We start from the raw sequence: 60704 nt of genomic DNA on the forward strand, positions 1-60704 counted from the left end.
TGGAATTTCGACTAGAATGGGGTACGTTAATCGATTTGCTTGGGACCAATAGCCGTTAGTTTCGTATTGATTGTTGTTATAACTCTGTAGTCTGAACCGAGGGGGACGACTCTATCTACGATGCAGGAAAGATTGTGTTTTGCTGTGGCTAGCTGCGTGCACGCTGAGTAGATAGAAAGAAGATTGGCGATGATTCTGAAGATTTCCTGCAAAAAGATGATGCGCGATGCAAGTAGATGCGAGAAATGAAAGAAGATTTTTCGAAGATTGATTCGCTAGTTGAAGATTTGTTAAGCATCTAAACTTGAGATTTAGATGTGTCGCCCCCCTCGGTCTGAACGTACTATAAAACCATCGTCATCAATATTACCTTTTTAATAATATTGTCAGTATGTCAATTTATTGTCAATATATTGACCTGTGTAACAAACACTGAATTTTCATTAATGTTATATTTATATATTGATTATATTGTAAGGATAATTGACAATACGATGTTTGTCAATATATTGACATATGTAATGAGCCCTTAAAAGTGTATTGATACTGATATCAATACTACAGACTACAGACGGTATGGTAAAGTCTTTTTTTCCTATATCGTCTGTAATAAATTATGGGGATTGTTAGGCTAGCCCATTTTCGAGTCCCTATCTGCAGCACAGATCTCGGACCATGTTTGGGTGTACCATCATATAGATCAGTGCACGAAACCTATCCTAAATCTCCTCACCCGCGAATTTTGACAGTTCAAGCTGGGTTTGCTTTGGCTCCCATTTGTTGCTATCTCTTTTGTTCTCATGGAGAACGGAGCATAAAAACAAAGCGAAAAGTGAGGTTAGCTTTTGCGTACAGTGCTCTGCTTCATTCCCGATGTAGGCATTTGGCATGACCCCAAACCAAACCAACAGACCTTGGTTCCGTTTTATTTACAAACTTGCCATCTATGCTTTTCGCTCAACATTCTCTACAACAGTGCCCTGCGCTGGTGGTAGTTGTGGGTAATCCCACCATCATCACCACCATCAGCCAAGTGGAGCTTTTTCTCTGCTCTGTCACAGATACATTCATTAGATAGACGGACGACCGACGACCGACGAGTGTAGTACAGATGCAGAATATCTTTTTATACGAATCCATTCGTTCATCGTCATTATTAATTCTTCCCTGGTACTGTTCGCTGCTGGCCAACTAACTGTGACTGAAGAACTGTGTGTGTATAATCGGTAGATTGTATTTTCCAAAGTGCTGAGGAAATTTTCGCAACCCTTTGCGGAACTGTTGTAATAATCGTTTTCTTGTTTGAAAATAAATTAGAAAAGCCTCCGCTCAAAGTGGCGACGAGGCAGGAATTAAATGTTATTCGATTTTTTCGCCTGTAGGAAATTCAGACACAGAGGCAGTGCGAAAAGCGATCATGACACGGAATGCGTAATATTTTTCGCTTCTTCGCACTTCCTTTGTGTGAAATCGGGGAGCTACAGAGCGTGAAAATTGCATTTTGACAAATCAACGATGTCATTCCGATAATTGGGGACTTTATCGATCCGAGCCCTGCAGGCTGGAAATTAGTTGCAATTAAATTATTTTTCTGTTTTTTTTTCTTTCTGTGTGCTGGTGGGAGTGCAGGAGCAATAGAGCAAGTGACAAAGGAGTGGAGTGTACCGTTTGGTTGGTCGCATTGTGCAAGAAGAATGGTGCGGGGAGGGATCCAAGAGGAGGAAAACTTTCTATGAAGTGTGCGCAGGGAAGGGAAGAAGAAGCAGTGCAGTTCATAAGTGACTAGCGAGCAGGGAGAAAGAAAAAGTAGAACGTAAACAAAAACATAAAAATCATAAAAAAACACAAAGAAAAATAAGGGCGAAAATCCTGTGTGTGTTGTATGTGTGTTTCCGTGTGAAGAGGCAAACCAAAATACAGCTCACAGATAGAGATGAGTGAGAAGTGCGAGAGAGAGCATAAGCAGATGGGAAGCTAGTGTGCGTGAGGTTTGCGCGCATTGTGTGAACACAAAAGATCAGCAGTGACATCTAGTAGGCAGTGGGTGGTACTGTGCCATTTGTCAGTGGTTTTCATTGTAGTTCGTACGATTTTCACCAGGCGCTTTTGACGTTCCGACACACCAATACAGCGAATGCAAGGTCGTTTTGTGGACTGAACCTGGAGGAAGCTATCAAGAAGTGGACATTATCAGGGTGCAGTGCAGTGTGTGAATGTGCATCTCGTGAGTCCAACCCGAAGGAAGAAGCAGAAGCAGCGCGCAGTAAAAACTAATAGTACTGTTACAATCATATTCGTGCTTGACCTGGTGCAGGGAAGTACCCCACCAATACTACCGCAAACCGCTGATCAGCTGTGAAGTAGTAGAGTGTGTATATTTTTCTAGCAGCCAGCAAGCCAGTAGATCGCAGTCGACGACGTCGTCGTCGTCGCTACTTCTGTCATCAAAAGCGTAGTATTTTTTAATACATTTAGAAGCAGCCCCAGTAGCGACGAGGAGTAGGAAGAGTAAACCAGTGAGTTTAGAGCAGTAGCAACTCTCGGAAAGGTATAGTATTAGTAGCAGAGCAAAAATATTGCATATGGCTGCAATTGATACCTTTTTTTCTTTTTTTGTTGTTTTGGTTGCTGCTTTTCGCGACGTTTTAGAAAGTGACGAACCAATCTCGCAGCTCCTGCTGACAATAAACGAAAACCTGTACCCTGCTACGCATCCAAGGGAGGGATTACGGACTGGGATTTCAACCTATTTGCTGCTGAGGTAAGTGCACTGCTATCTGTAATCTTTTGTGCCACTACTTCTGACTACTATTTACCACCGAGCAAACTAGTGAAGAAATTCTCGGAAAAAAAAAATTGCACAATAAATCACCAATCCCGGAAATTCGAAATCGAATGAGGGGGCCATTTTTGCATTATTATGCTGCTGCAAATTTTTTTTTTCGTCGTGCACTACTTGCATGCATCGTCTTGTCTATATCCACTTTACTGGCGTCGCACATAATCGTGTGGAAATCGATTTTGAGTACAGTGCGATCTGTTCGGGCAGGGGAATGAGTTGGAGTTTTTCAAATGGTGTTGCTGCCAAAGTGCAGCATTTGCTCGCTCGTATTACAACCTTGGCTAGCTGTGGCTGAAACAGAGTGCATAATATTTGCTTCTGTCTGCGGTGCTGCTTCTAGGCTTATCATCTGTTCTCTTGTTCCCATCGTCCATCATCTTCATCATCCTTGGAGCGATGCGTTTCTTGGTCTGGTATCTCTCGTCTCGTCGACTGGACGACCCTATTTTTTTTTCCACTATGCTCTTTGTCTTTCGGACGACGGCTGGGCTGGGCGAGACTCGTCTTTGAAGTATTAATTCACGGTTGTTCAGAGCTTGAGTATTATCTGTTCTGTCCACAGTGTCTGTCTAGAAAGTGTCTGTGGTTATTAGTTGAAGGGATTCTACAAACATATCGATGCCAACTTTCATTAGGGCGAAACTGCGTTTGTAAACATTGATTTCAATTACCGATTTCTCGCAAATAAAATCTTACCAAGTACATGAAGCACATTTTATCATACCAATAGGGTAAGTGTGGCAGTTTTTCGCCCTAGTGGTCCTCTAATTGACCCTATCTGATGTAAGGTAAGGACATAGATTTTACGATATATCTCCGCAAATAAAACCAGGACCATTTATTTTAAATTTGAGTTAGGTCATAGGGTCACAAACTGAAGCACTACTGTCATAAGTGGCACACTTACCCTAAATCATTCTGATACAAAAAAAAATCATGTTGGGTGTAATCTATGTGGTCATATTGATCCCAAGGTTAACCAAACTGCCTATAATTGCATATCTGTCCCACATGGATTTTCGTCAATTTTGAGATAACAACGCTATCTACTTGATATCTATATGATATCTACTTTCATATTATGTGATAAAACTATAGCCATTTATAATGAAAAATGTGAAAACAACATCAAGTCAGTTTGTCCCATAAAGCAAAGTAATCACATACCTATCAGTCTCATCCTGAAATTCAATCGTCCAGAGGTCAAGTTACAGTTCTGCTTTTTGAGTTGCCATATTTTACGCTGATAGGGGTAGGTGGGGCATAGTGAGCATGTTGAGCATTTTGTCATACATCTAATTAAGTGAGCAATGTAATAGTGCATTTTGATCGTCCGATTTATCCTGAACTGACCGGTAAATTGGCGGTAAATAATGAGTTGGAGAAAAACCATATGTTTTTCAAAACGTGTTAAATTGTGAACCTAAGATTATAAGTGGAACATAATGAGCACCCTTTCTTCTTCTTCCTCGAATTCCAAGCTTATTGCTTATCGCACATTAGCTTATTGCGAGCTCTCAACTTAGTGTTCTAGATGCACTTCCACAGTTATTAGTTGAGAGCTTTCGATGCCTGGTACTATTTTTTTGTATGGCAAGTATAATCACACCCTATTGCCCAGGGAAGTCGATAAATTTTCCAACCCGAAAAATGTCTAGACCGGACCGGGAATCGAACCCAGCCACCTCCAGCATGGTCTTGCTTTGTAGCTGCGCCTTTACCGACTGAGCTAAGGGAGGCCCCCGGTGGGGCATAATTGGCAAGCGCGTTTTGTACAACTTGAATGTCTTATTTTCAAATCATTTTCAAATGTCAAATCTTTGTTCAACAATCCATGAGATATTAGGGGATTTTGGAGTACAATATATAGGGAATTATGGGCTAAAATCAGTTCTACGATTATGAAAGGTGGGATTTTTTAATTACATAAAAAGAGTGATGTAGTGATAACAAGCAAGCAAAAGAAAAACTCCCCTATTCTGCAAGTCACGTGACTCTCTGTGACAATAGTCACGTCGTGTGAGGTGACGCTCTGTGCACATCAAATGGAGAGTCACCTCACATGACGTGACTATTGTCACCCTCACTAGTAACTCGCAGAATAGGGGGAAGGTTTTTTGTAATTTAAGGGGCGTGCATGTATCACGTTGTCCAAGTTTTTGGAAGGTATGTTTTGAAAATGTGTATGGAATGTGAACATTTGCTAACCTCCTTCCAACACCTCCTTAAGTAGGGTGGCGACTACCTGAAAAAAAAACCTGGAAAACCTGGTATTATCAGCGAATTCTTAATTCCCTGGAAAATTCATGGAGTTATCAGGGAATTCTCGAAACAATCAGGGATTTTTTTCTTGCCTAAATATCGTTCCTTCGAAGCTGAGTAAAAGTAACTTTGTTCTGAATTTTGTTCACCGAGTGCGTACTGAAAAAGTGCAATCCAAGCAACTATGCGTTCATCTGTCAAATGACAGTTGTAACGCAAGGTAAATGTTGGTGACTTCACACGACGCGAAACGTCAATTCACGTTGACGGCTTCGACTCTTCACGGATTTTATAAATAGTGAAGTGAAATAGGAAGGAGTAGTCCACGTATTTTCGCTCAGAACAGAATGATACCTACTTGATGGAATTTGTCGTAAGAAGAGCTACAGTAACCGGGATAGTAACGTCAACATCAATATTGATGGGTTTCAAATTTAACGCAGATGCAGCAAGCATCCGTCGCTCCAGCGGGACCCACAATACTGCGTCACCGACATTGGTGGGTCCGAAGGGGTTCGTCCGTCAAATGATAGGTGTAACGCATACTTACCTTATCAATCAGACTAAGGCCTTGTTGTCCTCTGCTGTCCGAAGAAGTCGTCTCTACTCTACTCGATCCATGGCCACACTTCGCCAGTCTCGTAGTCTGCGAATGGTCCGCAGGTCGCCTTCTACTTGGTCGAGCCACCTTGCCCGCTGCGCGCCTCTTCTTCTTGTTCCTGTTGGGTCGCTTTCTAGAACAATTTTCACTGGGTCGTCGTGCGGCATTCTTACGACGTGCCCAGCCCACCGTAGTCGCCTAATTTTTGCAATGTGGACGATGGATGGTTCTCCCAGCACCTGGTGCAATTCGTGGTTCATTCGTCTCCTCCACGTTCCGTCATCCATCTGCACTCCACCGTAGATGGTACGCAACACCTTCCGTTCGAAAACACCAAGGGCGCGTTGGTCCTTCACGACCATAGTCCAGGTCTCGTGGCCGTAGAGGACCACCGGTCCAATCAGCGTCTTGTAGACAGTCAACTTCGTGCGGCGGCGAATTTTATTCGATCGGAGCGTCCTCCGGAGTCCAAAGTAGGCACGATTCCCTGCTCTAATGCGTCTTTGAATTTCTCTGCTGGTATCATTTTCGGCGGTCACCAGTGAGTCCAAATACACGAACTCATCGACCACCTCGATTTCGACACCGTCAATCTGAACTCGGGGTGGGAGGCAAACATTGTCTTCCCTAGAACCTCTTCCTTTCATGTATTTTGTCTTTGATGCGTTGATGGCAAGTCCAATCCGCCTAGCTTCAGCCTTCAGTCTGATGTACGTTTCCGCCATCGTCTCAAAGTTCCGTGCCATGATGTCAATGTCATCGGCGAAGCCAAGAAGCTGGATGGACTTCCTGAAGATCGTGCCACTCGTGTCTATCCCAGCTCTTCTGATCACACCTTCTAACGCGATGTTGAATAGCAGACACGAAAGTCCATTACCTTGCCGTAACCCCCTTCGCAATTCAAAAGGACTCGAGAGTGTCCCCGATACTCGAACAACGCACATCACTCGATCCATCGTTGCCTTGTCCAATCGCGTCAGTTTATCCGGAAATCCGTACTCGTGCATAATCTGCCATAGCTGATTTCGATCGATTGTGTCGTATGCGGATTTGAAATCGATGAACAAATGATGTGTGGGCACGTTGTATTCGCGGCCGAATCGCGAAAATTTGGTCCGTGGTAGCGCGGGCACCCATGAATCCCGCCTGGTATTGCCCCACGAACTCTCTTGCAAATGGTGACAGGCGGCGGCATAGAATTTGGGAGAGTACCTTGTGGGCGGCGCTCAGCAGTGTGATCGCTCGGTAGTTGCAGCAATCCAACTTGTCGCCCTTTTTGTAGATTGGACATACGACACCTTCCATCCACTCCTCCGGTAATATCTCCTCCCAAAATTTGGCAATTACCCAGTGCAGCGCTCTAGCCAGTGCTTCACCACCGTATTTTAATAGCTCACTTGGTAGTTGATCTACACCAGTTGCTTTGTTGTTCTTCAGCCAACCGATCTCCTCCTCAACTTCTTGAGGATCAAGGACCGGTAGCCTGTCATCTTCTGCGCGTGCTCCAAGGTCTGTTGCCGTGCCACCTTCGTTTTCTGCTGCTTCACCGTTGAGGTGCTCGTCATAGTACCAACAATCAATTCGAAACTAACGATTTAAAATTGGCTCACTACTTGACTAGCCCATTGGTCCCAAGCAAATCGATTAACGTACCCCATTCTTGTCGAAATTCTAGTACTACACTATGTTTGTTTTGATTTGCTATGAAAGTTTGACAGATGTTTCGAGGGATGCATCGATTAGCTTGGGACCGAAGAGAGCTGAGCCAAAAAGTTGAGCACGTTTCTTCGGAACCTTCTGGTCTTAGAGTTACCTCTATGATAGTACTGCTTCCACCTCTCAATCACCTCACACTCGTTCGTGAGTTACCGTCCAAGTCCTTGCACATATCGGCTTGCGGCACGTAGCTTTTTCGCGAACTATTTAGCGTCTCATAGAACTTCCGTGTGTCGTTTACGCGGTACAGATTTTCCATCACCTCGCGATCTCGGTCTTCCTGCTGACGCTTCTTCCTTCGGAAAACCGAGTTTTATCTGTTCCGCGCTTGTCTGTATCGCTCCAAATTCAATCGCGTGCGGTGTTGCAGCATTCTCACCCGTGCTGCATTCTTCTCCTCTAGTATCAGTTTGCATTCGCCGTCAAACCAGTCATTTCTTCGGTCCGGGATTGCAGTACCTAGTTCCGCTGCAGCAGTACTACCTATGGCGGAACGGATGTCCCTCCAGCCATCTTCAAGAGAAGCTGCGCCAAGCTGCTCTTCCGTGGGTAGTGCAACTTCCAGCTGCTGCGCGTAGTCCTGAGCAACTCCGGCGTTCCGTAGTTGCTCAATGTTGGGTCGCGGCGTTCGACTTCGACGGGTGTTATGGGTGTTATGGTACGTGCGGACGTTGATAATGTCGGAGAAGAATTTCCCGTCGATTAGAACGTGATCGATTTGGTTTTCTGTGTGTTGGTTAGGTGATCTCCAGGTGGCTTTGTGAATATCATTGCGGGAGAAAAAGGTACTTCGAACTACCATTCCTCGAGAGGCTGCAAAGTTCACGCATCGTTGGCCGTTGTCGTTCGATACGGCATGCAGGCTGTTTGGCCCGATTGCCGGTCTATACATTGCCTCCCGTCCTACCTGAGCGTTCATGTCGCCGATGACGATTTTGACGTCCCGTTGCGAACAGCCGTTGTACACCTGCTCCAGCTGCGCATAGAACGCTTCTTTCTCGTCGTCGGGTCTCCCTTCGTGTGTGCAATGCACGTTGATGATGCTGTAGTTGAAGAAACGGCCCTTAATCCTCAACTTGCACATCCTCGCGTTGATCGGCTGCCAACCAATCACGCGTTGGCGCATCTTACCCAGCACGGTTCCCAGCTCGTTGGTGGTGCCACAGCTCTGGTAGAAAGTAGCCGCTCGATGCCCGCTTTTCCATAACTTTTGTCCCGTCCAACAAAGTTCCTGCAGTGCAACGACTTCGAAGTTGCATGGTTGAAGTTCGTCATAGTTTAACCTATCGCAGCCCGGGAAGCCGAGCGATTTGCAGTTCCATGTTCCGAGTTTCCAATCGTAGTCCTTATTTTGTCGCGTAGGTCTGTGCCGATTGTTCCGATCCGTATTTCTTTCTTCGGTATTTGCAACTTTGTTTTTTTTTTTCCAGGGCGGCTTGTTGGGCCTGCCCCAACCCCCTGTCTCGCCGGGGGACCATCGTGCACAGCCCTGTTTAGAGTCCCACGCTGGCACTAGGACGGTGATCAGCCGCTCCTAACATGGAGAACAGACGCCGTTTTGAGCCGCACCTCCATGGTGAACAGACGCTCGGGTTTGGTGAAGCATTTCATCTATCACCGTACTATGGTTACCGCTCCAGTGTTCGCGTCGTACCTCTTCACTTTGCTATTTCTGGACTGGCAACATTGCCCAGGCTACGCCACCCAGCTGTCCATGTTTTAGCTGGTAGTCTTTTGTTATCATATGACTCGGGGAGGCGTGAAGTAGGAACTTGTGAGGACCAGGGCTAGTTATTCCGCTCCTTCCAGGTTGTCAAGTCACCATTTTGTAGCCCAGGTGTAACGCATGTCAAGTTGCTTTTCCACTGAAAGCTCTACTTGGCGACATCACATCGACGCTGCGTCAGTCCGTCAATTTTGATCAGATCCTAATTTGACGCTGACGCTGACGGTGACGAAACTTTGTGGGTCTCGCTTCCCACTTCGATTACATTTTATTGCTGACTGGCATTTCTGTAATGTTTTACCTATCCGTGTACAATTTCAGATAATTAAATCTGAAATCATAAAAAGTTTTTCATTTTCATCGATCTAGAATCCGGGATGCTGATTGTCCAGCTATCCTGAAACGTTAGTTTCAATAGCATTTAAACATTATCCTCGACTGCCTACAGCGAGCCCGCATTCCATTTTTGCGTATGTCTTTCGCAAAGCTATTGTCCTCTGGTTTATTATATTATTGGTAATTGTTTTCCTTATCTTTTCTTTTAGCATCCGCACTAAATCATTAGCCCACTGTAGTCTACTGTATGTTATCAGCTTAAGAATATCTGCATCATTATAAAAATGATGCAGTTCGTATTCATTCATGGCTAAAACAATTGTTATTGAAAAATACTTAAATGTGTAGTATGGCCAAATGAGTGAGGACGGTTCAAGAATTTCCTTTATTTTTGTGTGAATCTGAGCCCAACCTATGCGTCAACGTACAAGTGCACTTGAATTCAGAATTAGCTAAATTGTCTGATATGGAATTGTAGGCAGTATATATAGGGTGACTGGTAACACCCGAAAGGAGGTGAAAGTAGGTCGTAAAATCATTTCTTTCCCGAGTTGTTGTTCTATTCATTTTACGTTGTCGACCAATACTACAACTTTTTGCTCGGGCACTCGCGAATATTACCAAAGCCCACCAGGGAGTAAGCATTGCTTGGCTACTATGATCAATCTTTGTTTACTAACCACTCTATTCAATTGGCGCCACAGGCTTACTTTCGGATGGATTTGATCAGGTTCTAACCGTTAAATGTTTGATGAACTCTAAATTACACTAAACACCTCAAAACTGTTCTGCAAACATCATAGAAGTTTTCAGATAACTTCAGAGAAGTTCTACGAACTTCAGCTAAGCTCTGCTTCCCTAAGAAAAGTCCTATGCGTTCTGATGAATTCTGCCGTACTACAGAATGGTTTTGCATAATTTCAAGTACTCTTACCAATTTTCTGTAAAATTCGAGGGGGGCGACACATCTAAATCTCAAATTTAGATGGTCAACAAATCTCACACTAGCGAATCAATCTTCGAACAATCTTCTTTCATTTGTCGCATCTACTTGCATCGCTCATCAATTTTTTGCAGGAAATCTTCAGAATCGTCATCAATCTTCTTTCTATCAACTCAGCGTGCACGCAGCTAGCCACAGCAAAACACAATCTTTTTTGCATCGTAGATAGAGTCGTCCCCCTCGGTAAAATTTCAGATGCATAGTACAAAGATTTTAATGTCTGGCGAAGGGGTAGGTCACTCCGCCCAATGAGCCAAAAACACAGTTGGGCACACTCATTGGCACTGTTTGGCACCCATGTTTAGAAATGTTCATGATTTTTGAAGTTACTGGCAATACTGTTCTACCTCTGCGCCTTTTTGGAATCGAATAACCACAACCGCGAATTTTCAGCCAAGTTCCGCCATGGATTTCCCTAAATCTAGTTGGATTCCTCGAAAGCTAATACCTGTCCGAAGCAGTCATTCATGCTACTAGGATAACCCTAGCTGCACGCCGCAAAACAGCATAAAACGGCAACAACGGTCATCCCTGTGTACCCCCGGTACCGGTATTCAGTGTGGCAACATCGACGAATCAGGTGACAACACTGAAGCAGCAAGAACACTTTAGTTGCGTTATCCAGTGTCAAATCTGACCCGCCAGGTAACCATTGTTGAACTCCATAGCCAATTTCTATCCCCGGAAAAACTTCTCCCGTGTCCAATCGATGACCGATGGTAAGCTTCACGCTTTCGTCAATTTCATTGACTAATATTGTTTTCCAAACTGTTGCAACATCAGCAGCAGCTTGCCCCGGCGGCTGTAGATTTTAAACTCAAACAAATGCGTTTCGATGTTGTCTTTGCAGCGGTCAGAGGAACTCGATTGCCTTCTTGGAGGGATCCTCCAGTCGGGCCACTTTGTCCGATAACAACTTCCGGAGAAACATGTCAGAAGCGTCTAACTCAAAACGTAAACAATGAATGGATCGTCGGTTTCTTACGAATGACAACACACCCACTCAAACTAAATCATCTGACAGAGCAATGTTTGTTCTATGAGCTGGCGAGTTAGATTCCGTGGGTGTGTGGTCATTCAAGAGAAATCGACGTTGAAAGTCATTGTTTACGTTTCGAGTTATACCCTTCAGACATGTTTCCCCTGACTTGTACAGTTGATCAATTTAGATGGTTAAGTTTTAAACCCACCACAGAATGCTTTGCTACTACTGTATATGAACGATCAAATGGAAAATACTGTGGTAGCCACAGCATAGTTCTGTCAAAACCTCAGCATTTTCATTGATCCATTCAATTGACTAAGAGCGTTTTCTTTCCATATACAAAATTTACTCATATTTGGTAAAACCTGCAGTTACTCATTAGCTATGAGTAACTACAGGCTTTTCCAAATATGAGTAAATTTCGTATGTGAAGAAAACGCTCTGAACCAATTGAATTCAGTCGATGAGTTATTCTGGTTGGTCGTGTGGATCATCATCTTGGTTCGGATCAGAGTTGAAAAAATCAACAGCATAGACCTTTTTGACGTTTAATCATCTTTCTCTATCTAGCACACATGGATGAATGGATGGTTTGTTTTCCCACTAATCTGTTTCTCTCTTGCTCGCACTCGTTCGTTTTCAATGGTACAGTAGTGTGCGCCGATCAAACATCAAAAAGCTCTATTCACTATAGAGATTGCTGACGTTTATCGTACACACACTACGTCACGTATACGTATACACAAAATGTTTTCATCGGGAAAAAAAAACTTGGTAGCGGAAAATTTTCCCGATGAAAACAAATCACTGACACAATCATACTTTAGCAATCTCTATTAAATGAATGTTTCATCCGTAGTGAACTTTGATGAATTTTAGTGATTTTTTCAGCTTTGTCGGATTCCACTTGTCGTTCTGCCCCTTTAAAATAAAACATTCGAACTGTCTAAATACCGGGTTGCCAACTATGGCATCATTCCTGAACCTTAGACATGATATCTGAAGATCACTAGATTAAACTTGAAGTTCTCAAAATTCGGAGAACTACTCCGAAATTTTTGACGTTCTAAGAAGCAGGGTTACTTCCACTCACTTGCTATAAAAAATGTTTTTCGAAATTATGAAATCACGAAAGAGTATAATGCTAATTAGTGCTTGTAAGTTACAAGAAGAGGTCATGAAGAATATGTTTGACACATAAAATCTGTCAATATTGCTTCCAGTGCGTCACAATCAGCGATTTTATGCAAAAACAAGTTCAGAGAACTTCCGTGGAGATGTTCATAAAACTTCCGAGGAGATGTTCACAGAACTTCCGATAAGAAGTCTAAAGGACATCTAAGGAGAAGTTTAGAAAACTGTCAAGGAGAGGTTCAGAAAAATTCCGAGGAGAAGATCGGAGAACTTCCGGCGAGAAGTGCAAAGGGATTCTGACGAAAAATTCAGAGAACTTCCCATGAGAACTTCACACAATCTCCGACGAGAAGTTCAGAGAACTTCCGAGGAGAAACTTCCTACTAGAAATTCACAGTACTTCCAACGAGAAGCTCTCCCAGAAAAGCAGCATACTCAGGCTGTGTCCCGATTGCCGGGTTAAATTTAACTCGTGGTTAAGAGCACAGACAAACAGACATAACATATTGAATATTTCTCACTGTAAAACATCGTCGCTAAAACATTACCGCCATCTGTTGAGTACACTGTGGTGGGCACTACACTGAACAGATGGCGGTAGTGTGTAAACGTCAAACGCAAGGGAATTGACTATGCGCGCCACAGGTGGTGGTACTACCAGCTACAATACTTTTAAATTGTCCGTTAAATGCTTGTCCGAGGAACAACTTGCGAGTGTTATGTCTGTTTGTCTGTGATAAGAGTGACATTTTGAAAGTTATTTTCAATGTTCGAAAATCTCGGTGTTATCGAACGATCGGTTGTCAAACAGGACAAACTCAACCACGGTTGTCAAAATTTAACCTCTAACATAGAGGTAACTCTAAGACAAGAAGGTCCCGAAGAAACGTGCTCAACTTTTTGGCTCAGCTCTCTTCGGTCCCAAGCTAATCGATTCACCCCTCGAAACATAAGAAAATCCACGAGCCCCTCATTTTATCTGTCAAACTTTCATAGCGAATCAAAACAAACATAGTGTAGTACTAGAATTTCGAATAAAATGGGAAATGTTAATCGTTTTGCTTGGGACCAATAGGCTAGTCAAGCAGTGAGCCAATTTAAAATCGTTAGTTTGCACCGGTTGCTTCTAGTCTAGTGGGTACGAAAGAAATCCCGTTGGCTTCGTAACACTCCAGGACAACATTTGAATAGTGGCACGAAGCTAGATCCGGCCAGAAGATCGTAAGGCCCTCGTGTTGCTTCAACAGAGGAAGCAGACGCTTCTGTAGACACTCCTCGAGATAGAACTCCCCGTTTACAGTACCGGTAGATCGCTTGCCAAATCATGTGTTTCTTGGCAAACTTTGAAAGTTTCTGCTTCCTTACTTCCTCCGGAACATCAAACTTGTGCTGGGCAGTGAAGAACAGTAGCCCCGGAAGCTGCCGGAATTCCGCCTTGACGTAAGTCTCATCATCCATGATGAGACAATGAGGCTTCGTCAGCATCTGGGTGTACAGTTTCCGGGCCCGTGACTTTCCCACCGTATATTGCCGTTCGTCACGATTTGGAGCCTTCTGCACATTGTACTTATGCAGTCCCTCCCGGTTCTTGGCTCTCTGAACGAAAGACTTGGACAGATTCAACTTTTTGGCCACATCCCTGACCGAAGCATTGAGATTCCGCTTAAACGCTTTCACGACACGCTTGTGATCCTGATCACTAAAAGAACATCCATTCTGACCGCATTTCTCCTTCCGTTCGATGCTCAGAGTTTCTTAGTAACGTTTAATCCGAGGGGGGCGACACATCTAAATTTCAATTCTAGATACTTAACAAATCTCACACTAGCGAATCAATCTTCGAAAAATCTTCTTTAATTTCTCGCATCTACTTGTATCGCGCATCATATTTTTGCAGGAAATCTTTAGAATCGTCATCAATATTCTTTCTATCTAATCATCGTGCACGCAGCTAACCACAGCAAAACACAATTTTTCCTACATCGTAGATAGAGTCGCCCCCCTCGGTTTAATCACACGACTCACCGTTGACTGCAGGATTCCGAGTTGTTTTCCGATGTCCCGATGAGATAGTTGAGGATTTTACAGGTGCTTGCGGAAAATCAATTCGCAACGTTGCTTTTCGGGTGACGCCATTTTTTCCAATTTTCGAAAAACTGACAGCGATAAAAATACAGTGTAAACAATACACTCTAAACTACGCCTACCTAAATTTAAAAGTGAAAATACCCAATGGGTAATTTTCTACAGGGTTTTTTTCCGTGATGCAATTTGATGTAGGACACCCTTTAGTACAGGGTGATTTGGAATAACTGTCACTTTCAAATCTGGTCATAACGATTGAACGCTTGCATGTTTTTTTGATATCAGTATATTCCCGATATACTACATACATAACATTCAACTTGGCCTACTTTAATTCAAATCTCTCTCTCTCTCGCTCTCTCTTTACCTTTAATTACCAGCCACATTTGTCACAAAAATGAACCACAGCTGTAGCTGGCACGTACGTTTTAGCACCGACAAACCGACATGATATGACATTTTTGACACATAATTCTGACTTATTACCGAAAATCGTAAACAGCCGATTTAAATGTGCAGTGATCCATATTTTTGATCTAGATAAAAAATAATTTGTCCAGAATAGATCAGACACGAACCAATTCATAACTTTTGCATGCGGGTTCATGGCTTAGTTAAATTTTTCCCGCGAACACGGAGCCAGATGTCAGTAGCGTGCTTTGGTCAGAAATTTAATGAAACATAAACTTAACTCTTGATCGAGAATCCATAACGGCGGATTCAAATGTGCAGCGATCCCATCTGTCAAAACCATAGAAATTTGTTATCTAGATAAAAATAATTTGCCCGGAATAGATTAGACACGAACCAACTCATACAGTTTGTATGCGTGTTCGTGGCTAGGATACACAATTTTCGCGAACACGGCAGTAGATGTCAGTTTTGTGCTTTTATCAAAATTTTTGATGATACTTTGTATGATCATTCATGTCGGTTTGTCGGTGGTTTTAATTCCAGCACTTTTGGAGTCCTGGCGATAAGCTAATAAGCTATAAGCTCTGATATTGAACGGATTCTCCACGCATGGTTCCTTTTTACCTCTATAATGATGCGAAAAATAAGTGTTTCATTCTTTCGAAGAGATTTCAGTTTCTAAAAAATAACACACGAATTTATACAGATTTATGACATGCTCCATTTTCAAGTCCATGGTGGCTTGAAATCGAAAACGAATTAAATTTCAAATCCTATTTACTGTCGAGACAAGCTGATATTTGTACAAACTGTAAAACAAAAATACTTGAACATATACCCATTTTACCCATTGAGAATGACATATTTCTAGATATAGCTGGAATTAGGGTGTAACAGCTTTTGTAAACAATGACTTCTCTCGATGATTTCTAGAAACTTAAGGCTCGCCCAAGCAAATCAATATCACCATTAGGTAGGGGAAGTCTTGCCCTACCCGATGTTTATGTTGGTTTGCGTGGGCGCGCCTTGAATTCCTATAAATCATCGAGAGAAGTCATTGTTTAAAAAAGTTGTTAGGCTCTAATTCCAGCTCTATCTATATTTGTAAAATCGGCGACCTTGTTCTTCTTAAGCCATACTCAAATCCGACGCATAATACTGATTCGATTTCCTTCCTGTTTCTCCCTCCCCACCCGCAGCTTGAATGTTAAAACAAACTCAAAATTGCTTACGTTCGGGAGAAGCACGGCTCATCTGCAAGGTCCTCCTCGTCCTCAGAAGAAGACCTCAATGAACGACGAGCAACGGTACCGAGCACGAGCAGCAGCACGAGCCAGCATCAATCGACCAGCCTTCCTCATCCGCAGCGTCCGCACCACTCCCACCAATCGAAGCGTCTGCGTCCCTCAACTTCATACAATTCCTCATCGTCCACATCCTCGCCATCATCCGCTGCTGTAGACCAGCAGCTCCGGCATCGTAGCACAGGTGCTGGACCCGATTCGGAAGTGGATCAAAAAGAGGAAAAACTGAGCCGGCGGCAGCGACACCGAGAGCACCGAGAGGACCAGGAAAAGGACAAATCCCAACAGCAGCAGCGTAGAAAGTCCCAGCGACGTAGGAAGCAGTCTCCGGCAGCGGACGAGCCTAGCAAGTCCCGTTCAGGGGACGACAAGGGGGAAGGGCTCGAGGACAAAGAGGAGGGATCCTTTGCCAGTCCGCAGAGCAAACGGCGAAGAATGTTGAACGAGAACAACAATCTCAACGGGACGCTGCCCACAGCCGCCCCAATGGATTCGACCTCGTGCGATATGAACGGCCACAATACCAACAACAACGGCCAACAGGATGGTGAGACCAGCACTGACGTTGTTGCCACAAATGGCGAATCCTCTGCCCACCGAAAGGTAGTGAAACTCGACAAGACTAATCAGGAGATTGTCCGACTGATTGGACAACACTTGAAGAACATTGGACTGGAAAGAAGCGCCGAGGCTTTGATGCAGGAATCGGGATGCTGCCTGGAGCACCCGTCTGCAACGAAATTCCGCCGTCATGTCCTGTCCGGAGACTGGACCAAAGCTGACCACGACCTGCACGAGCTGCAGACCATGGTTGACCCGAAGACCGATCGTGCCGGTATGAACGAGATGAAGTTCTTGCTGTTGGAACAAAAGTATTTGGAGTTCCTCGAGGAGGGTCGTCCCATCGATGCTTTGCATGTGCTCCGCAACGAGCTAACCCCGTTGCAACACAATACACCCCGTGTTCATCAGCTGTCGTCGTACATGATGTGTACCAACAATCAGGTGAGTGGTTCAGAATGAGCAAAATCCGACTAACTTTTAAACAAAATTCTATTCTTTCCAGGAACTCTACCAACGCGCTAGCTGGGAGGGCAAGGGCGTAAAGTCACGCACCCGACTGATGGATCGTCTTCAGTCGTACCTACCGGCCACGGTCATGTTGCCACCTCGGCGCCTACGCACCCTGCTGGCTCAGTCGGTGGAGATGCAAACCGAACGCTGCCAATGTCACGATATGGCCTGGAGTACCAACATCGACAATGTCTCGCTGCTGGTCGACCACAATTGCTCCTCCGAGGGCTTCCCGATGCAGGCACTGCATGTGCTGAATGACCACTCGGATGAGGTATGGTTCTGTAAGTTCTCACCCAACGGCCTACGGTTGGCGACGGGATCCAAGGACAATACCGTTATCGTTTGGGAAGTGGATCCGGTCAAGTTGGTCCTGAAGAACAAACGAACCTTTGACGGGCACACCTACGGTGTGTCGTTCATTGCCTGGAGTCCAGATTCCAAGTACTTTATCGTATGCGGTCCGGAGGATTGTCCGGATCTTTGGATCTGGGACGTTGAACAGGAGAAGCTTATCACAAAAGTGTCCCATTCTACCGACGATAGTTTGACCTGTGCCGCTTTCAACAAGGACGGCACCCGTTTCGTGACCGGTGGAACTCGCGGTCAGTTCTACCTGGTAGACTTGGATGGCACGGTTCACGACAATTGGGAAGGAGTTCGCGTGAATGGGTTGGCGTTCCGTGCAGATAACAAGACAATTCTGGCTGCAGACACCCACTACCGAATACGGGGCTACAGTTTCGACAATCCCCGAACCGACTACAACCTTGTCCAGGAGCAGTGCCCCATTATGACGTTCTCGGTCAACTCGGCCGATCGGCTAGCCCTGCTGAACATCTCCTCCCAAGGACTGCATTTATGGGATCTCCAGGACAAGTGTCTCGTGCGTCGTTTCCAGGGTGTAACCCAGGGCAACTATACGATCTATTCCTGCTTTGGCGGTGTGAACGAAAGTTTCGTGGCCAGCGGTAGCGAAGACAACAAGGTTTACATCTGGCACATCCGCCGGGAGGAACCGCTGGCAACGCTGGTAGGCCACACCCGAACCGTCAACTGCGTCAGTTGGAACCCGGTCTATCCGTCCCTGTTGGCGTCCGCTTCGGATGACGGAACGGTGCGGATCTGGGGACCGAAGCAGCCTCAGCTGGCCTGGGCCGCCAGCAGTAACAACGGCGATAGTGCGTCGATCGCATCCACTAGCTCCACGGCATCGTCCTCGTCGACGTCATCAACGGCGTCGTCCGGGACGAATAACGATCTTATATCGAACTCTTCATGGAATATCACATAATATTAGGTGAGTGGATGGTTTTTCTTTGCTTTCTTTCTATTTTCTTTTCTTATGTTTCGCTGACTTCTCTGCGGATGAGAACGATCCAAATTTGAGTTTAGCTTACTCATAAATCACATAAAGGGGGGCTTTTTACGGATGTCACATCACGGTGAAAATTTGTCACTTGTCGTCACGGTGAAGTGTGATTCCCATTTGATTTTTACGGCGCTTATTCTGAGTATCACTTCCTTATCACCGTGTAGTGACACCCGTAATAAAGCCCAAAGTGCAGGAACTCAGCGATGAGGAAATTTGCCTCATGTTTTTCCAGGAAAAAATTCCCGAATATGAGAAAAGTAAAGATTGGATTCACTCAGTCTATTGGTACTACTCCTAGGCTGAGTGGAATTTTCGTCAATTTTCCTCATTTTCCGGCAGATGGTGATCATTTGATACCGTCGAAGGGGGCTACTTTGGACACATTTAAATTAGTTGAACCTACTTCTTCTTTTTGAACCTACTTTATGCTTATCGCATATTAGCTTATTGCATGCTCTCAATCTCAAATTAGTGTTCTACACTTCCACAGTTATAAGTTGAGAGCTTTCTATGCCAAAACCAATGCCTGAATTTATATATTGTGTTGTATGCATAATGATACTCCATGCCCAGGGAAGTCGAGAAAATTTCCAACCCGGAAGATTCCCTCGACCGGACCGGGGAATCGAACCCTGTTTACATTTCCGACTGCGGTTTGATGGCTATATGGCGAACATTTTCTACAATCATTCTTGGTCGTTCGTATGCTTCTCATTTTGCATCACATAATTATCCCTTTTGGATGTACGTGGTGTTATTTACTTTATTTATTTTAAAGTTCGCTTACCCGAAAAAAAAAACATGCCAAAAGAAGCCCCGTCCGACGGTAGTGTTATTGTTTAGAGAGTTTATTTTCTCCTAACACGAGTAGGTTCTCTTATCAATGGTTTTGCATTATAGACATAGCAACCGATTTACTGATAACTCAATCGATGTTGGTCCTAATCTGAGAGGATTTGATTTTTTATAATACACAGCTGGTAGCAGGTCACTAGTTTTGAAATCAGTCACTTTATAGTAACGCTTAGCTTAGCTTAGACTGACTGCACTTATCAAATGATTGCTACTCCGTGATTAATCAGAACCAGTGAACAGAACTGAATGGGGTTGGGAGTGACTTTCCAATATCATTGTACAAGTTTCAGTAGCTCAAAATTTTAAAGATCAATAACGGCGTCGGCCACGTCCTCGCAATTAGGTGGGAATATGGAAGGAATATTAGAGCGACCTTTGTTTTGGGGACCTCTGCTAACCTCTGCGTCCCCACAAGGTCACAGGAGGGGTATTTTGTTTGTATGTTGGGTTATGAGTCGACCCTATTAATTCAGTAATGTAAAGTGGCTTGGGTGCTAACGCACGATCTGTCGCCGACGTGTCTGTGTTTGATTGGCGATGATCGGTTTCTGTACGTGACCATTATCCGGTGGGACTTGGCCAAGTGGGAACGGTTGGCGGTGACAAAGGCAGAAATCAATTCTCACAAACACCTTCTCGAAAATCTTACGATCCAATAACAGAGGGATTTTCAAACATTATAATTTATTTTCAAATTTAGGTGAAAATTCACCAATGGAACACAGCCTTAGGTTGCGTTCCATTTGGTGAATTTTCACTTAAAATTGACACTTGGAAAATAAATTACACTGTTCGAAAATGCCTCTGTTGTAGTTTGAGGCTGTGAACCATTTGTCGTGTTAAATTTAACACGTAGTTAAAAGTGACATTTCGAAAGTTATTTTCTATGTTCGAAAATCCCCGTGTTATCTATCGACCGATGTTCGAGAAGAACTAAACCACGGTTATCCAAACCTAGGGGGTCGACACATCTCAATTTAAGATGCTCAACAAATTCACAGTGTATTTCTTGTATTCTCTCCGCAGAATCATTTCATATAAGTCAACGTGTTTCTTGTTATCGAGTCACGATGAACATTCCTCTTTTCAAACATGACTGAACTTCGTTGTTTCGATCGTCGAGTGCTTCAGTTCATTTCATTTGAAGCAAAGACTTGTTTCAATTGACGCAATGAATGACTAGAAAACTGCTTCCTTCGTTTTTTTCACTTTCACTTCAATTAGGGGCTCATTCGACTTGTCACGACCTAACGACGCAGGCATCAAAATATAGTATCCGGATGGTATCCGTTTGGATAGCATCCGGATTATATGTAGTAATAATATATTATTTTATATTAAACGAAAATCAAATTAACGAGGCCATTCTGGACTCCAAGATGTGGTACCCACAATGTGGGTATTTTCGGGACGAGGACGATACGAAGGTGCGGAAAATCGATAATCGACGTTATGTTGGAACGGGGATGCCACGAAGATACCAAAAATCGATATCCGACGCTATGTTGGAATCTAATATGGCGGCCATAAGGATTCAGACAGTGTCAAATATCCTTCAATATGTAGATGCCGAAAATCGATATTCGACGCCATTTTGGAATCCAAGATAGTGGCCATCAAATTTCATAAAAAGTGTCAAATACCCTGAGAAATTAGCGGCGCCGGTGGTGTATTGGTAAGCGTGATTAACTGTCACCCCAGCAGGCCTGCGTTCAATCCCAGTTGGCGCTGCCGGGATAGGGGTTCAGAAAAAGTGTCAAATACCCTACAATATGGTTATTTGCAGAACAGAGACAACGCGTAGATACCGAAAATCGATATCAGATACCACTTTGGAATGCAATATTGCGGCCATAATTGTTCAGAACGTGTTTAATACCCTACAATATGGGTATTTTCGGAATGGGGACAACGTGTAGAAGCCAAAAATCGATATTTGATGGCATTTTGGAATTCAATATGGCGGCCATCCAGTTTCACAAAAAGTGTCAAATACCCTAAGATCTGGGTATTTTCGGAAAGGGGACCAAGCTGAAAATCGATATTGGATGCCATTTGTAGGCTATTTTACAAATCTTCTGAAATTGGAAGCTACCATCTTGAATTTCATGATGGCGTCGCACATCGATTTCTGGCTTCTAGATGTCTGCCCGATTCCAAAAAACTCACATTGATCGGTATTTGACAGTATTTCACATCAATTTTCGGTATATACGTCTCATCCCCATACTGAAAATACCCATATTTTAAGGTATTTGACACTTTTCCGCAAATCGGAAGCCGCCGTCTTGGATTACAAAATAGCGTCGGATATCGATTTCCAGCTTCTAGACGTTGCCCTGATTCTAAAAAAAAAAAACGTTTGTACGGGTATTTGATAGAATTTACAACTTTTTCTCAAACCGCGATTCCAAAAATACCTATATTGATGAGTATTTGACAATATTTCCCACTTGTTCTGAAATCGGAAGCCGCCATCTTGAATTTAAAACTGGCGTCGGATATCGATTTTTATCCTCTATAGATCATCCCAATTCCAAAAATACCTTTATTGATAAGTATTTGACAGCATTTCCCACTTTTTCTTAAACTGGAAGCCGCCATCTTGGATTTAAAAATAGCGTAGCATATCAATTTTCGATCTCTAAACGTCACCCCGATTAAAAAAAAGTAGAAGGGTCTGTTCCTAGGGGCACGAACGGAAGCTTGACGTAGGACCGCTAGTGGACGGAATAAATGTGAAGAGCATTTAGTTCTTTTAATTGATCAATCATCAATTATCTTAACTCCTTCCGTTTTTTATTTGTAAGCGTATCAAATTTGTAGTATTTATTTCAAAGAGAAAGTTGATGAAGAGAGTCCAAGGGACTGTCAACTTGAGTATTTTCGATTCATCTACCCGGCTTTAAAAGGTGTATTTTGATTTTTTTTTTTGTTTGTTTTGTCTTGTGTATTTTGGTATTAAAGTGTATTCAATTCACCCCTCACAGGATTTCCTTCAGATCGTATCGTTTGTGCAGAATATGTAAAAAAGGAGGGACTTCGAGAGATTGAATTCGTGAGAGCTAATTTTCTCACAAATTTGATTTTATTGGCTTTCTGGGGACTGAATATACACCCAAAGCGAATTATTCCCACTTCTCTCAAATTCTATATGGATTTTTAACACTTCCTACCAGCGTGTTCTGAAAAATGGTCGGACGATGATTAATCTCACCAATACATTCGGGCCTACAACTCCACACCTTCTATAGAGACCAGGTTGAGCCTTGATAGCTAGCTGCTAGCGGGAACTGATGACCTTGACAAATGTCCAAATAATACTCTTAACAAATTTATGGTGGTCCTGAAAAGGACCATTTTGTAGTGATGGTTGAGTAATGCTGAGCTGAGCACGACGAGCTACTGATTCCGGTCCTAGCCTAGCTGTGGGATTTCTTCCTACTTCTCTATGGTTACTCATATGAGCTCTGCAGCTCGCTGCTTGAAGGCAGCCTTTCGTTGTTGTTGTTGTTGTTGAAAGCACTCCTGCTGCTGCTGCTGGACTGGACACCACTACTTACGGTGATTGAATGAGCACCGTTCAGTGGGACCTCATCGAATTCGATTTTTAAGTCTGTGTTAGGGAATGCGCTGTTTTCAGACATTCGGTGATAATTTTGATCACCATTGCAACAGTTGGACATTTGGTATTTTTCAATAATGACCTATTGAAAATTAACTAAGTGTTCATTTTAGCAGATTGGTAGATACATTTCCAATCGTTTGGCTTGTTTAGAATTAAAATCTATCTGCTATTGGTCGAAACCTGACCTCTTTTCGTAATGCTGTACATTTTGGTTTTTTTTAAATTGCGTGGATTCTATAGATCCTGTGGAGATCTATCTTGGCCTGATGTATGTGTTGGTAGAGGGAAAAATGTAAGCTTTGCGGCAGACGATGTCTTAACACTCGAAAGTAATTTTGTGGAATATTAAGTAAAACAAGTCCTTGCTAGCTCTGCTTGATGATTTTGTTTGATTTTATATATTTGTAAAGGCGCCGGGAAATACCAGCTGGCGATTTATTTTTTGTGATAACTCCCTACTTGAAAACAGGCAAAAACTCACAAACAGGCTGCTTTTTCATGGTATACAGTGTGATAATTCAATAATCAATCAATTATCTCAACATTTAGTGGCAAACCATTCATAAATTTTGGTAACATACAAAAAATTCTATAATACACATTAAATTTCATATGTAAGCGCCGATTGAAACAATCTTTTCGATGTCACTACAAGGGTGACTGAATCGTGCGGAATGAAAGCCGAGGAAAAACTAATTGCACCAATATATTCAGGCCTACAATTCCACACCTTCTATAGACAGGTTGCGCCTTGATAGCTAGCTGCTTGCGGGAACTGATGACCTTGACCAATGTCCAAATAATACTTTTTAACAATTTTTTGGTGGCCCTGAAAAGGACCGTTTTGTAGTGATGGTTGAGTAATTCTGAGCTGGGTGTTCAACACGGATGAGGCTGTCGAGCTGGATGTCGTTTGGAGCGAGGGTGACACGCTTGGCATAGATGACCGACCCGTAGCGACTCACGAAGAGCTACTGATTCCGATCCATAGCATAGCGGTGCAGCTTCTTCCTCCTTTGATGGTTGCTTATGTGGGCTCTGCAGCTCGTTGCTTGCAGTCAGCCTTTCGTTGTTACTGGAGAACAATTTTCAACGCCACACGCCGAAAGCACTGCTACTGCTGCTACTAATTTCGACGACCGAACACCACCACACAGTGGTGTGGTCGTTGGGAGCGTGTGGTTCTGAGTATGGCGATGAGTGTGCAAAATATTACGCAATTTCATCCTCCCTATTTGCACGCGCCCGAGGATCGGAGGTGAATGCCACTTCGACTTGTTTCGTCTACTTACTACTCTCTGACGACTGGGCTGGGGAAGCAGCATATGCAAACATGGCATGTAATATTAAGTGCTCCAAGACTGAAAAGTTCGTTGCTCGACGAAAAGTACGTTTGATTGAGCTATATTTCGCGTCTGTTATGACTCAAATTTATGTCAAAATTGACGCTCGTATATGTCACTCTCAGAGCACCTAAATTTACATGAATTTTTCTAAGTGTGTAGGTAATTGGTGGATTTGTTAGTTAATTCGACGCTTTTGAACAATGCTGGACATTTAACAGTTTTTCAATAGTTTCTTGTTGAAAATCAATATTCGGAGAGATTTTTTTTCGATGCGTAGTCATATTTCTGATCGATTGGTGATAAAATTATTGAAATTGGACCAGGGGCAGCTGAGTTATTAACGTTCAAAATCTTTCTTAATTTGTTACATGTTCCATTTTCGGTTTTCACAAAGTGTACCCCCATATAGAAATCATAGACGTAGTCCTACGTCAAAAAAGTTGTTGAATATTACATCCAAACTGCTGCACATTGGTCATTCCGCGGGGTCACTTGCAACACTTTTCAGGTTTCTCTCTTCATAACTTTTCAAAAACAATTTTTGTTTGTTTTAGTACTATGCGATAGTTTTAATGAGTGTTCATACTCGAAAATAAAAACATGCATTTTGTAATTTAGGAACTGTTCATAAACTACGTAGACCGTTTAGGGGGGGGGATGTTGGCAGTTATCACGACCCATACAAATTTAAAAATTTTTGTATGGACGATTGTCTACGCAGGGAGAGGGGGGGGGGGCGTCAAGCATCCCAAAAACTTGTCTACGTAGTTAATGGACAGTCCCTTACTAGAAAATATCAAAACGATGGGTGTTGCTAGTCACCTCTCCTGCGGGGTGACTTGTAACACTTTTGTTAGTTTAATGAAAACAGAACTTTAAAACAAATCCTGCATCATCTGTTAGGTTAGTTTCATCGTAGTTAATGATGAATTCAGCCTTCACATCCTTGATAGACTCCTTCAAGTTTCCAAAATAGTTGGAAATGGTTTCTTTTGAAACTGTTCCTTTTCCTTTATTTAACGTCGGTCTCTGTTCCGCAATCTAGTGCCAATCACCGACGGACATCGATTACCATCCATTGACGGCAATCGAATGTGCAGGAAGGCAGCTTCCACACCTGCGTAGGATATCGCACCCATTCAACACACATATCCCCTTATTCTGCGAGTCACGTGACTCTCTGTCACCGGTGAGGTGACAATTGTCACCTCGTGTGAGGTGATTCTCCATGTAAATCAAATGGAGACTCACCTCACACGAGGTGACTATTGTCACCTTACCGGTGAGAGAGAGTCACGTGACTCGCAGAATAGGGGGGATACACTTTACTTCCCTTCCGAAGGAAGACGTGACCCGAGATTTTTATGCCTCAGAAAAATCCCACCGACCTCGGCTGGGATTGAACCCAGACCCATTGGGGTGAGAAAGCAGTCACGCTTACCACTACACCACCGGCGCCGGCTACTTTTGAAACAGTTGCACAGGACCTTTTAATATTTTCCGACAATCGGTTTGACAGCACTGTGTGCCGTTTCAAAAAAGATATACACCAGTCATTTCCAGGGCAGTTGTTTTTAAAACGGTTCTCCTTATTTCAATTGAAGATCATTCATTTGGAAAGGCATTCCCCACTCCACTGCAAGCAACAAACCATCTTCCAGCATCTGCTCTTCTGTCCATCGTAAGCGTTCTTTTCAATGCCTTCCTTTTTCAAGCAACGCGAAATCGTTGAACGACCCCTAATAAGCAATAAGGCTGTCCACGAGACCGTTGCGATCAGCTGACTTTTTTGTTTACCAAGAACTTTTGACAGATCACAGTAGAACCAACAGTCAATACAAAACTATCGATTTTAAATTGGCTCACTACTTGACTAGCCTATTGGTCCCAAGCAAATCGATTAACGTACCCCATTCTAGTCAACATTCTAGTACTACACTATGTTTGTTTTGATTCGCTATAAAAGTTTGACAGATAAAATGAGGGGTTATTGGATTTTCCTATGTTTCGAGGGGTGCATCGATTAGCTTGGGCCCGAAGAGAGTACCAGAGCTGAGCCAAAAAGTTGAGCACGTTTTTTCGGGACCTACTACCACAGAGAACAGACGTTCAAGTTCGGTCAGAAACTTGTGTAAAATAAGTGGGAACGTCGTCGTTACGTGGTGTTGGCATCTTCTGATTTTCTCTATAAATTTTCCACTTTCGACCAATTTGGCGCTAGTATCGATAAATTTTCTGTTGAAAATTGCCACTTGGCGCTACTAGCACTTAGTGTCTAGTGTAATTTGTGCAACTCCAGTGCCATCATGTTGTCAAAGAGGGTTTTTAAGTGGGGAAGTCGCCGTTAGTGGCGCTTAAGTCGAATAGGAATCTTTACACAAGTTTTTAGAGAAATTTTATTCGAGCCTCCATGTCTGTTCTCTGTGCTACTATATAGTATTAGAGTTACCTCTATGGTCCTAGTGTGCATGCAAAATACGCTTGACGATATTTTTGAAGATTTTCCTTCTGAGAGTTATGTATGTTTGTCTGTCATATTAGGTTTGTTCCCGTACTTGCTTGTGCTGAAAATTGCTGTCAGAAAATAATACAGGAATCACAAACCGAACATTAGATTTTGACAGTTTATATCGTTAGATTACATTAAAACTAAACCATTCTCTTTCCCTTCGAATTTCATTGCAGATTCTGCAGCACGCGGCTCCCCATCCCCCCAAGTAGTGAACGTGTTAAGCATTATTATATTCGGTTTAACATAATAAGTAAACTCTAAATTTAGTCATGTAATTTAGAAATAATATAACGAAAATGAAGTTGAAGAAGAATAAGAAGAAGAAAGGCAAATCAGAAAAATGAATTCTATTGTACTGTAACAATAAAATCAGAGCGGAGATGAAAACACACACAATAACAAACAGAAAAACATACCGATAATGAAAAAAATAAGATCAATAATTCAACAATGCTACTAATTATAATCGAACGCGAGCAAATCATCACATTTAGTAAACAACCAACCAACCAACCATCATGCGATGAATCATATTCAATCAGAACATGGCGTACTAGAAACTAATCAAAAGAATCGATCAACAGAAGAGAAAACAAAACACAGTAATCGCAATATTGATATTTGAAAAAAAAAATGTGTGTGTGTTTGCAGTTGTCCACGCAAACAAAAAAAGAAATTGTGATTGGGAGGAATGATGATGAGCAGTCTCCGCACGAAATCGGTTCAGAACGACGACGAAAATAAGGGTGAATGATTGCGAAAAGTTAGACGGCAGAGAACGGTTTTATAGCTCCCCGCTTAAGCGCTCGACTAAGTTGGAGAGGCGCAACCTTTTATTCGACTTTATAGAGCTCTGAATCTATATTTTCGAGAGGATGAAAGCGCACTGCGCCGCTTGATTGATGAATTAATTTTAAAAGAGTCAGGAAATTTGAACATTTTTGTTTTTTAATTAATTATTTTGATTGTTTGGTTCTTCCCAGAAGCAAGGTGAGGAAAATTCAATTTCGAGTTCAAGAGTGAAGTTAAAACGTTTTTAGATTGTAGAATCAAGCCTGAAAATCGAAGTGATTCGAAACATTACAAGTAGAAAGAAAATGTGTTTAAACTGCAAGAATAACAAAAATGCTCGTGATTGTTGGTTTCACTGAATCTTTTCTATAAAATTTTAATTTCGAGAAAAATAACAAAAAAACAAAAATAAATCTTCTTAGTGGTTAGAAGCGAGTGAGAGGTGAAATGATTGCAATATCTCATTGATAGGAGGAAGAGAAATAGCGTTCAGTTTAATTAGGAAAAACGAAAAACAAAACATTGGTCCCATGAGAATCTATTTATGCACATTTAAGTCGCTTCACGTATGTTAGTAGAAGTTAATGAAGAAGAAGAAAAGTTGATAACGATGGAACGAATGAAGCAAAACAAACCAGCAAAGTTCAACGGAACCATTGTTTATCAATATACATATATATTTTTAGTTCAAGAGTTTTATTTTTAATATACACCCAAAAAAAATCAACAACAAAACAAATAGATGGCGTCCTTAGGTTTTAATTTGTGGATTTTCTAAAACATTTTTTTAATGATGATGAAAATTGTGCAAAGGACAGCCCAGTGGGGCGAATCTTATTATTTATGATGTTTTCTATTTGCGATTGTTTCTTCCCTTGTCATTGTGTGGTTCGTGATGATTTTTGTACTTTTTTTTTGGGAAAGCGCGTGGAGCAAAGATCGACAGGATTTGGTGAATCTTGGTAAGAAAATTTAAAGATGCGTTGCAAGAAAGTGGAAGACGAACGTGTTAATGTGAAAGAAAGAAAAAAAAACACGACATAGAAGACGGAAGGTAACGGAAAGTGAAGAATTAACCCTTGTGGATTGAATAATGTGGATTATGTATTTTACTGAATAAAATTTTAAGCAAACCGATTTGGGATTTAACGATAGCAAGAAAAAAAAAATTACCCAACGCTAGATTTTGTATCAATTTGAAAGAAATCCTAAAGATGGCAATTTTTGTTCGTCCCGTAGTGAAATGGGTTCCTTAATTTTGGAAAATATATCGATTATTATACATCACATGATCTGTATTCTGAGCCCGAAGATAATTCCTTTCGATTCCATAGACCGGAATGTCCATTTAAGAATCAAGATTTAAAGCAAAATAATAACTTCACTGTTGGACACTAGACTAACAAACTGACAGCTCACTCCCATACAAAGTCTTACCGAGGATTGCTAAGGTGGCTATTTTTGCTAATGTAATCACCCTTATTTAAAATAGTTCCAGGCTCTTATTACGAGTGTCACTTCACGGTGACCACTTAGTGATAGCCGCAAGGGGTAATCAACTATGCACATTGTGCCGAAACACATCGTGGCACACTGATCGGCGGGTCATGGCACACGATGACAAGTATGACACTAAAGATAATATAAAATGGCATCACTGTTTTGTGTTGACATTTTGCCAATCGTTGCTAAGGTTTACTTCTTCGTTTACTTCAAATTAAGGGGAAAGGGACTTTTTTTTGTCAGTGCCATTTTCCAACGAAATTGTCCCCAATCATAATAAGAGATTGTATAATTGACGAGACGCTCTTTGTATCTCTGCCTTCGGGGGGTGAAACTCTACAGAAAGTCCACACGGCTTTTGAGAGATGTCCATAGTTTCAGGGAAGTCCAAACGAACTAGTGAGAGTCACCACGCCCCGTAGCTAAGGATCCGGACCGAGAGTCAATTGTATGGGCAAGGAGCATTGCAGCGATAATGTATGGTGTCAAACAACCCCTCGTTTCTACCATTCTTCAGATTTATCTGCAATCGCAACTATTTCTCCCGCAGAACACCCCGGTACGATTGAAGTAAGCAGTACAGCTCATGCTATGGATTGAACTCGGATTCGATTGACTGTGGAGGTTTCTACGCTCTTTCGCAACTGTTCGTATCACCGACGGCAACAGCAAAATTAAGAAAGATGCTGCTAAGTGCTAACAGAATTGTGAATGTAACCACACCGGAGCACAGTGGTTTGAATGCTCAATATCACGAACTTTTTTATTTGAGCCTTCAATGTCGGTTTTTTTACTATGATGTCTTTAAAAGAGTTTTTGTATAAAATAAGGCGCAAAGACTAGTGATAAGTTTTAGTAGGGAACTCCACCACAGGCAGCGCTGAAAAATCTAACTTTTTACGTTTACAAGATAGGTATGTGGTGTCTTGAGCAAAGTTGTAGATAATTTACTTCAAAAATCTTCTTTAGTTTTTTAGATAAGTAGCGTTTTATATGACTGTTCAACAAAATTTAGTTTTTTTTTTCAGTTTTTATAACATATTTCAAAAACTATAGGTTTTAGAAGACTATAATGTTCCACAAATATTTGTATTTCATCGACGTCCAAAAGGTATCGATTACACAGGCTGAGTTATTCACGAATTTAGTAAAAAAAATACATATTTTGTGCCCTCACAGACAAAAATCCGGCAAAATCCGGCAGATGAATCTTAAATAGGATGAAAGCTTGTTCAAAAGTGATCTCAATTTCCATTGAAACATTTGTTTCTTTTAGTATCCTCGTTGATTATTTTGCATTTCAAAAAGGTCTTGACCACGACATCAGAGTAATTGCCATAATACTCATCACAGTAGTCTACTTGAAAGTAATATATAATTTTGAGTTAGCTATTATTATAGTATAATTAAATGATTCATATAACGTTATATTACGTTATACATTATTGTATGTACACAGCAAAAAAAAATGTAATATCGATCAACGTAATTCAAGCTGATGTATGAAATAATGATGTAATAGCAAAAAGCAGATACAATATTACATCAATGGATGTAATTTTGTTCGCAAAATCGATGTACATCGTACAATGTGATATTACACAACCGATGGATTGACCTGGTTGCAGCAGTTTCGATGTAATATTCAACAACTTTTTTTGCTGTGTATGTATATATAAATATTTTAAAAATATAAACAAATGTTACACAATATTGTTATCAAACACATTTTCATCTTTCTCTTCCACATCAAGCATGTATTTCGCATCGCTACAGAGGTTTAATCGGCTTGTCTCGAGATGCTCTAAGGCTGCTGATGAGTGGATCATACGGTTCCAAGAGACGGTGCAGTAGATCTGTGTTTACTGCTGTTTTTGAAATTTTTCTAGTGTGGTCCGATCTATATCTATGAAAATAATAATTATTAACACTGATATTCTTTATCAAATTCATCGTACCTTTTGAGGTCCTTCTTACGGCCTTCTTGTGCTTCCTCAGATAGCTGTCCAATAGGTACAAAAAAATGTTGTATAACCCTCGATCCATGAATAAGCACCTTGTGGACCGTTACTGGCATGTCGCACCACGGATATTTTGATGTGAGCAGTCTAGCCGTCTCTAAACAGTACTTCTCAAACTTATGTACATGCACCTGCATCCCCGATGACATTACTGACAGTATTGCCCCACATCGTTTTATTAAAACTTCGTCGAGTCCAGTAATTTTAGCAGCTTTTTCAGAGTTTTGGAAAAATCTTCTAGCCGTGTTGCCATCGTTCGAGTTACCTGTCAAAAATGAGTGCCGTATAAGACGTTGAAAAGAAATAATTTAAATAATTTCATGATTTACCTGCTCCTCCAGAACGTGGTTTATCAACCAGTAGTCCCATTTCGACTTTAAATTTCTGCTGAATGAGTTTCTTTCTTTGTTTTACCGATTCTACTGCATCTCCACGAACTTGCCATTTTTTAACTTCAAGTTTGTACGATAGCTGTAAGAAGTATTCGAAAAATCGTATCCAAGCATGAAGTGTGCATAAACCATATTGGCACCGGTCATTGTCCACAGCTCTTGTTCTTACACGGTCAATCTCGTTCATTTGCTTGGGAGTTGCACCGCACAGATAGCAAGTTTGTGAAGGAATTTATAGCTTTGCCGTCGAGCATAGTTAATAGCATGTTGCAGGAAATTTTCAGCGTCCGCCCTTTTTTTAATGACGATGGGTTGCATCTTGTCGATTTGGTTATCGATGTACTCCTTTTCGAACAACGTAACTTCAGTCGTTTCAGAAACATACTGTATTCGCAGTGGTCGACAATACCGAGTTGAGGAGGGACGTGTGTTCTGGAAAAAAATGTTCCCAATTGATTCCAGTTTGATCGGCACAATGGATGTTACAAACATATTTGCATCGGATTTAGTTCCGTCATCATCGCCAAATGCTTGCTTGTGTTCGCTTAATCCAGTTGTGCCATCAAATCCCCACTTAATCGTTAAAGACATTTTGTCCAATTCGTCGTCACTAAACTTTTCCAGCATACACGCATTCGCATCAACAATCCTCATTGCCGTGTGCTCCAAGAGATCCTTTAGTTTCACTTCTGCAGACGTTTCCGAAACTACTAACCCTGTATTGGGATAACAGCACTTTTTAGGTTGCAGCACTTTGTAGTAGGACGGATACAAAGGCACATTCCGATCCAGAGCTCCATTACGAAGCTTTTCGTATTGGTCTTTTGATAAATTAAGATTCAATTTTAACGCAAGAGCTTCCGACTCCCAGCCATTTTTGGATGATTGCATAGCCGAAACCATTTTCACGGCTCTTGTCGGAGTTGTTTGCGTTGCCTGTTTAACAATGAACGCTGCATCTTCTTTACCATCCTCACGTAATTTCATTTGGGTTGCAAATGCAAGTTCATCTGTTGGGTAGTTAGACCGCATTGCAGACGTCTTGCGTCTCTTAACAACCTCGCTACTTTCTTCGAACGCCAAAAATTTTCTTCCACGGCGGGAAGATCCAGAAGTACAAGGAAAACGATCAACAACTTTCTGTGGTAGTTTGAAGGGGTTATCGAAATAAGCACGACTGCTTTCAAGCATGTATGACATGGTCCGGTTGTGGTTTTCCCACAGTTTTTTTTTTAAATATTTGCATGTCGCCTTCACAAAATTATTGACTATTGACACCAAATGTACTAGAATGTTTTGGTTCTATCTCTTTCACTCTACTCAAAACTGAAATGCATAAAAAAATGACAAAATGATACGCACTCTTTGCACACTGTCAAAGAATCATTGTACACAAAATCAACTTTGTTCAAATCAAAACAAAAAAACTAACCCATCTGGTGGATGATGGCACAAGCTTCCAAGAAAATTCTATTACAGTGAACCACATTATTTAAATGGATTTCTTCGCCAGTTAGTCGTCTGTCACTTCGTTTGTGGTAGTAGTGTTGCCATGTGGTACAATCAACAATCAATACGAAACTAACGATTTTAAATTGGCTCACCACTTTAGTAGCCTATTGGTCCCAAGCAAACGATTAACGTATCCTATTCTAGTTGAAATTCTATTACTACACTATGTTTGTTTTGATTCGCTATGAAAGTTTGACAGATAACATCAGGGGTGTGTGGATTCATGCAAAACATGCAGGGGTGAGTGAAATAGCTTGGGACTGCTTGGGACCGTTGTTCTGGTACTGAGTGAGCCAAAAACCTCCATGCTAGTACTGACTAACACGGTAATTTTTGACAGTTCAGAGATTCTGCGATTTACGGAGTTTTCAGCAAAACCAAAAACTACTGGGTTGATTACTGAAAACTCAGCTGTTTAAAAACCCAGTAAAATTTTACCGACTTCGGTAATCTAAACTCTGTGTGTTCCAGTTGGCGTAGAGACGTTTTATTCGTCGGTAGAAGGAATCATTACCATAGAGGTAACTCTAAGACTAGAAGGTCCCGAAATAACGTGCTCAACTTTTTGACTCAGCTCTGGTACTCTCTTCGGTCCCAAGCTAATCGATTCACCCCTCGAAACATAGTACTGCGGAGTAAATCGAATTCATTTTGCAAGCCAATGGAAAACTGCTTGAAAATTTGTTCAAGTTTAAAATTGCTCTGAGACAGGAGTGCTCGAGCCGCCATGACTTTATCGAAGTTTGTTTACAAACATGTTTCGCCAAAGTATGTTTTACTGCAATTGAAAACTCAGCTGAGTCATAAAAACTATGCTGGTTTTTATACTTTCATCATTGAGCCTGTTGGTTTTTGTCTTTGAGCTTACAATTAAGAATGTGTTATGAAAGAGTATGAATCATTTTTATGAGATTGCAATGCTTGACGAGAGGTAAGAACAGTAACTGAGTTTGTTGCTTCTGAATGTTTGGCTCCCGTTTGACAGTTCTGACTGGCTCCCAAGTGACAAGCACATTGAGTGAGTCCGCAGTACCCAGGGAAAAACCAATAACCCCTTATTTTATCTGTCAAACTTTCATAGTGCATCAAAACAAACATTGCGTAGTACTAGAATTTCGACTAGAATGGGGTACGTTAATCGTTTGCTTGGGACCAATAAGCTAGTCAAGTAGTGAGCCAATTTAAAATCGTTAGTTTCGTATTGATTGTTGTCATTACTGAGCACGATATTCGACATTTTCGGGGCCGTTGCGAATGCAAGCCAAAACATTCAAGCTTTCATAAATACCGGGTTGCCAAACATACCATAATATTCGTATTTACCAAAAAAAAAAAAAAAATCATAGCTTGCTCTATGACCGTCACAATCGGCACACCTGCGGCACACTGAGAAAAATGTTGACCCATGATTGGTGTGCAGAGTGACCTACCCCTTGGGGCGGGCTCTTTTCCCCACTCATTGGGGTATCCTCTTGTTGGATAACCTGTCTTTTGACCGGTTGTATGATCCTGTTGTTGGAAGGAGATTCTCATGTATCGCGTGGATGTACGTGGGCGATGTAATAGTACAATTTGAGGTTATACAACATGATCAAGTCGAATAGCGAGGATAGTTTACAGTCTACTGACAGTTGTTTTGCTACAGTGAGTGGTAGTTCCGCATCAAAAATGGACACTGGGGGGCTACATATTGACCTTCCAAAAGATCCGGAACACACTTACTATAATTTTTTTTTCGGAATTATGAAATCATTACATGTTATAATTACATGTTGACTTGTAAGTTAAAAGAAAAGGTTGTAAAATATGTGTTTGACACATGAAATTTGTCAATTTTGCTTGCAGAGTGTCACAATCAGCGATTTTATGATTCGTGAGCGTTCACCCAGAGTGAGCGCTCGCCAGTCGTAAAATCGCTGATTGTGACTATCTGAAAGTGAATTTGACAGGTTTTACGTGTCAAACACTTACCTTTCAACGTGTTTTTGTATCTAGCCAGTACAATATATTATTATAATATCTAACAAGTGGTAGATCACTCCGCACACCAATCTTGGTTTATCTTTTTTGTCAGTGTGCCGCAAGTTTGCCGATTGTGCCGGTCATAGAGCAAGCTGCGATTGTTTGTAAAATACTCATCCCGGCAACCCGGTATTTCTGACACCTTGAATGTTTTTGGTTTGAAATCGCAACGATAAATCGGATTGAGGATGACGCGGGAAGTGGCGGGTGTGCGATTTTGTTTTGTTTTGTGTCTATATGATAATAAAAGTCCAGTGTTTTAGGGGTTTATAATGTCCTCAAAGGCAAACCAGAAACCTAGCTTTTCGTGATGTGAAAAGCAACGGTCTATCAGCGGCCGGGAAGAATTTGAACCGGTGGGGAACATTGTTGGAGATGAGTAGACTTATGTAGTTTGTTTTGTGTAAGTTGCAGCATTATTTGAATTAAGGGTACTAATGGGGTCTGGTTAACTGCCTCTTTCTCTTGAGTCCACTCTAGAACCTACATTTCGTATTTAGATCTATAAGTGAACCGCTGAGCTTGTCTGATTTCCTCTGGTATATTCAATTAGAGGATGTTCCAGAATATACAGTCAAACCACAGACAAACAGACGTGACTCTTTGAAAAAGTTTTTCTTGAAAATATAGTATCTCCAAACATAGGACCTCAGTAACGACATCTCTCGGGCTTCTCGCGGAAAACATGGTTGCTCGCTAACTCGCAAACAATATTGCATTAAAGTTCTATAGAATGTATAGAAACGTCAAAGTGATCCGATGCCAGCGCTGCGGCGAGTAGTTCGCGGAACTGATAATAATCAAATCAACCGTTAAATGCGTGAACGAAGATACCTAATGAAGAGTTACGTCTGTTTGTCTGTGGTCGAACAGCACGTAACCCAAGTAACATTTTAAGTTTTATGAAATACTACAAAGCAACTATAAAACAATATTCATAAAACCCTGGTCAAGGCTATTTTGTCATTAATGCATCCACCATAACCTCATTAAGACTAGAATATGTCTAGTTGGCCCACCCTGGAGAAGGTTCTGAAGGGTGTATTCTCGAAGCTCTTCAAGATTGATTTACTGCAAAAGGTTGTATGACGAACGCGTTGAGAACCATTTGAAAGCTACAATAAAAGCTGTTTAGCAACAATAAAAATCCTTCGCATGCTAGGAAAGCATTAATCAAGATAGAAAAGGATTTATGAATCCGATCTTTTCAAAATAATTAAAATAGAAACTGATGATACAAAAATCTTGTTGAATATCCAAATTTATTACAATAGTTCTCATTAAGTGGCCTAGTTTTAAGTGCCAAATCAAATTTTATGTGAAATGTACGTGAAAACACGTACAATGTACGTAAAAAGTCGATTTGACCAATTATTTAAAATTGTAAAAAAAAAATATATTCTTCAGATCGAGCTTGGCCGAGATATTTTTTTTATTATTTTCGAATTTAAATGTTTGCTCATTGCTAAATTTACCAAAACATAGTTATATCTAAGGAAATATAGATTGAAAATCGAAGATTGTAAAAAACAAGCAAACTAATTGTAACATGGCGGTGGCATAAAAGTTGATTTTCATGGGTCATTTGTGAAAAAGTTGTTTTGCTTTCAAGAATTCCTTAACAAATTCATAAGGTTTTAAAATGGCTTTTATGAAGAAAACTTGCAGGCTGAATTGTATTTATCTAAAGCCATTTTGCTTGATCCTAACCCGTTCAGATTTATGGCAGCATTTATGGAGGCAAAGTTGCCTGCAAAAAGTTAAACGTCAAAGTTTGTTTATCTTTCGATAGTTGCGCTGTGAGATCCAGGATTCTTCCAGACGGTTTTCTCCCGATGGATTGGGAGCAGTTACTAGCTTTTCGAACAGCTGGAAGCGCAATCGTTCCCGAAAGAGATCCCCTTCTTCCGGATGGTTACAGAAGTGCACCATCCAATGATGCAGAGATGTACGGTTGAATGAAATTTTCGAAGAGTCTTTCGCCGAATAAAATCGCTGCGTTGGATCGGAAACCAGCTGATCTACGCTAACGAACAGATTCAGTGGTTTGCTGTCGGTTGTTATTTCGATTGTCATCGCAAGATCTGGAGAAGGCTGGTATGTTTTTCAACTTTAGACAATGTTTTATGAGTTCGAGGGCCACTTTACTCTTGTCCGACAGATGGTCAGTCGTTGGTGGTGTGCTGGTTCTTCTAAAGAAGTAAATTTATCTGAAATTGACTTGATTTTTTCATCCTACTTCGTCTATCCTTCGAGATTTCCTTGTCATAGATTTGGCATTTAGTAACTATGAGGAACCATCTCTTAAGCTCAATTTGTAAACAAAGTAATTGGGGAGTTAATGATGCTTTTTAAAAAGGCTAAAAAGCAACAATAAATGCTTTTTTCTCTAATGCAAAACCTAATTGTTTTATGGTTGCTTTTATAATAATAGAACACGTTTATAAAGTATTTTACCATGACATTAATAAACAATTGCTAATGACGTTTATGCTTGAATTACAGAACAGCTTTAAAGAGGGATTGATAACTGTTTTAAATTTATTTTTAAAAGAAGGCAGTTATTGACTTTCTTGCCAGACTATGAAAGGTTTTTAAAACAACAAAAAGCTAAATTTCTAAGCAGGAATGTTTTACACTTTAAAATGCTATATTTAAACTAAATGGATTGTTCATTGCCGTTATAAAACCATCCTAAATCAGAGTGGATGCTAAATGGTTACTGAATTGTTACTTGGGAATGTTGTGAACAACTTCAATGACAGTTGTCCAGCAGTGCTCCCCTTTTATTTACAACAATTCGATGCCTACGAGATTGTGCCGAAGGTATGCCGATAGATGTGCCCAAACTGTCCCGAATCTAATTTCGGCACAATGTGCTGAGTGACTTACCCTGCGTGAAAGCAGTCAATTCATGAAATTAGTCATGGAGATCTGTGATTTCGTTCCACAAGGCACTTTTAGAAGTGTCATTAGAAAGAATTCAGTCTTGTGACTGGCAGATGGACCCTAGAGTATCGCAATAATCGCAGTCTAACAAGTGTGTAGAATGACCCCCTTTAGGCTAGCCATTAATTCTAAGTGACCACCAGATGGCTCGCCGGAAGATCTGGAACATACGTAAAGTTGATTGCTGTGCAAATTTGATCAAAGTTGGCCTTGATTTGCTCAAAGTTGGCCTGATACTACAGTCAAATTTCGCTCGTTGGGCGTCGTTGGGTTATGTTTAGGTGGGCTACGCTTTAAGCCTAGTATACAGATCGAAGCGAAACAAAATTTGAAGCACGCGAAAAATCATGAAATTTCGCTAGCGAAAAGGGTTGTGAAAAAATGTGGAACATTTTCCAGTTTCATTTTTCGCAGTTTACAGTTCATGTGAAACGAAATCGATCAGTTTACACCTCCGGTGAAGTGAAAATCTGACAGATACGCTCTCCCGAAACGTCAACTTTTCGCTTAGCTGCTGCTCTTTTCGCAAGCGCTGCATGCGCGAAAAAAAAAAATAAACGTAAGCGAAAAAGATGCGATCCACAAAATTGGATTTCGCTGGATCGTATCTGTTTACAGTTCAAAGCGAAGTGAAATATTTTCACTGGAAATCCTATGTATGAGTGCTCATTGCAAGACAGCCTATATTACGTGATATAGGCTGTAATGTGAACGGGGTATTAAATGTGTTTTTCACGCAGGTGAAAAATGTAGTATTTTGTATGAGATTTTCGCTTCGCTTCGATCTCTATACAGGCCTTTAGTTGGGCTGTAGCGTCAAACGTCATTTTTGACAGTGCTATTTCTTTTTTTCGAGGGGCTCATGTATGAAATACTTGGATAGTTACTAAAGGATTGTGATGATAATTAACAATCGGTGTATCCCTCTACCAATTTTCAGTTTGACAGCTCAGTCCAACTAACGAAAGTCTTTCACTAAGTGTGCAACAGGTTTAACCCAAAATAGAAGAAGTGACAATACGCGGGCGAAAATGAACCACTTTTCCAGGGTGGCCAGACCTACCGATTTATCGGTAGTCCTACCGATTTTCGGGATGCCTACCGAATCACAGACAAAAGGTTAAAAACTACCAATTTTTCACTTTTCCTACCGAGAATCACAGATTTTTAGTAATCTTGAAAAGTGTTCAATAACTATGTGTGCATTGGAATTAGAAATATTGATTTCGACACCTTTTTAGCAGAGAACTGAAGTACAGTCCCCCTCCCCATCGCTCACATAGCTTTCAAGTATCAGGAAAGCCTTTTTCAGACAGCCTACCGATAACTACCGATAAAAGTTTTGAGAAGCTACCGATAATGAAAAAAAATAATCTGGCCACCCTGCACTTTTCTGTCAAACGTGAACCAACTCCTGATTGGCCAATTTCATGTGTGTGCACGAAACGAAAATCAAATAATTTATCCATGTGTTTCACTTATACATTTTTGCAAAAACATCAGCCTTATACATTCCATAAGACAATCCACATAGATCCTATAAGAATGCATAAAATGTATGTGTGACCGCTTATACGTTTCATTTGACACATGATCTTCATTAACTTTTTGCAAGGCGTCTGCTTATTAGTTGACTTATACATTTTATGAATAATCAGCAATAGAAATTTTCCAAAAGGTATAAGGAGATTTCTATCCGTGTAAGATAGAGATAGAAATAAAAGAGGAAGAAGCCAATGGACACCTCTTCCTTGGTAGGCGTTGGCCAAATTTGGATTTTTCAGATAAAATCCTAAATAGGACCTAGATTATTTAATACTCTAGTAACCTCAAGTCCGTGCTCTGTCACAATGTTTCATTGTGATTAATCAATACTCAAAGGGGTAAAATATCAAATTTGGGGTGGATTTGAAAGAAAGGGAACTTGGAGTGTAGAGCGCACTGCCTACTGGACGATTCTGAAGCCTGGCCAAGTGAGTGGGGTATGGGTTTATTTGATTGAACGTCATTTCCAATGTATATATTGATACATTCAAACCATTGGCATTTGAGATAAGACAGAGATAGGATGCGGAGGGCCCGCTTAGGGGAAGCGTAACCCATGTTATGGTTTCCATTTATTAAATAGTTCAGATAGGCTGGAAATAACAGGTTCATAGTGAGAAAATGTACCATATGGGACCCGTTCACTGATCAAAAATCAGATTCAAATCGTCAGACCCTGCCCAAGAATATGGGGATTGACGATGTCTTGTCAAGTTTTATTTTAAATTTGCGTTTTACATTTAATACTCTAGTAAATCTCGCGTCTGTGCTCATTCACAACAGTGTTAGGTGTCAATACTCACTGGGTCATATGTCTTAGACCAATTCCAGATTAGTTTGCTATTAATATCTTCTGCATCGCAGTTCGCGATAGATTACTAAATATGGGTTCTATTTTCCGACCATAATAGTGTAAGGGAAGGGGGTGAGTTAAACGTTGCGATATGAGAGCGAATAGAGGCAAATAAATAGGGAAGACAACACCATGACCCAAATAAGTAACCAATGCATGCGGCTCACACTTAACTTGTTCTATTTCTTTCTTTCTTCCTATAATGTACTTATATTAACTGCCTGAGGACAAATGGGATTACGACCAGAAGTTCAATAGGAGAAAATTCGAACAAGAAAAGAAGAATTCAACTTGCACCGGCAAGAGGAAGCAGACAGAAAGGATCATGCCGGTTGGAGACAGCCAATGTATCCCGAGCAGGAACAAATATCTCGATACCTTAAATTGGTATGGATGAGCCTGACATAAGAGGTAAAATACCAAAAAGTAATACCAAACAAATGTTCTCACAATACCATTCCAATACCAAATTATGATAATGCAATACCAAAACAATACCACCCAGGTATTCTTTTGGTATCCAAATATCAATTTTTGGTATTCACAAAGTATTTTGCATGTTATTTTTTGGTATTATTCTTTGGTATTTTACCTCTTATGTCATGCTGGTCAATACCAAATTTTGGTATCAGATCAGAATGAGGTATTCATTAGTTATTTTCCCCTGTTCGGGATACTGGACGAAGCTTGTATCTAGGAAAAGTCGTATGTGCAGGAAACCGTAAGTAGGATAAGAATCGTAAAAGGTGTGTGCTTGCTTGATAAGATCCTAACTTTACTTTAAATACACGGTAGGAATCGAATATCCATTTATGATTGAGGTTTTGCCCATTTTTCAGTGGGAGTGGCAATACTCATTGATGAGTGATTTATCGTACCCATTTATTAGTAACTGTTAGCAGCTAATGATTAATTGATTTACCTATTTTAGAATTACCTATACTTCACATCAGAACCTCATTTCCTTCAATTACTACTCCGTCGCAGCACACACCTTATATGGATCGCTAACCTTTATTTAGTTTCAGCATTTTCGACATTATAATCAAAAGGTGAGTTTTAAAAGTATAATTACCATGCATATAGATAAGTTAATGTACCAGAACCTGGACGGACACGAGCCTACCCAGGGAAGGACCCGGATACGACCACCCATGTGTGTCTAGAGTATCGCACGAGCTGACGAGTGCAACGGGAAGGACAGTAGGTGTATAGACTAGGGGGTTGGTCCCTAGATAAGCCTTCTTAGCGGAAGGCACAGCCTATGCACTGAACAACAGGGTTACTTCCACTCACTTGCTATAAAAAAAATGTTTTTCGGAATAATGAAATCATGAGATGTTATAATGATAATTAGTATTTGTAAGCTTCAAGAAGAGGTCGTAAAGTACGTGTTTGACACATCAAATCTATCAATGATGCTTTGAGTGCGTCACAATAATTGATTTTACGAATCGTGAGCGCTCACTCTGAGTGAACGCTCACGAATCATAAAATTGCTGATTGTGACGCCGTGAAAGCGAACTTGACAGGTTTTATGAATCAAACACGTACTTTACACCCTCTTCTTGTTACTTACAAGTACTACATATCATTATATCATCTAATGATTGCATAATTCCGAAAAAATATTTTTTTTACCAAGTGAGTGGAAGCAACCCTGCTGAACAATTACAATTACAATTACTGGCTGTTATTTTTTCTAATCTCAGAATTTTTAAAATTCTGTTAAGTCCAGTGCCGCATTTACGAGCTTGCCCCACCTTCCCCTAAAGCTACTTTAACTTTTTTTTACGATCTACTAAGGACTATGTCATCCATAAACCACTGACTTTTCAAATATTGATTGCATTTTATTGTTCTCCTTAATACGGTAAATATAAATCGCCTACAAATGGCTTCAAATAAATTACACAAACTCGTTACAACACTTCCCTCCAACTGCTGTACCTCGTTGAATTTTCCCAAGCCTTCAATCAGCCGGAACTCAATGACTCAACGAAACTGTTGAAAAATTACCACTTCTCTCACCATTTTGGGTAATATTAGGCTGTCGTGATCCTCTAACAGATTAAAATATAACGTGTGTAAAAACGGAAAACGTATATAAAGCAAATAAAATCAACCGTTTTGTTTTGAAACAAAAGGTCGGTAGATGGGTTACTACTTATATGAAAGACTAATGCGCTAATACCAATCAGATATCGGTCGTTTTTTTTTGTTCTACAAGAATTACAGGTGTAATTGCAAGTTAAGGGGGAATTTCGTGATGCCATTATTTTTTTTCCACACCAAATTGCCTTCACCCATGCCGAGATGCTACGCCTTCGAGCCTACATTTTCAACGACAGCAAATTTTAGCTGTCTCGCAATTCCGCGCTACCAAACTTCCAAGCATGTAAAAAGGATTAACATTTATTATCACAAATCGACACCCCACGTACGAACCCTTCCCGCAGTTCCGTTTCGTATTTTTCCCTCTGTACCTACTTACGACGAATATGACTACGCATTAGGCCAGCACCAGCCAGGCCATGAAGATGAGCGCCACGTAGAGGAAAATCTGCGACAGAAACTGATCCTCGTCGTACTCCCGGGTGTTCTCGTGCGGAGGATTGCCCCGGAAGTCGCCAAAGTTGAGCGTCGATGTGAAGAATCCAAAGGGGAACGCCCCGATGCCAAACGACATGTGGAACCCGCCGTCACCGGTGAAGCCCTGGAATCCCTGCGGCTGTTCCGGCTCGGTACGTTGCCCGGCTGGCCGCGGTGGGACTGTTTTTCTGTTTTGACAATACGGAATGTTAATGAAAACGGTCAGACATTGACATTGGGTCGGTTAGCTTACCTGGGATCCTCCTTGCTTCCACCCCGGCCATACAGTGGAATGACTTTCTCCTTACTGATCGACGATTTGCACACCGGGCACGTATTCCGGTAGCCGTTCATCCACTGGTGTATGCACGGCCAGCAGAACAGATGACCGCACATGCTGACGACGGCGTCCTTGGCCGTGTCCAGGCAGATGTTGCACTCGAACACCGAGTCATCCTTCTTCTCCTCCCCGTCGTCTTCGAGATTGATTTTGGATTTGCCGCTACTACTGCTACTGCTATTGCTGGATTCTGATTCCTGTTCTGCGGAGCCCGCTTCCTTCGAAGCATCAGGGATGCTGCTGCTGCTGCTGCGAGCGCGGGAACTCGACGAGATTTCCGAGTACAAACTTCCGGCGCCGGTGCCATGCGAGGTCGATGCGGAGTTCAGATCTTCCAAACTGGGCGCCGATGCATGTGGAGTGCTTTCGACGGTCGATGCCATTGTTGCTGTGTTGATTATCTGTGTTAGGAAGAAGCGGTAGAAACAGTAAACGCTAATTAGTGAACTAAAATGCGGACATTACATAGACTGGGAAAACCCCAATTACACACGTTGATATACTAGTTTGTAGGAGAGTGACTTTTTTGTGCGTTTACTCACATCCACTCAGGTAGGTTAGCTGTACGCATGGAGATTTGAATCACTTGCAACCGCACACGTTGGCGGAATCGATACAATCAGTGACAACAGTGTTGCACTTGGAATACTAATGCCCTAATGCCATTCGGTTTATTTTTAACGTGGCTGCTTCCGTGAAGTAAATAGTTAAGTATTTGCTACGGTAAATAATGGTATTTATTTCCAAATATGTATACCGTAAAGTACCATAATTTCGCGCACATAAGTCCTAATAAAGCGGATTTTTTTTTAGGTTCATAATATGGTGTAATGTTGATATTTTGAATTGAGCTGAAAATGCAGATAACTATTAAAGTCTGGAAACCTGAAATGCTGCATTTGGAAGTTGAATGTATATACAATGGTTGCTATGATGAGTTTTCACCGTTTGCTCTCCAGTTTTCTAAATGACGTCCAAGCAAGAGGAGCAGCGTGTCAAAATTTTGCTCGCGCAGCAAGAGAATCCGACGTTCTCACACGCCAACCCGCATAAACGCGAACCATAAATTGACCTTACCTAAAATGGTTAAAAATTGTTTATAATCCCTGCTAAACTTTAACTGAAATGGTTATGGAACTTTACATGAACGTTTAATGATAAAGTTTCAACCTTATGTATAATGGTTTTTTGGAACTGGATCTTACAAATAATGGGTTGTTAAGAACCATTACCATTCCAAATTCTTGTTTTCTCCATACATTTTCAGAAAGAGAACTATATAAGAACGTTTTTACTTATGATTTGAGAACATTAATGGTAATGGTTATGGTAGTCAGTAAGGTCCATTAATGGTTTTGTATTATCGCTCAACTTTACGTGGAATATAACGTGAATTGGTAATCAGTAAATTACAGGCAACCAATTCGCGATATATTCCACATAAAGTTGATCGATGTTACAAAACCATTCGTGGACCTTACTGACTACCATAACCATTACCATTAAAGTTCTCAAACCATAAGTTAAAAGGTTCTAATATAGTTCTCTTTCCGAAAATGTATGGAGAAAACAAGCATTTGGAACGGTAATGGTTCTTAACAACCCATTATTTGTAAGGTCCAGTTCCAAAAAACCATAATACATAAGGTTGAAACTTTATCATTAAACGTTCATGTAAAGTTCCATAACCATTTCAGTTAAAGTTTAGCAGGGATTATAAACAATTTTTAACCATTTTAGGTAAGGTCAATTTATGGTTCGCGTTTATGCGGGAAGTTAGCAAAATTGCTTGATATGGCCAAATCGACCGTGAGAAACGTTTTAAAAGTGTTCGGGGAGCGTCTGTCGACCGCTAGGAAGCCTGTAAGCGGTGGCAATCGTAATCACAAAGGTCATGGACGACGAAACTTATGTGAAGGCGGATTTTAAGCAGCACCTGGAACAGGAGTTTTATACCGCATCAGGAAAAGGCTGACATTTTTAAAACTATCGATGTTCCCTAAAAAATATCTCGTCTGGCAGACCATATGCACGTGTGGTGTAAAAAGCGGCATTTTGATTACTACGGGAACCATCAATCAAGAGATCTACACCCAGGAGTGCCTAAAAGCGGCTGCTACCATTCCTAAAACAACATAACAGACCTGTGCTGTTCTGGCCGGACTTGGCGAGCTGCCACTATGGGAAAAAGGCAATCGAGTGGTACCGATGCGAACAACGTGGTTGTGGTACCCAAAGACCACAATCGTCCCAACAGCCCATAACTCCGCTCTATCGAACGGTATTGGGCCTTGGTCAAACGGAATCTAAAAAAAAAAACTAATAAATCCATGGAAAACGAGCAGCAGTTTAAATCTAACTGGCGTTCGGCGGCGAATAAGGTCGATGAGACCACTGTGCAAAATTTAATGGAGGGGTTAAGCGGAAGTCACGGCAGTTCGGATAAACGAACATTTTTTCCTTTAAATAGGGGAAATGGCTCTAATGTTGGCCAATGGATCTAAGATTGGGCCCATCGCTAAAAAGCTGCTATTTATCAATTTTATCTAGATGAACGCGTCATTGCGACGTTACTAATGGATATTTTTGGTTGCTATTGAAAATTTAGTCGATTGCTGAATTTATGCATGGGCTCAAATTAGGGACACTTAGGCCGACATTACATACATTTCCGCTATATGAATTGAACTACCAAAAGAAAAATAAGAAGATTTTTGTGATATGAATTTTGACTGAAAGAAACGATTTTTTTGTCGACCATTTTTTGCGCGTTCCAGTCTTTATTCACTAGTGTATTGAAAAAATATAAACATAGAAAAAATTACAATACATCAAAAAATGTTGGCAAACGAGCGAAATTATGGCACCTTACGGTACCTTCTGATTGCTTCACCAGTACTGCGAAGGACGATTGTTTACTGAAGTTTATGGGGTTTTTACACTTGAGGCTATTTCACTAGCGCTAATGAGCCAGCTGCTAGCAAAAAAGCTCACCAGCATAATGTAAACAGGGCATCAGCAGCGTGTACCAGCATGAGATTTCAGGAGCAACTGAAGTTCGTGCTAGTTGACTAGTACTCTAGCGCTAGCAAATCCACACAGATGTAAACATCACATTAGCCTTGAGCCAGCTTTAGGTACTATCGGCTATGCACTGCGACTCAAAACCGTTATCATCGGACGAGAACGTATTTAGGTGTAATTAGGTATGCATGGAATATGACTAATAGATCGCCGTCACATGTTGTACGTACTCCAATACTCTGGCATAATCTTATCGTATCGTACGACTTACTACCACTTGGATTGTTTAAGGTGATGCTTTGTAGAGTCCTCAAATAGCCGCCACGTAGGCTATACATGCACTTTCACTTCGAATTTTCAATTGCACCTCGGAAAGCGGTGCCCTATTTCACCTGAAATTGGTACTTCATGTAAGCTGCAGTGCAGCAAACGTGGAGTAACAATTTGAATGTTGCACGTGTCGTAGAAGCTCATATTTGTGCACTTAAAGTTTCGAAGTGGTTCCAAGAATAAGTATGCCACAGCAATTCACCTCAATGGGGGAAATTCTGTACACGCTATTTAAAAACTACCCAAATTTGTGTAGAATCCACCCAGATCGGTCAAAACTGAACTTACCCAAAAATGGGTACATTATATTGGGAGTGACAAGTTGACAAATGAACAAAGTCGATCGGATTCATGTCGATGTTGTCCATTTGTCAACTTGTCACTCCCAACATAGTTTATCGTTTGGGTAGGTTAAGTTTTGACCGATCTGGGTCGATTCTACCAAAATTTGGGTAGTTTTGAGATAGTGAGTAGGCCGGGCTGCCAAAAGTAGAATAAGTAGTAGTAGAAAAAAAAAGTAGTAAACAAAGAATCCAATGTCAATTTGTCGATACTCTTAGCACTCCCACGCAAACAAACAACAACATCCTGTTGGGAAAACAGTCTCTTTTATGAAAAAGTAATCGAGAATTTGTGGAGAGGTTGATGAAACAAAACACGCGGTTTCAACTTTTTAGCGTTTTTTATTCATGTCCGAATGTGTCGGTTATTGAATTACAAATACTCTGGTTTTCCTTCTAAACTCTACACCAAAGGGTAGGCCACTCCGCACACGAATCTTGGGTCATCTTTTCTGTCAGTGTGCCGATTGTGCCGGTCTTAGAACAAGCTGCGATTGTTTGTAAAATACTCATCCCAGCAACCCGGACACCTTGAATGTTTTGGTTTGAAATAGTAAGGATAAATCGGAGCGGGAATGACGCGGGAAGTGGCGGGTGTGCGAAATTTTGGTGTTTTGTGTTCATAGGATAATAAAAGTCCTGTGTTTTAGGGTTGTATGATGTACTCAAATGCAAACTAGAATCCTAGCCTTCCGTGATGTGAAAAGCAACGGTCTTTCAGCGGCCGGCCAGAGTCGGAGACAGTGGGAAACATTGTAGGAGACCGACTATAGTGGATGATGACTTCTGTAGTTTGTCTTGTGTGATTTGTCATCTAAATTGATCAATTGGGATTATTCGTAGGGGCGGGATGTGCAGTCAAATTGCCCTACTGAAAATCCTTCATTGAGATCTAAATGTGTAAAGCTCAATGAGTTTGTCATCTTTTCAAAAATCGCACGAACATACTTCAAAGTGCCAGGCTTGGTGCCAGGATCCCGATTTTTTTTTTCTTTAAAGCCTATTGATTTCTTTAAGTTTCAAAATTTTAAATATTTCTCCTTGATGAATTTTTTTTTTAAATCTCAGTTGCCGAAGTGTAAAAAAAAGCCCATCTCTCCCTCTGAATATTTCTAGGATTACTAACTCTCACCACAGACGTAGTAAATTTAACGAAAATAACGTCAACATCAGCACCGCTCCCTAAAATGACGTCGCTATTTGCGTTTCCGATATTTACGAATACAGCAACATCTGAAGGTTAGTGCTACCTCCCTACTGTGCTCATTGTTCCTTAGGGGCTGTTCTTAAACTACGTAGACAGGTTAGGGGGGTTGGGAATTATACACGGACAATACACATTTTAAATAAATGTATGGACAATTGTCTACGCGGAAGGAGGGGGGTCCAGAATCTCAAAAAACTGTCTATTTAGTTAATGAACAGCCCCTTACCGTAACGACAACATTTAATTGAATATTATATAGGAAATAATTTCTCGGGGTACCAACGTAAACAAGCGTATTAAAATAAAAATCAAAAGATCGATCTACCAAAGATCGATTCTTTGGTACCGATTTAATGAGTGGATCGATTCAAGAGCCAAATATAAGATCGATCCGTCAAGATCGATCTTTCTCTGAAAATCGCCCAATCCTACTTCATAAGAGCAACCGTACCAGTCGTTGGCATAAGAGCAACCGTACCATTTGGCTTAATCACTCCTCTCTACACCGGTCGTTGCTATCAGAGTCATAATTTAAGTTACCGTTTTCCACACCGGCAAAACAAACTTTTGACGTTTATTCAGAATAGCAACCGTCTGATGCGTTGCTACCGGGTTGCTAAATTTATTAACCAACTACTTCCCAAGGTATTGCTATTTCCCCCACCTGAATAGCAACCCCCGGTAAGCAAATAGCGTTATGGTAGAGGTTGGTAATTGCAGAGCTGATAGCATTGTTAAGCAATAAAAATAGTGAATTAGTGACTAAAATTACTTAAAAAAGTGACTTAAAAGTGACCAAAATAATTTTAAAAAGTTACCAAATTGTGACTTAAACATTATCAGAAAACTTTCAGAAATAGAATCATGCCAATTTATTTGTCAGTCATCCAAAAAAGGTAGGCATCGATTTCGTATCGGTACGCATTCGTCAAAAGTTTACATTGCAAGATCTAACTAACATCACTGTGTAACACGACTTTCAATAACAGAGATATTATACCATATTTGAAATTCTTATGGTCTCCTGAATTTAAAAAAAATCCTACCCAGGAATTTGATCGAAAACTGCCAGGAGCGGGATTTTTGTTTTGAGCACGCAGGATAGAATCTTGACGTGCTTGTTCCGGTGAAGCCATGATGTAAACAAATGAACTTATCCTGACAACCAATGCCTACTGTGGTTCTATACACTCTTAGCTTGATTAAGAAATTTTGATGCCTTTATGGCAACATTTTTAAAAAATAGAATGTTCGAAATTGTTTATGCTTCTTCTTCTTCTTCTTCTTCGCATTTCAAGCTTATTGCATATCGCATACTAGCTTATTGCGTGCTCTCAACTTAGTGTTCTAGATGCACTTCCACAGTTATTAATTTAAAAGCTTTCGATGCCTGTACCATTTTTGCATTGATATAATTGTGTGGCAAGTCCAATCATACGTCTATGCCCAGGGAAGTCGAGAAATTTTCCAACCCGAAAAATTCCTAGACCGGACAGGGAATTGAACCCAGCCACCTCCAGCATGGTCTTGCTTTGTAGCTGCGCCTTTACCGACTGAGCTAAGGGAGTTTATGCAAGATACCAGGAATTCATAAAATCCTTGAACTTCAATTCACAAGATTCTTGACGAGATTTTGGATCATATGACATTTGTCAGACTGACACATAATCTTAAAATTTTGGATATAAGAAAGTTTTCAATACATTTTAACTTGAGAGGTGTCAGACTAAATAAAGGTAAACAAGTACTTGAATGAAACATTTGTTTTCAGATCTCTTGGTCTTGCCTCTGGAGATTTTTTAATATTTTTCGATTATTTTCAAGCTTTTGATCTTTGTGGAAATGTGGTATAGGGGAAAAGGATGTTATGTCGGCTTAAATGCCCTAATTTGGGCCCATACATAAATTCTGAAGTCGACTAAATTTTCAATAGCGACCAAGAATATCCATTAGTACCGTCCGAATGACGTGTTCATCTAGATAAAATTGATAAATAACAGATTTTTAGCGATGGGCCCAATCTTAGATCCATAGTCAACATTAGAGCCATTTCCCCTATTTTGGATTTGTCGTTTTACTCTTTAAATTCTGTTGTCAATTGCATTTTAAAATAATAGATTGGGGTATAGTCTTCGATTAATTTGCGATACCTCTAACAACAAGATATTAGGAAAATGATTCTACAAAAAGAACTGCAAGATGCGGGAAATTTACAAATTGTAGGACTAAGACACTTTTGAAGTTATAAAGCTCAAGTTATAAGTTCCGAGGTGATTTTTTTTTTTTTGAAAATTTAATTTAATTTAAGCTGTAATGATAGTCGTAAGACGGACCAAAAACCTATAGATCCCCCGTGCTACCGTGGGAAGGAAAGGGTCATAGAGCTTAAACGTATCAAATACAGTACTAAGGGAAATGGATGTAATGTCGGCCTAAATGCCCCTAATTTGGATCCATACATAGGCTGCTAGGAAATCCCAAAAATTCTTCGAAATGCTGTTGGGATTCTTCTTTGAATTATCTGAAAAAACACCGGAATATCCTTAGAATACTCCTTTAAATCCACTTGAAATCTAGCTCAGAATTTTCTAGGGATATACCTAAGAAATCGGTTGGAATTATTCTCATTGAATATATTTTGGAATTACCGTTGAATATTGCCTGTTTGCTTGGAATTCAACTCACAACTATGAAATTCTTACCTAAAAATAACTTGCGGTTCCTTTTTTTTTTTTTTAATCTTTATTTTAGAGATTTTTAGCCTGAGGCTAGTTCATCTCTTAAACTTGCGGTTCCTTAGATTTCTCCAAAAAAAAAAAATTGTCAGAACCCTATTGGAATTTTTAACCGAATTCATTTGAGGTTCAATAGGAATTATACTCATATGTAATTGTAATCTTCCATAATATACTATCAATGAATTCTCCGAAAACTCACGTGAAAATTTGCTCCGGATTCCTTTTATCCCAGAATCTTCTTCAAATTATCCTTAGAATGCCATTAGATTTCTCTTTTGTATTATCTCGAAGTTCTCCTCAGAATGATCATGGTGTAATCCTCCTTATCGTTCAAATTTTCTCATAATTCCTTAAGAATTTACGTTACAAACTGTTATGAATTTTCATTAAAATTTGTATTGAATCCTATTCAAGGTTGCCTTGAAATTCTACTCAGAATTACCTACAAAACTAGATTTCTAGGGCATTGACGAAAATGATCCAATGGTTATATTTTGTTGACATTGACAAGAATGAAAATTTAAACTCATTAGGTACATGAACTTGGTGAAATTTTAGAGATCTGGATTCAAATTTAACTTTAACCAATCAGGAGATTAACAATATATATAACAAAAAGCTACTGATTGATGACGTGTTTGATTTTAGTTACAATAAGGTTCTTATATTTATTGCAACGAAATAAATATTTGACATGATAATTTGAGACTTTTCAGTTATGGGCAACAATTTAAATTCCAACTTGCCATATTTAAAGTTGCAGAGAAGCTTTACAGAGCTTAACAGGATTATATTTAAGTTCAAGTATTTCTTTCAAAAGAATTTCCCCTTATAGAGTTCTTTACAGAATTCTTCTAAAATATAAATTCTTATCTCTGGGAGTGCCTTGAATTTTCTTTATAACAGAGTGTTCTCTGCAGAACACTAAAAAAATATAAAATCCGTCCTTAGATTTTCTTTGAGTTATAGACTTTTTTTTAAAGAATTCACCTCCTTAGAAATTCCCATGCTGTTCACCTCTGAGTTCTCATAAATGTTTTATCTGAATTGTCTTGGAGTTCTTCTCTAAGTTCTACTGGAAATTCACAAGGAGTTCTCCTTAAAATTACCTGGAAATGCTTTCCAAGTAATTCCTAGTCCAAGTTGTACCCAAGAAATTGTTCACAGGGCTACTTAAAAAAACACTGATCTCACACAATTGACTTGGAGCTCTAGTCATAACCCGCGTTTAGTTCATCCCAAAACTCCCTATAACGTGTTGTCCGAAGTACCTTGGTATTACATATCTCTAGAATCTATTCTAAAATCTGTTCAAAACTGCTTTGGAAAAAAGTTCTTTTAATAGTTCTTCAAAGTAACTGTATCCTGAATATCTAGTCTTGAGAGTTTTTAAAGAGAGGAAGAAGCACATTTTTTTTTTCAAATTTGGCATCGAAGTTCACGAGTTTATTCCGGTGACATCGAATTTCTTGTTATCCCGATTTCCCGGTCACCCTGATTATTTAATTTTGCAGTTGAATCTGGACTCCTCAAAGGTACGAAATCGCAAATAAAAGTGTGCTTTGATGATGTATCGTCTTGGTTTCTTCTGCGTACTAAGAACTAAGTATACTGTAGCACTGTAACATTTTTTTTATTTTTTTACATTGCAATTCAAGCGGGAATGGCGAAAAAAAGTGACTTTAGTGACTTTTTGTCGAAAATAGTGACTTTTTAGTGACCACCTTCAAAAAAGTGACAAAGTCACTAAAAAGTGACCCGCTATCAGCCCTGTAATTGTGCCTTATTTACTCATTGGTACGGTTGCTCTAATGAACGGGAATTGTGTGCCTTTGTGATCGATCGCGCTTTGGTTGCACTTCATGATGGCGTACACCGCGTACACCGCCAGGACTACGCTCGGGAACTTGACCAATCCGGAGGAGGGGGAACATTCGAACTTGCGACGGGTGGCAGTCAGCAGCAGATTCTCGGACATACCGGATGGGGAATTGAAGAAGTGAATAATCTTGCTCGGGAAAGGAAGCGATTGTTCTTGGAGGCGGTGTAGTCCTTGAATCTGATCGAATTGTACGGCAGGGTGTAGGGGTTGGTGGACTCTGACAAGTAGTTCTGCTTGGAAAATGCAATCTGAATGTTGCTACCATCATTTCCGGTTGGAATGTTGTTCAAGTGCTGGATGCTCTTTGGTCTTCAGGAACTTTATCGTGACAACATTTCCGTACAGGCAGAACAGATTGAACAGCTTATCGATTAAGGCTGTGTTGTTATCGAGGCCGTAGTCCATCATCACTGCGCCCTGTTGCTGTGCCGGTTGAATGAAGTTGGCTGGTCCGTTGTGTGAAAATCGGCATTTGACGTGTTGGTTTTCAAAAGCAATTACAAATTAAACAAATATTTCATGTAAAATTAAGTGCATGTAAAATTAAGTGAGCTGAATTTCGCGTCTAATATGACTCTACTCTATGTCAAAATTCACGCTCGTAGAGCACCTAAATTTACATTATTTTTTCTAAGTGTGTAGGCAAAAGAATAGCCTTGATGTTTACGATTAACAACACGCACTATATCGTGACGTCACTTATCACAGGTTCTTATTATTCTGGCAGCGGCGGGTTTGATGCACGGTGCCGGGTTGTTCGATCTTTGTCTTGGTTGGGGAATTCTGAGATCTGTAAGCACTTTCGCCACGCATACGGTGAGCTAGTTTGATGTTCTTCGGCATGACGATGACGCGCTTGATGAAGATGGCCCACAGAGGTGTTTCTCACGATGAGCAACTGTACTCGAACAGTGGCGGTGTGGCTTCTTCACTACTGCTCTGGCTAGAGCGCTCTTGCAGGCAGCCTTGGTAGCAAGATGCTTGCGGGGAGCCTGTGCCATATGAACACGTCCGAAGTTCCAAAGGAAGTGCGGCTTCGGTTTGTTCCGTTTGGGACCAACTATGTGATGGCTGTGTTAGGAAAGACACCTTGTGGTCTAAGCATATGTATGGGACATTTTGATGCTACCAATTTTAGTTAAATTTCATAGCTGTTTAACTATTTTCATTATTTGTACTATATGCCACAAAATGTCTGAATGAAGCCCCCGTTGCATGGCATATTGCATGACATATTTCACGTTAATGCTTTGCAGAATAAATGCGTTCAAAACCTGACCCTTTTCGTTACATGTTCGTTTTTTGTACTCGCAAAGTGTACCCCCATAAAGAAAACAAAGACGTAGTCCTACCTCAAAAAAAAAAAGTAAGAGGTTGTATGCAAGACTCCACCGTAGATTTGACGTAGGATTACGTGCTCGGTATCAATATTCGGCGACTGTGTTAGGGAAATCACTTTTTCCTATCAAGGAAACGCATCGTTTTCTGTTGACAAAATTACGCATTTTCGTGCGCAAAACGCACGGAGTTTTTTGTGTGTATTCAATAGATACTAAAAAAGCGAAAATTGATTGAAGGAACTTCTTGCTAAAATTTTCCAATCGCGAGACATTCGCGATCAATCATATAAATTCGAGATTGTTTTTGCTTTTTTCTAGCGTCCTGGAGAAAACCTTACCTTAATTCGAAGTGTTTCTTGTTAATTGACAAGTTCATGTGGTATTCGGTCCACAAACGATTGGTTGCTGGGTACATTATCAAAGAGCTGAGCTTTGGGGGTGATGTGGCTGGTAGCAAGGCGAGCGAACGTTCAATGAAAATTAACTCTTAAACAGCAATAATTTATGGCGGTCCTGAAAAGAACCGTTTTGTCGTGATGGTTGAGTAGTGCTGAGCTATTAGGGTTTTCAACACGGATGAGGCTGGCAAGCTGTATATTGTTTGGAACGAGGGTGACGTGCTTGGCATAGATGGCCCACAGCGACTCACGAAGAGCTACTGAAATCGATTGTTCGGTGAATGGACGCTCATGTGGGCTGCAGCTCGCTGCTTGCGGGCAGCCTTTCGTTGTGTACTGGAGAACAATGCTCGAAGCCACGCGCCGAAAGCACCACTACTGCTGTTGGCGATGACGACCGACCGGACGCCACCACCGACGGTGATTCAATTAGCACCGTTCGGCGAAACCGGATGGAATTTGATTTTGAAATCTGTGTTTGGGAAAGCGCTTTTTGCAGGCAATCGGTGATAATTTTGATCACCATTGTAACTTGAAAATTAATAAAGTGTTCATTTTAGCAGATTCGTAGAAAAAATCCAATCGATTGGCTTGTTTAGAATTAAAATCCATCCGCTATTGACAGAGCTATAAGTGGTCAAAGCCTGACCATTTTTCATAACGCGGTCGAATTTTGATTTTTGAAATTGCACCACCAATATGCCAATACCGAAAGACGTAATCCTACATCAAAAGACGTCGTCATTCAATGTGACAGCAGAGGTGTGGACGGTGGAGCTGTACTCATGCAAAATGGACATCCTATCGTCTACGCGTCGAATGCTCTCAGCAGCACCATTAGAGAAGAAGATTCTAGCTATCCTGTTCGCCTGTCATCAATTCCAGCTGTATATCATTGGGAAGCCAGTCACGGTAGAAACGGGTCATCAACATGCTGAAAATTCATCAAAAACCATTGGTTGAAGCTCCCCTCTGTATACAACGAATGTCGTTGGGCCTACAGCGTTATCGAATCACGCATCGCTTTACAACCAGGTAAGGAAGTGGTAATTGCAGACATGCATTCTGGGGCAGCACTCTCCGACTGGGATGCGACGAACTTGGAAATGTACGATGTTTATGAGGTACAGTAGATCAACAGCATTGACTTCATACCTATCTCAGATGAGCGAATAGAGCAGCTTACATCGGAGTCTCGAAATGATCCCGAAATTCAAACGATCATACAATACACCATTGATGGATAGCCGAGTAAGACTAAAGTACCGAAGGCGCATAAGACCCAAACGCAATGTGGGCGCTTGGGCCTTTAGGATTTATTGGTCATATCGAGAGGAGTTCGGCAACCACATTAGATTGGTTTACCGGAACGATAGGATGTTGGTATAATATTTTGGAAAAACTACACCAATCACACTCGGATATCGAAGCAACGATGAAGCTAGCAAGAGACACTGTATTTTGGCCTGGCTTAAATCATCAAATTCGTCAAACTTTTCCAATCTGTGAGGTTTATAGGGTTAAATATCCCATTTCCGACCTATTAAGCACAACTCACACTTAGTCTTTCTTAATCTAGCGTAACTTAGCACCAAACGGAATGTTATTATTACTGATGCCTTCCAAATTTATTGACCTTTCCGTACGTACTGTAAGATTTGATAAGGAGAAACAAATTGTTGAGATATTGTTAAAAGTCTAACACTGCTTCTCGACGCCAAACTCGGCCTACGGATTCTAAACTCGTCCTAACACATTGTAACGCCATTGAAACGCCATTGAAACGCCAATGAATTCACTTCGGCCTATTGGATGAAGATAAAGATTGATTCGGTTGAAGCGCTTCATTTGTATTTGATAATATTGGGTTCAAACATTCATATCACGCGTTCTTACTGACTTTGTTCGATAGCATTTGAACTAAATTATCGTACCAAACGCATAATTTACCTGTTAACGCCAAAATCATGGATTTATTTGATGTTTTCTGCTTGATAGGCCCAAAATGGGCGCATAGGCCGAAGTAGTTCCCTACCCTACAAAGTTAGCTGCCAGTCGGCAAGCGCAGCCAGTCACTAAATATCGTGCTACCCGTAGCAAAAAGTTAGCATTGATTTGTGCGAGGTCGAATTTGACTGTAGAAAGTCCGTTTACTTGATCAACTCCAGTCAAATTTGGGTTGATCTCATTGGCCGTGTATAACGGTCCATTGAAAATTTTACCGCTTTGTACTCCCTAATAAAAAATAACCATAAAAGAAAGTTTAACAACGTGTTCGGGGTATCATCCAAACCATTTGTGGGATAGTTTACCCATCCGGGATACAGTTCGTTTATGGTATTTGTTTATTAGCAGCTGCTGTTCAAAAACCCGGTAAAATTCTACTGACTTCGGTGATCTGTACATAAGTCGGCTGTTGGAATCTCAGCAATAACAATTAAGTGTGTAGTTGATTACCAGAATCCAGATTGGTGACGAAACAGGACGGTAATGAATGCGAACAAATCAGGTTCAAACTATAGAAGATAAATCAATGGAAAATAACGAACAAAGATGCTGACTATAATCGCAATTTTATGGCGCAAATCAGAGATGATAATGATTATTAATTACTATCTACCGAAGCCGTAACATTTTCAGGGAATGTAATTGAATCCGAACAAGTCTAATAATAAGAATCATAAAGATACATTGTCGTCAGCGAAGCAGAAAGCCGGAATTGTTGCTAACGTTTCTAGACAGTTCTCTGAAGAATTGGGTGCGGAATACCACCGACCCGACGATTGTGCACGGCGAATGAGAACGACCCAAATTTAAGCTTAGTTTACTCATAATCGCAGAAAGTGCAGGAGCTAACCTCAATAATCTTCCGAAAAATGAGGAAAATCGATGAAAATTTTACTTAGTCTATGAGTAGTGCAATCTTCACTTTTCACATATTCGGGAAATATTTCCTGGACCAACCTGGAAAAACGTGAGGCAAATTTATTCATCGCTGAGTTCCTGCACTTTATGTGATTTATGAAACTCAAATTTGGGTCGTTCTCATTCGCCGTGTGATAGACCGGTATCTACGCTTCTGTTATCTTTTCAATAATATATTATATTTCATTGGTTTGGATGGCCGAACCTCTGCACAATCGGTAAAACATGCAAAACCAGTTTTTTTTCTAATTTAATGTTTTTTATTTAGTTTCTGAAGTTGACTTATGAAAAACGTCGCTAGGTTTTTTGAGCCTCAAAAGGATCATATTCGAGATTTTGTAGGACATAGGATGTTTGACACAATATTTGTTCATTGCCTGTTTTTAACTACTAATGAATCATAAGTAGTCAAATTCCAAGAAATAAGGAAAGGCTTTTCATCGCACCTGAAACAAGTTAAATCTCAAGTTGGCATCACTGTCGATGACGACTGATAAGAAATTCAAATTAGTGAGTACATTTGGGAAAGACAGCCTTCGCTCGTTTGTTTTGTTTCTTCTTCACGGTGGCTTATGCCCTCCGAATGCGAAACATTTTCACTTTAGTGCTGTATTTTGCCTACCTAGTAGAAATAAATATTACCACGTCATTCAAGCACACATATTGCGCTAAGCCTACTCCGCTATGGGCAGACACTCTCATCTGCTTACCATTCAACCGTGTAGTGCTGTTGTACACTGCTGTGATAGTCAGAGCAAGAGCAAGAGGCCTCTATCGTACATATACCTATATGCGTGACGTAAATTGATCGCCTGACATCGACGAATACGACTGATATCGGTCCAGGGGCCACATTATGGAACTAAGCCGAAACGACTGTTTTCATACAAGCGTTCATACGAAAAACGCTTCGTTTCGACTTCCCCAATGAGGTCCATAATTTACAACCTAATTGGCTCAGTCAGTTCGAGAATGAAACCTCCAAAAAGTCAAATTTCCTGATGTGCCAGTTATGGCCTATGGAGTTCAAATGGAGCAAAGCCAGAACTGGTACAGCTACCTTAATTTGCGAATCGTTGATCAGAGGTTTTTTTTATTGCTTTTCACGACAGACGATGCTAGTTTAAGAGCAAGCGAGCCAAAAACCTGTGCTGAAGGTCAACACCCTCCCCTGGTTTCCATCCGTGCACCATTCGAGCTCACCCGATGCTTCTGATTCAGATCCATGGTCCTTGGTCTCATCCAAGCAGCGAAGCATGTACAAATATTATCCACGGAATCAGCCAATACCAAAGCAGCACGTCAACTTTCGGCCGAAGAGACACGCAATCCTTTGAAAAATTACATAAATCCCTTCGGTAGACACGTATCCTGGGAATTTTACTGTCAGCAGCACATGAAATCAACATATTGGAACTCACCGTCGACGAATTCTTCTCGAAGCGCCTTGCAGAACTGGATCAGTGCAACATAAAACTTAAAACTTGTGAAATTCAGAAACCACCACACTTCACACAATTTTCACTTTACAGAAATAAAACAACACCTAGTCACGCGTACACTTGAGTCGCACAATATAAAAAAAAAACTCACTCTGTTTACCAACTCTCCTCAGGGTAGGCAATTGGATGGATGGTTGGAAAATTTTCCTCTGTTTATGGACAGAATTTACAAGACATAGAAATACGCCCGAATAAATCAAACTACGCCTCGCTTCTAGCACCAGTACTGGCTACTGCTCAATAAACATTCAAAACACGGGACCTACTATGACTATGTGCACACACACTGAAGAAAGGATAACAAATGTAAGGAATGTCACAATTTTTCATATACACACAGCCGCACAATAACACTCTATGGCTAAAATAGATGGACTAAAACTTCTTGTCAAATTGCACACTGTCTTTCCGTTCTGTCGGTATGGATGCCACTACATGTGTACATGTGTGTAACATCCGTACACGCCACAGGCGAGTAGAAAGTAGGCATAAGGTGACACATCTGTCAAGTGGAAATTATGCTTTGACGTTTGTTTGTTCGTCGAAAAGTTTGTGTGCGTATAATCCTATAGGGTTTGCACTACCGGATCATACAATAAAATACAAACGGTTGACCTGACCACTCCGTTGACATTACCAGCCAATTCAACCGGTGGAAACTAACGATTTAAAATTGGCTCACTATTTGACTAGCCTATTGGTCCCAAGCAAATCGATTAACGTACCCCATTCACAAACGAAGTGACAGACGACTAACTGGCGAAGAAATCCATTTAAATAATGTGGTTCACTGTAATAGAATTTTCTTGGAAGCTTGTGCCATCATCCACCAGATGGGTTTGTTTTTTTTGTTTTGATTTGAACAAAGTTGATTTTGTGTACAATGATTCTTCGACAGTGTGCAAAGAGTGCGTATCATTTTATCATTTTTAATGCATTTCAGTTTTGAGTAGAGTGAAAGAGATAGAACCAAAACATTCTAGTACATTTGGTGAAAATGCTAGTTCAATCTAGTAGTAGCACAAACGAAGTGACAGACGGAGCGGCTCGAAAACTTTGGTGACTAACCTGCTATTGCAATTTTTCAGTGTACCACATGGCAACACCACTACTACTGGATTGAACCACATGGCAACACTACTACTGGATTGAACTAGCATTTTCACCAAATGTACTGGAATGTTTTGGTTCTATCTCTTTCACTCTACTCAAAACTGAAATGCATAAAAAAATGACAAAATGATACGCACTCTTTGCACACTGTCAAAGAATCATTGTACACAAAATCAACTTTGTTC

At 40.8% G+C, this 60704-nt stretch overlaps 2 protein-coding genes across 2 annotated transcripts; one reads left to right on the plus strand and one right to left on the minus strand.

Moving 5' to 3' along the window:
* Positions 1-1130: 1130 nt before the first annotated feature.
* On the plus strand, positions 1131-29127 carry LOC135708377 (WD repeat-containing protein 26 homolog). Its single transcript, XM_065230461.1, has 6 exons — positions 1131-1213; positions 1630-2548; positions 2650-2761; positions 16304-17413; positions 17475-18782; positions 27372-29127. The coding sequence occupies exons 4-5, from the start codon at positions 16844-16846 to the stop codon at positions 18774-18776; spliced, it is 1872 nt and encodes a 623-aa protein (XP_065086533.1). The 5' UTR covers positions 1131-1213; positions 1630-2548; positions 2650-2761; positions 16304-16843; the 3' UTR covers positions 18777-18782; positions 27372-29127.
* Positions 29128-42619: 13492 nt separating this feature from the next.
* Positions 42620-59648, minus strand: LOC135708460 (E3 ubiquitin-protein ligase RNF185-like). Its single transcript, XM_065230578.1, has 3 exons — positions 59326-59648; positions 43633-44120; positions 42620-43567 (listed from the first exon to the last, which is right to left on the minus strand). The coding sequence occupies exons 2-3, from the start codon at positions 44100-44102 to the stop codon at positions 43300-43302; spliced, it is 738 nt and encodes a 245-aa protein (XP_065086650.1). The 5' UTR covers positions 44103-44120; positions 59326-59648; the 3' UTR covers positions 42620-43299.
* Positions 59649-60704: the final 1056 nt, after the last annotated feature.

This window comes from Ochlerotatus camptorhynchus, unplaced genomic scaffold (genome assembly GCF_037179485.1).
Source record: "Ochlerotatus camptorhynchus isolate MF236.1 unplaced genomic scaffold, CSIRO-AGI_Acam_v1.1 ptg000330l, whole genome shotgun sequence".
NCBI lineage: Eukaryota > Metazoa > Arthropoda > Insecta > Diptera > Culicidae > Ochlerotatus > Ochlerotatus camptorhynchus.

Excerpts from the sequence above, each read along its gene's own strand:
- LOC135708460 (XM_065230578.1), bottom strand. The coding sequence starts at position 44,102 with ATGGCATCGACCGTCGAAAGCACTCCACATGCATCGGCGCCCAGTTTG. Across the intron at positions 43,568-43,632 it reads GGAAGCAAGGAGGATCCCAG|AAAAACAGTCCCACCGCGGC; the intron begins GTAAGCTAACCG and ends TTGTCAAAACAG.
- LOC135708377 (XM_065230461.1), top strand. The coding sequence starts at position 16,844 with ATGTTGAACGAGAACAACAATCTCAACGGGACGCTGCCCACAGCCGCC. Across the intron at positions 17,414-17,474 it reads TGATGTGTACCAACAATCAG|GAACTCTACCAACGCGCTAG; the intron begins GTGAGTGGTTCA and ends TATTCTTTCCAG.